The 72089-nt window shown below is 43.0% G+C and overlaps 1 protein-coding gene and 1 long non-coding RNA gene across 9 annotated transcripts; one reads left to right on the top strand and one right to left on the bottom strand.

Annotated features, from left to right (window-relative positions):
• The first annotated feature begins 4092 nt into the window (after positions 1–4092).
• LOC140211487 (arrestin domain-containing protein 3-like) lies at positions 4093–30697 on the top strand. Of its 2 annotated transcripts, XM_072281230.1 has the most exons (8): positions 4093–4634; positions 12326–12407; positions 13820–13967; positions 16486–16588; positions 17886–18142; positions 21119–21281; positions 24196–24350; positions 28692–30697. In XM_072281230.1, exons 1-8 carry the CDS (start codon positions 4355–4357, stop codon positions 28755–28757), a joined length of 1254 nt encoding a protein of 417 aa, XP_072137331.1. In that variant the 5' UTR covers positions 4093–4354; the 3' UTR covers positions 28758–30697. The 2 variants fall into 2 exon arrangements, with proteins under 2 accessions (XP_072137331.1, XP_072137332.1); XM_072281231.1 differs by lacking the exons at positions 4093–4634; positions 12326–12407; positions 16486–16588 and having other exon boundaries at positions 13882–13967.
• On the bottom strand, positions 17053–48661 carry LOC140211488 (uncharacterized). 7 transcript variants are annotated; one of them, XR_011889482.1, is made up of 5 exons: positions 46604–48661; positions 46402–46463; positions 38500–38622; positions 28041–28135; positions 26564–27194 (listed from the first exon to the last, which is right to left on the bottom strand). It is a non-coding gene; the product is annotated as an uncharacterized lncRNA (long non-coding RNA). The 7 variants fall into 7 exon arrangements; XR_011889485.1 differs by lacking the exons at positions 26564–27194; positions 38500–38622 and adding an exon at positions 17053–19820; XR_011889481.1 differs by lacking the exon at positions 38500–38622.
• Positions 48662–72089: the final 23428 nt, after the last annotated feature.

Consider the following 72089-nt stretch of genomic DNA (forward strand, 5'->3'; position numbering starts at 1 on the left):
GGACAACCTGGAAAATGATAGGTGAAGCCAGGTGGGTAGAAAGGTAAAGGGTTGGAGAGGAAGGAATCTGAGTCAGGGTGAACACATGATCGAAAAGTCGGGGGGGCAGCGGAGATCATGGAGGGGAGCAGAGAGAGAACGTCTCACTGAACTCCAGTCAAAGAGAAGATTTAAACTTCTTCAGGATAAGCATCCGTCAAAGAGAATTTACAGTGGAGTAGTACATCATAGGCACAAGAGATCCGCAGAACAGGGGTTCCCAACCTGAAGTCAACTGACCCCTTGCTTAATGGTATTGGTCCACGGCATAAAAAAGGCTTGGAACCCCTGGAGCAGATGAAGTTCAAACTGATATATGACAAACATCAGGAATTTTTAGAATACTGAATAGTTAACACATGGAACAGATATCTGAGTTTAGGAATGGAGACAAAATGTTTGGAAAACTTAAAGTGCTGGACGGTGTAATGGAGGAAGATCGGAGCCAAGTCATCTGCAGAACATCACAGCACAGGGATAGGCCTTCCACCCAGGATGTCTGTGCCAGGCCCGATGCCAAATTAAATCCCTTCAGCTTGCGCGTTCAAGATTCAAGATTCAAGTTTATTTGTTTGTTTGTTTTTATATAGAGATAGAGCGTGCAATAGGCCCTTCTGGCCCTTCACGTTGCGCCACCCATCAACACCTGATTTAACCGTAACCTAATCGCGAGACAATTTACAATGACCAATTAACCTAAGCAATGGTTAGTGTGGCACAATTATAGCTCAGGGCGTCAGAGTTCAGAGCTCAATCCTGGTATCCTCTGAATGGAGTCTGTACGTCCTCCCTATAGAATGTGTGGTTTTCCCCAGGTCCTCCAGTTTCCTCCCACAGTCCAAAGACATAATGTCAAAGTCAGTAGGTTAATTGGTCATTGTAAATAATTAAAATTATTCTGTGTAAAGATTTTGTTTAGAGATACAGCTGTGCTGCCCAGCAACCCCCAATTAACCCTAACCTAATCAAGGGACAATTCACAGGAGGCAAAGAGTGGGAAGAAAGGGGGACTTTTAAGGAGATCAAGCTAGAAAGTGATGGGTGAGACCAGGTGGGTGGGGGAAGGAGGATGAAGTAAGAAGCTGGCTGATAGGTGGAAAAGGCAAAGGGCTAGAGAAGGAGGAATCTGATAGGAGAGGAGAGTGGACCATGGGAGAAAGGGAAGGAGGAGGGGCACTGGGGGAGGTGATAGACAGGTGAGGAGAAGAGGTAAGAGGCAAGGAATAGAAAAAGAGGGAAGGGGCGGTGAAAAAATATCAGAAGGTGGAAAAATTGATGTTCGTAACCCCCTCCCCCAACTTCTTACTCTGGCATCTTCCCCATTCCTTCCCAGTCCTAATGAAGGGTCTTGGCCCAAAACATTGATGATTTAAATTCTCAAGCTGCCTTGGGGAATTTAACTCAGCTTTCCTAGATTAGAAGTCCTGACCCTCTTCTGAATAATATAATCGTCATGCATAAGTATTTCCAAATCACGCTGATCAAAATGTACCTTCCAAGTGCTATTTCAAGACAGAGGCACAAGAGATTCTGCAGTTGCTGGAAATTCAGAGCAACACAAGCAAAGTGCCAGAGGAACTCAGCATCAGGCAGCATTTATGAGGAAAAATAGACAGTCGACATTTGGGCCAAGACCAGCAACTGCAGAATGGGAAAGAGTTAGCCCCTTTCTTTCCAATCTTGATCTTCCTTTCCCGTCTTGGTCTGACATTCCCCTCGATAGATGCTGCCGGATGAACTGAGTTCCTTCAGCATTTAGTATGTGTTACTTAAAGTATTTTTTCGCATTTCTATTGCGTTTAGTGCTTCACTTTTAGATTTTAACTAACGGTAGTTAAATTCTAATTGTAGTTTAATATGATTAAAATGTTAGAACAATTTTAGACTGATTTTATGCAGACGAAGCCAGAATAATCAGCCTAAATTTAGAATTGTATCATTTGGGAGTGATCTCTGCAAGAAGTTCTTCACATGAAAAAAAATAAAAAGTTAGAATAATACGCTTCAAAATATATTGATAGTAGGTCAATCAAAAAAATGCTAAACTCAGATTACTTCATTTTCAGGAAAAGGGAAATGTTGATTATAAAATCAAGCAGATTGGTAGAGTTAAGATCAACACACACAAAATGCTGCAGGATCTCAGCAGGTCAGGCAGCATCCATGCAGGGGAATAAACAGTCGACGTTTTGGGCTGAGACCCTTCATCAGGATTGGAAAGGAAGGGGGAAGATGCCAGAATAAGAAGATGAAGGGAGAGAAAGGATGGGTACAACAGAAATCTCAGAGGAGGAGAAGTGAGGCAGAGTCTCACTGAACTCCTGTCGAAGAGAATGTTTAAACTTCTTCAGGGTAGGCATCCCTCGAAAAGACTTCAGCAAATCATAACCACAAGAGATTTCGCACATACTGGTAGAGACCAAGAAATTGATTGTGGATTTCAGGAAGGGTAAGACAAGGGCACACACACTAGTCCTCGTCGAAGGATCAGCAATGGAAAGGGTGAGCAGTTTCAAGTTCATGGGCGTCATCTTCTCTGAGGATCTACCCTGGGCCTAACATATTGATGCAATTACAAAGCAGGCACAACACTGGCTATATTTCATTAGGAGCTTGAGGAGAACTGGGATGTCACCAAAGGCACTCGCAAAATTCTACAGATGTACCGTGGTAAAATCTGTTTCTAACAGGTTGCATCATCGTCTGGGATAGAGGGGCCACTGCACAGGATCTGAAAGAGATGCAGTAAGTTGTAAACTCAGCCAGCTCCATGATGAGCACTAGCCTCCTGGGTGCTGAGGACACCTTCAGAAGGTGGTATCCATCATTAAGGGCCCCCATTGCCCAGAGCAAGCCCTCTTCTCATTGCTACCATCAGGGAGGAGTTACAGGAGCCTGAAGACTCACACTCAGTGCTTCAGGAACAACTTCTTCCCCTCCACCATCAGATTTCTGAATGGACAATGAATTCATGAACACCACTTTCAGTATTTCTCTCTCTCTTTTGCATTACTCAATTTATTTTTATATATACTTATTGTAATTTATTTTTATCATTATGTATTGCAATGGACTGCTGCCACAAAACAACACATTTTTACGACGAGGTCAGAGGAGAATAGCCAGACGGATTCAAGCTGACAGGAAGGCGACAGTAACTCAAATCACCACGCGTTACAACAGTGGCGTGCAGAGGAACATCTCTAAACGCACAACACGTCGAACCTTGAAGTGAACGGGCTACAGCAGCACAAGACCAGAAACCTACACTCAGTGGCCACTCTATTCGGTACACTTAATGTATTAAATGCAGTATTTGTGCATTAATCATCTATCAAAATGGTACATGGCCCCAGTATGAATTATGGAAACCTGCACCCATTTCGTTACTTTCATAGCAGAAGTGAGATGGAATGAATCAACAGGAGCTGCCGAATAGAGAGCCCACTGAGTGTAGGGAAGTTTGCAGTTGACTATACTCTAAACGACCACAAGGTGTCAGACAGTACAGACGACCGAAAGAGAATTATGCGTCTCCAAACGCAAATGCTGCAATTCCACTCCGCAGTTTTCTGATCTTCTCCACAACCCTTTCAAAAAATCATGGCACTTATTTCAGTTAGCGCAATAAAGCTCTGAAGTTGCATTCATTTTTATCGCGGATGAAAAAAATTTTAAAGCTCGCAGGCCTGCGGCTGTATCCTCCGTGATTCATGTGTCACTTTTTTGTCGAGCCGCGATGTGGCGCCATGCGTTCCGTGCACTCAATCTGCTGAATTCATTGCCTTTTGAATGCGCGTCGGTGCAAAATTACACTGAGGAGGGAACCATAATATGAAGGTTGTTGCAGTAATACTTTATTTAAAAATAAAAGTGGTGCAAAGGGGGGAAAGAAGCATTGATTATTTTTTGGTATGTGTATCATTACCTCGGCTCTCCTTGCTCTGCTCGGAATAAGAGAGCTTTGGGGAATGACCTCAATCAGCTGTTGATCAGCTGGCAACAGCCCTGCGCTCTCAAGGCGGAAGCAGAGGGAATCGTGCACAGGCGCACTTGGGTTGTTTTTCACAAAAACCGTTTTAAGTGAGGTGGTAGGTATGATACCCCCGTCTTTTGTACAGACCAAAAGCTGGGGAGCAGCATCTCCGACTGTCCAGATCCAAATGCTCCTTTTTAACATCCCACTGGTCGCGCCTGCAGCTTTTGCAGGGCAAACCAGAGATCAGTGGTGAAGATCACATTTTTCAGATCTCCATTTTTGTATATTTTTTATACTCTCACACACACGTATATATCTATATATAGATATATAACCATGGTACTGGGCAAGGTGAGGAGTTTTACAATAAGCTATGACTGTCCTAACGAGAACAACATTCCTGTCTATGCCAGCGGAGATTCGGTCTCTGGACGGGTGACTATAGAAGTTACTGGGGAAATTAGGGTGAGATCTCTTACAATCCACGGCAGAGGACAGGCGAAAGTACGCTGGACAGAATCGCGAAATGCTGGTTCTAATACTGCCTACACTCAGAACTACACCGAAGAAGTGGAGTATTTCAACCACAAAGACATTTTAATCGGGCACGACAGAGGTAAGCTTTTTAATTTTAACACTTACTTTAAAATAAGGTTATGCAAGTTTGCGTGGCTTTGTGCATCTTATCTGACTAACTCAATCTAGGGCACGACGCTGGTTATGTTTAAGAAAAATGCATGTTATTACCCATCCGCAAAGACATTACGGATGTAAAAGTTCGGCATGCTGCGGATCACTTTTCACTGCCAAATCTGATTGCCAAAAAAAGTGGTAGGACATTAATTACTCAGGCTAGGTATGAAAACCATCTGAAACAAACTGTCAATATCTCGCTTTCTTTTTTGCAATTTTATCCCACCGATTTGCAGAGGTTTGAACCCCCTCCTTTCCTCCTATGTGAATAGTCCCCAACATTATGTAATTTGTAATACATTAAAAAATTTTACATTTGTAGAAACGCAGCGACAGAAACTTCAACCAGGTTTTGAGGTTTTTTCCTGTTTAGATCTACAGAGCAGAATAAAAATATTAAAATAAAAAATGGATTTTACAACTTCAGTAGTTTATATAATGCCCTACATCCATGCAATGGCTTCCACATTAAATCCCTGACTTAAGCCATCAATTTACAATCTAATGTTTCTCAGAACTGGTATTTGAAATTAAAGAACACTAATGCAGTAACTACTGATTTCATGCGACGCTATTTTATCTAAATGTACTATGTATTGATGCATACAGTAACACCTATTATTCCTCTATCACTTCGATGTGTAATGACAGCAAATGAATTTTATTCTGTATTTATAAAACGGACATATCTTGACGCAATAATGTCGACAGTGCATGTTTTGCATTTACCTATTGCAAATCTTGTGTAGATACTGTATTATTTTTTAAAAATTTGGTTTAGTTGTTTTTCTAAGTTTCCACCCTTTGTTCAAAGCGGTTCAATCCTGTTTGGGACAAGTATCGGGGAGGAGGAGGGGGGCGGGTGGTTGCTGTGCGCCTTCTCTTCTCTCATTGGTCCACACTGTCAGATGGTGAGGATGACTTAATGCTTTTTTTGCAGAAAAACAATTTGCAACAGCTGCTTTACACCTTCATTTTCTACGTCCAGTGCTATTGAAAATCTTTATTTTACATTAAATTATTATTTTGTACCTGCACATTGGTGCAGTTTTGATGTCGTGTCAAAATACTTTGTTTTACAGTGAAATGCGACATTCGAATCCAGTTTTGCCATTACAGCAGTAATACGTCTATTGTAAGATGTTTGTAGTTTGCCGTTGTTTTCACTTCGAACTCTGCATTTCACTTAATATTTGAGTCGTGGGTGATTCGTGTCCTGACGGCTGTGTGGATGTATTTTTCCAATCTCTTCTTAAAATAATTATTAAACACTTGAGAAATTTCCAAATTAATAGTTGATATGTAAGATATTTGCAATAATAATGATTTGTTTCAATATTTAGTTCTGTATTATCTTACCCAAGTTTCTGTCGCACAGTTAAGCTTCGTTGGAGTTGCCCCTCCCCAGCGTGCCGATTGGTTCTGCCGTTTGTTAGGCTGTTGCTAAGGCGCTGTTAACTTTTCTTTGGCTAATGGAACTGCCTATCATCTATCTTCTCTCTGCCCTAAATCACATTGCAAAAGAAAAATCTGAATTGAAAGGAGTTTAAAATGTTGCAAGGGGACAGCAGTAAACTGCTGATATAGAATTACATCAAGGGGGGAAACGTTGAACTTCAATTACTACATGCATTTTATTCCTGAGCGGCTATTTCCTGTTAATGCGAACATCGATTCTGAAGGGAGTATTCCGGCTTCTCCCTCCCTCCCTTCCCACTCCTGATGAAGGGTCTCGGCCCGAAACGTCGACTGTTCATTCATTTCCCTGCATGCTGCCCGACCCGCTGAGTTCCTCCAGCATTTTGTGTGTTGCTCTGGATTTCCAGCATCTGCTGAATCACTTGTGTTTGAAACAACAATCCTGACAATGAGATCACAGTAAAAAGAATGGGTGTAATGCGTTTAATGTAGTATATTTGCCTTTGTTTTCACTTTGAACGGCGCTTTTCACTTAATATTAGTAGCTGGTGACTTGTATGCTGCCGGCTGGATAGATTCGTTTTGTCCAATCTCCAAAATTAGTGATTATAGACACTTTTTGTGTAATTCCCTGATCAGTGGGATATTTGCAATGCTTTCGAAAAGAGATCTTCCCTGCACCTTCAAGGAGGTAGAGTTTTATTACTATTTATTATTTATGGTGCAACTGTAACGAAACCCAATTTTCCCCGGGATCAAAGTATGACTATGACTAGAGGAGCCCGAGGCCATTCACTCACCGTTTCAGGAACAGTTTATTCCCCTCCACCATCAGTTTTCTGATTGAACAATGAACCCGTGAACATTACAGCGCAGGAACAGCCATTCGGACCACAATGCTGTGCCGAAACGGCTAAGAAGCAAATCAAAAAAACCCAAACCCACTACCTCAGTATTTTCTTTTTGCATTATTTATTTAATCTTATTTTATATATATATATACTTATTGCAATTCATAGCTTTTTATGTATTGCGGTGTACCGCTGCTGCTGCAAAAAAAAGCAAAATTTCACGATCTGTGCCAGCACCACTAAACCTGTTTCTTTTTCCTACAAATAGGCTATTTTTGTGCCGCGCCGCTTTTATGCTGTTGCGGTTTGCGGGGCGGCCGGTGCGTTCCAATGAACGACGATGTCCCTCCCCCTGGCTGGGACGCCAGCCTCTCAGCCGGCACGCCGGGCCGGGGAGGGCCGGGCTCCGCTCCGCACTCTCTGCGGCGCTGACGAGCACCATGTGGATGCGGCTGCGCTGGGCTGCTCGCACCGGTTCAGGCCGGCTCTCTCAGGCTCTGATTGACAGCCCCGCTCCGCTGCGTGCTGAGCTGGCAGGAAAAGGTGGAGAGCAGGGCGGCCAGTCCTCGGCGCAATCATAGCCCGACAAGCTGCTGTACAAAGGGGTCCACGCATTTTGTACAAAATGCACATATTGATACTTTGCTAATTTTCCTACTCTTTCTCTATTGTGTTCTCAATCAAAATATCACTGTCCTATGTCGTGAAATTTGTTCTACATTGCAATACGTAATAAAAACTAAATTTCAATGGGTATGTATAGTCAAATTTTAAAAAGCAGTGCAAGAAGAGGGGAAAATGCTAAGCTAGTTATTTTTTTCTGATATGAACCGATGTTCTAATGTGATTATGAAAATTTCAATAAAGCCATTTTAAACATTTCTTAGTGAAAGAAGGATTTAAAATGGGGCAGGTGTATGGTTGGAAAGGGTCATCTGTAAATCGGAAATTAGCATCAGGTTGTCATAGAGTTCACCTTTAAAATCTTTAAATTTCCGTGCTGGTCAGTAAACGTGCAACTTGGAATTCAAATTATTCGAAATAGTTTGAGTGAAGGTCACGTCATTGAAGGGAATAACGAAGGTCAAGTTGTTTATCTTTAAAAAAAATTTAAATCCCCAAAGCCTCAACGGTGGATGTGCTGGGTGGAGCTACTCAGAACCCGAAGCTGCTGATAGGACTAAAACGCCTAGTAACTTCAGTCGGCGGTGCAGTGCTCTCCCTGTCTCCATTAGGGGTAACAGAGACTGGGGCCTGTTTGGCCCCTTATAGCTACAAGAAAGCAGCCAAGTCTGTTCTATTTATGGAATATCAGGTCTTGAATAACTGAAAGAGCAAGATTTATAAGAAAACTTTCCTACATTTGATACTAATTTATGAAGGGAGTTTAAGATTCACTTTATTTGTCACACTGAAATGGCTCGTGTTGCGTTAATGACCAACATGGTCCGAGGATCTGCTGAGGGCAGCTCGCAAGTATTATGATCTTTTTATGGCGCCAGCGTAGCAGGCCCACAACTTATCAACGCTCAGTGGCCCGTATGACTTTGGCGTGTGGGAGGAAACTGGAGCACCCAGAGGAAACCACATGGTCTAGATGAGGATGTACAAAAACTTACAGACTGCGGATGGAATTAAACCCTCAGTTACTTTTCTACATTCTCACAATGATTGTGTTCATCTGCAAACTATTGCATAAGTTATTTTATTAGTTATGGATATTTTCCAGATATAGAAGTGAATCTTTATATAGAAGTTTTTTCTTTATTATTTTATATAACTGTCTAACATTATAATGTACAGTGGATTCTGGTTAAATGGGCCATCGGTTGTTTAATCGGAGCAGCCACTTATTTAGGACAACTCTTAAAGAACAAAAACTAAAATAGTCTGGATTGTCTTTTATTTGGGATGCCATACCGCTTAATTGAGACAGGAGACTGATGCTGAACAGTTTCTAACTAAGCTTCAGTCACGTGCACCTGTGGAGCCATTGGACACTACACCGGGCTTTATTATTTGATTCTGGTTAATTGGGCTATCAGTTAAGCAGGGTACCCTGACCTGTATGTCTTTTGGAATGTGGGAGGAAACCAGAGCACGTGGAGGAAACGTGCAAGGTCACAGGAAGAACTTGGAGACAATGGCTGGAATTGAATCCCGACCTTGCAGCTGGTGTTGTTGTTGTGTGTTACGTTACCATGCTGCCGTCTGCAAGTGGATTCAAAGATATTTTGATTGGCATTTGGTTGCCACAGTGTTTCTATGAGAGTGTAAAGTGAAATACTGTCCTGCAAGGAAGAAAATCAACTGTCTTTCTCTCCAGAGCTGCCGTATATCTAAAACTGGCCCTGCATTATTGTGGACTGATCTTAACTGGACCGCAAAGAGCCTCGGTTAGTTTGTTGAATAAAGCTTTTACCTGTAGTTGACCCTTTCGAAGCAAGTAAGAATGGACAGCTAACAACAGACTTTTCACTGATGCCTATAAAATATTCTACACCCAGTAGCTACTTTTATTAGTTGCTTCCTGTACCTAATGAAGTGGCAACTGAGTGGATGCTTGTGGTCTTCTACCACTGTTGCCCTTTCTCTTCAAGGTCTGACGTGATGCGAGTATAACGCAGACGGGCAATTCTTGCAACACCGATGGTCACTGTATCAATCTCTTTTGTTTCTTGAATTCATCAACTGCATGGAGGGTGGGGGGGGCTGCTGCATGGGCAACAGCTGTTTTTTATATACTGCTTGGCTTGCGTATCATGTAGACAGCTAGGACACAGCATCCTCGGTCGACCCCCAACCAATGGAGGGCCTCAACATATTGTGTAACAGACCAAGTTTGTAAAATCCATTTCATATTATCATTCACCCTAAGGTCATTTCATGGTCATTCACTGATTATATGTTCACAGTCTTCTGCTACAGGTTCAATGTGTTGTACATTCAGAGCCACGCCTCTGCACACCTCTGTTTTAACATATGGTTATTTAACTTGATGTCACCTTGAACCAGTCTGGCCATTCTCCCGTGACTTCTCTCATTCGCAAGGGACTTTCACACACACAACTGCAGCTCACTGGATGTTTTTTTTTGGGTTTCTTTGCCCCATTCTTTGTAAACTTTAGAGAATGTTGTGTGTGAAAATCGCAATAGATCAGCAGTTTCTGAGATACTCAGACCTCCCTGTCTGGCACTAACAATCATTCCACGGTCAAAGTCTCTTGGATCACATTTCTTCCCCATTTTTGTTGTGAACAACAACTGAGCCTCTTAACCATGTCTGCATGCTTTTATGCCCTGAGTTGCTGCCACATGATTGGCTGATTAGATATTTGCCTTAACAATCAGGTGCACCCAATAATGTGGCCACTGAGCGTATGTTCATAACATCTATGGGTGCAGCTGTTTACACCATTCATTAAAAGTACCAGAAGTATTCATTAGGACAAGACTTGTACGTTTTATTATGCTTTGGGTGGTAATGTAGCAGTTTAATTACTGGGTCATCAGCTGCTCATCTGGAGCTCTGTGTGTGAATCCACAACATCTGGGGCCTTTAAAGTTCAAATTTCAAAGGAAATTCATTATCAAAGCTCATATATGTCACCATATACAACCTTGAGATTCAATTTGTTGCAGACATTTACAGTAGACAAAGGAATACAATAAAATCAATGAACAACTACACACAGTCTGACTATGCAGAAGAAGACAGAATGCAAATACAAAAAAAAAGTATAAGTAATTGAGAAAATAAATAATATTGAGAACATGGGTTGCAGAGTGCTTGACAATGAGTCCAGAGGCAGTGTTCAGCGTTGAGGTGCATGGGCTGCGTGAAGTTATCCACGTTGGTTCAGGAGCCTGGTGGTTAAAAGCTAACACATTTTCCTTCAGTTCAAGAAAGCAGATAAGTGTGAAATTAAAGTTGGTCTCGGTGAGGTAACAGTAAAATAATTAGATTGGAGTAAATAAAGGAAATCTGGTTTAATATGTGACTGCAGATCAGTTTTTTAAAAAAATGGGTGATATTTAACAGATTAGGGAAAGTTAAAGCTGGACAATACTTCTAACGACATCTGCATCTCACGAAGGAAAAAATCCCAAAAATGTGTATCGAGTTCATTTATTGCAGAAATTATTCCTGTGTTAAATTTATTGGAAAAACAAGATTACTTGTATCTTTCAACTGGACTGATTGTTTGTCTCATAACATATTCAAGATTTAAGACTGTTTAATGTCATTTTCTGTACACAAGTGTAAAGGAAAACAAAATAATTGTTACTCCAGATCCTAAATGTGTGTGTGTGTGTGTATGTTTTTGTATATACACACACACTTTAAGTGGTTGGATCACCGTCTGGTATGGAGGGGCCACTGCACAGGATCGGAAAAAGCTGTAGAGGGTTGTAAACTCAGCCAGCTCCATCACGGGCACCAGCCTCCCCAGCATCCAGGACACCTTCAACAGACGATGCCTCATAAAGTCAGCATCCATTGTGAAGGACCCATCACCCAGGTCATGCCCTCTATTGTTAGCAAGGTACAGGAGTCTGAATGTTTCAGGACCAGCTTTCTCCCCCTCCTCCATCCGATTTCCGAATGGACAGTGAACCCCTGTACACGACCTCACTGTTTTCCTCTCGATCTTTACACTAGTTATTTAATTTGATTTTTTTTATATATACGGTACGGTGCTAAAGTCTTAGACATCTATGTATAGCTAGGATGCCTAAGAGTTTTGCCCAGTACTGTAGTAATTTTATGTATTGCACTGTACTACAAAAAAAAACAAATTTCATTACATGTGTGAGTGATGATAAACCTGATTCTGATCTGGGTCTCTATTGTAAATTGAGAGTGGGAAGGGGGCAGGGAGAGGGGAATCATGGTTGGGAAAAGGGGAAGGGAGAGGGGAGGGGAGCAGGAAGCACCAGAGAGACATTCTGTAATGATGAATAAGCCAATTGTTTAGATTCAGATGACCTTGCTTGGTGTCTCAGAGCTGGGTGTGTCTGCACCCGTGCCATTCCCCGCCCTGGCACTCCTTCTCTACCACCTGTCCCACACCCCTCCCATGTAATTTACAGTGGCAATGTACTGCTGCTGCAAAACAACAAATGTCACGACATATGCCAGTGATATTAAACCTGATTCTGCATAAAGTGACGATGCTAGGCACAGGAGTGTTTGTGCATAAGGTGACTAACAGGAAATGATAAAGTAGTGGTAGTTGGGGTATGTGGTGAGGCTATTTTGCTTTGGATTTTTTTTCTTATTCTTTTGATCATGAAAATAACTAGTTAAATCGGTTCCATTCATGTGATTTTTATTTTTCAGACGACGATGATTCGGAAGAAGATCTCACCACTATCCCTTCAGGCAGACACGAATACCCATTCAGCTTTGAGCTTCCACAGATGTAAGATTTGCATTTGCAGTTCTTGCTTCCTTATTAAGTGCTTCATGGAGTAATGACATATTTCCAAATAATTGTTCATTTATAGAACAGAACAATACAGGCCCTTTGGCCCGTGATCTTGTGGTGTCCCTTTACTCTTACCCTCCCTCCCACATAACTTTCTATTTTTTTTTGTCCATGCGCTTTTATAAGAGTCCCTATTGTATCTGCCTCTACTACCACCCTGGCAAACTGATCCACACTCTGTTAGTTTTTTAAAAGCCTACTTGTGACATTCCCCTTAGTACTTTCCTCCAGTCACCTTAAAATTATACCTCTTCATAGTAGCCATTTCTGCCTTGGGAAAAAGGTTGCTGGCTATCCACTCATTCTGTGCCTCTTATTATCTTGTACACCTCTATCAAGTCACCTCTCATCCTCCTTTGCTCTAAAGTAGCTTGGTCAAACTTTCCTCATAAGACATGCCCTCAAGTCCAGGCAGCTCCCGGGTATATCTCCTCTGCTCCCTCTCTAAAGCTTCCAGCTCCCTCCTATAATATTATAAATGTACTTGTATTGGGCAATATTCCTCACTTATCACAGAAGACATCATGGTAGTGTAGCAGTTAGTGAGACGCTATTACAGCTTGGGGTGTCAGAGTTCGGAGTTCAATCCCGGCGTACTATGTAAGGAGTTTGTACGTTCCTCCCCGTGAGTGCGTGGGTTTCCTCCCATGGACCAAAGACTTTCCGGTTGGTAGATTAATTGGTCATTGTAAACTGTCCTGTGACTAGGCTAGGGTTAAAATCGGGATTGCTGGGCAGCACGGCTTGAAGGTCCAGAAGGGCCTATTCCATGCTGTATCTCAATAAAAGTAAGTAAGTAAATAAATAAATAAACAACAATTTATGAAGAACCCTGTCGGGGCTATTTGATACCATTCTTTCACTGAAATGAATCCAGTTGTTTTTCTGTAGTGAATATTTCCCATGATCACTGATGTAAAATTATAGAAGGTGTACAGTACAGAATCAGGCTATTTTTTATATATCAAAATAAGCTTTAAAGTTTATTTACAAGAATAAACCATGCAATCTTTTTGGAGCACTGAAGCAAGCTATTTGGTCTAATCAACCTCCTAGTTCGTCCTCCTTCCCCTCCCCTCACCTTCTTATTCTGGCATCCTCCCCCTTCTTTTCCAGTCCTGATGAAAGGTCTCAGCCTGAAACGTTGAATGTTCATTCCTCTCCATAGACGCCGCCTGACCTGCTGAGTTCCTCCAGCATTTTGTGTGTGTTGATCTTCAGAATCTCTTGTGTTTGTGCATTTTAAAAGATGTTGCTGAATGGTTGATTTTCCCCATGAAGTTGATGACTCTGTTGCAAGCTGATTAGTTGTTGCCACTGACTGGGGCTTTGCTCTTTCCTGATAGACCATTAGCTACCTCGTTTGAAGGCAAGTATGGCAGTGTGCGCTATTGGGTGAAGGCTGAACTACACAGACCATGGATGCTGGTAATGAAAGTGAAGAAGGAATTTACAGTCTTTGAACACATTGACATTAACACTCCATTGTTGTTGGTGAGTGATTGAGAGTTTTGCAAACCTATTATTGTAAAATTCTGTACATTTTTTCCCTGTACAGGTCCACTTATAAATCAATTTAAAGAATGCAAAGTAGGTTGCTAAACCAGGTGCTTATTACTGCCTGAAACACTGCATGGTAATTATTAGAAATCTTTCATGAGAAAATATTGGTGATCCAACATCGTCAGTAGGTTGACTTTGGGACCACACTGTAGTGTACCAGTTAGAAAAACTTTAATACAGTGCCAGCAATCCATTAGACCACAAGGCATAGGAGCAGAATTACGCCATTTGGCCCATCAAGTCTGCCTTGTCATTCCATCATAGCCGATTTATTATCCCACTCAATCTTTCCTGCCTCCTCCCCATAACCTATGATGCCCTAACTAATCAAGAATCTATCAACTTCTGCTTTAAATATACTCAATGACTTGGCCTCCACGGCTGTCTGGGCAATAAATTCCACAGATTCACTACCTTCTGACTAAAGAAATTCCTGCCTATCTCTGTTCTAAAGGGATGTCCTTCTATTCTGAGGCTGTGCCCTCTGGTACTAGACTCTCCCACTTCAGGAAACATCTTCTCCCCATCCACTCTATCCATGCCTTTCAATATTCGATAGGTTTCAATGAGATATCCCCCCTCCCCTGCATTCTTCTGCGTCCCTGCGGCCTGTTCAATTCTTACACTTGTCTGTAAGGAGTTTGTATATTCGGCCTGTGACTAAATGGTTTTCTCTGGGTGCTCAGATTTCCTCCCACATCCCAGCATTGCAATGCCGATTTATATTTGCATTCCAGCTTTCAATTGCTAACATGAAATAATCAAGTGACTAGTCTATGAAACAATATTAAGAGTGGCTAAACTGTAAGCTATCAAGATGCTGCTGAGAAATTTTGGGGAAATGCACATAAAATGCTGGAGGAACTCAGTAGGTCTGGCAGCATCTATGGGAATGAATAAACAGTCAGCATTTCGGGTCGAGTGCACCTCAGGACTGGAAAAGAAGGATGAAGAAGCTTGGTGTAGAAGGTGATGGGGGGGGGTTTGCGGTGAGGGGGTGGAGTACAAGCTAGAAGGTGACAGGTGATGGATGGTGAGGGGGCAGAGAGGAGAGATGCAATGAGCAGCTGGGAAATTTTGGGGCCTCACTCGACTTGGTCTAATCTGTTAGAAGTACTACACAATGTCTTGCAAATTTTGAGCATGCCATGGAAGTATGAGTGTGCCACAATAGAAATAATCATAGTTTTTGGGTGCCATGATAGGATAGCAGTTAACACAATGTTATTCTAGCTCACTGCATTGGAGTTCAGTCCTGACGTCCTCCGTAAGCAACGTGTGTGTTTCCTCCCACAGTCCAGGTTAATTGATCATTGTAAATCGTCCTGTGATGAGGCTAAGGTTAAATTGGAATTTGCTGGACAGCATGGCTCAAAGGACCAGAAGGGCCTTAGCTGTATCTCTAAAACAAATTAAAAACTTAATCTTGACCTAAACTGACTTGTACATATAATGCATTTAGTCATAGAAAAATACAGCTCAGGAACAGGCCCTTCGGTCCATCTAGTCTGTGCTGAACTATTTAAACTGCCTACTCCATCAACCTGTGCTGGGATCATACCCTCCATACCCCTCACATCCATGTACCTAGCCAGACTTCTCTCAAACATTGAAATCAAGCTCGCGTGCACCACTTGTGCTGGCAGCTTGTTCTACACTCTCTCTCTCAACCCTCTGAGTAAAGAAGTTTCCCCTTAAGCTTTTCTCCTTTCACCCTTAACCCATGACTTCTGGTTGTAGTCCCACTCAACCCAGTGGAAAAAGCTTGCTTGCCTTTACCCTATCTATACCCCTCATAATTTTTGCATCAAATCTCCTCACAATCTATTATGTCCCAAGGAAAGCAGTCCTAACCTATTCAATCTTTCCTTATAACTCTGGTCCTGCAGTTCTGGCAACATGCTTGTAAATTTTCTCTGTACTCTTTCAACCTTGTTTACATCTTTCCTGTACGTAGGTGACCAGAACTGCCTTATACACTTGGAGAAGAATGGTAGTAATTGGGGAACCCTTTCACAGACTAGCACCCATAATAGGATTTAACTAAAATTTCTGCTACCTGAAATTCGGATAGTTGAAGGAATTTGTCTTTGAAGAATCATTTCCTTGATATTATTTTGCAAATATTCATGAAGTAGAGGCCATTTTTGTGAACAATGCTGACAGTTTCTGAAGTTGGGATTTAACCAAGGTTTTTGACCTGTGATGCTTCAGTGGTACTGATTTTAACTCGACCAGAAGGTCTGTAGAACACCATCCTCCATTTACAGGACAGGCAATATGCACCCCTTGTGCATTGCTCTGTAAATCATGGACATCTCGCACTTGAACGTGCATGGCATAGATTGTCAGCTATTTCGCTACTGATGTAGCGCCGTATGTCTTCCTGAGCGACTGTCTATTGTGAAGGGAGCAGGGGTATTTACTGTGCTTTCTGTTCTTTTTGCAGTCACCACAGGCAGGCACTAAAGAGAAAACTCTTTGTTGCTGGTTCTGTTCCTCAGGCCCAATATCCCTAAGTGCCAAAATCGAACGCAAGGGCTACACACCAGGTAAAAAAATCAGGAGCATTGAAAACTAATTTCATTCCTTGGTTTTAACAAATTAGTCAGATAGCTGAGGTGGCATTTCAATTGGACTTATTCTGTATGGACAAGGGAGGAGGCGTGTAAAATGGCCACCTTATTCCCAATTTTGGTCAAATTGATCTTTCTTTAACTTGCCCATACTGGAGATCAAAAGATCTATTTAGTTTCATTGAAGAGAGGATTAGACCATAAAACAGAACCAGAATTAGGCCATTCGGCCCATCGAGTTGACTTGGCTGTCATCACTTAGCCTTTACCAAATTTATCAGGTAGGCCTCTAAGCATTTGTTTTCCAGCCAGATTGGTTTTTGTACTTACCATACACCAGAAGGTGGCTAGTGCCGGGGAGTCATCCCTTTCAAGAAAGTCGGACAGATCATCCACAGAGCTATTAACCCAACAAAACAATTTATTTTCAAATACTTGTTTTTAATTAAAATGTTGACTTAAAATATTCCATCTCAGTTCTACTATGAAAGTAACAAAATGGGTGCAGGTTTCTGTGATTCATATTGGGGCAATGTTCCATTTTGATAGATGATGTTAATGCACAAATGCACTCAGTGGCCACTTTATTCGGTACCTCCCATACCTAATAAAGTGGCCACTGAGTCTAAACCTGTGGTCTTCTGCTGCTGTAGCCCATCCACTTCGAGGTTCAATGTGTTGTGCGTTCAGAGATGCTTTTCTACACACCACTGTTGTAACGCATGGTTAATTCAGTTACTGTCATCTTCCTGTCAGCTTGAACCAGTCTGGCCATTCTCCCTTGACCTCTCTCATTAACAAGGTGTTTCCGCCCACAGAACTGCCACTCACTGGATGTTTTTTTTTGTTTCTCGCACCATTCTCTGTAAACTCTAGAGACTGTTGTGCATGGAAATCCCAGGAGACAATGCAGTTTCTGAGATACTCAAACCAGCCCATCTGGCACCAATAATCATTCCCCGGTCAAAGTCACTTGGATCACATTTCTTCCCCATTCTGATGTTTAGTCTGAACAACAACTGAACCTCTTGACCATGTCTGCATGTTTCTATGCATTGAATTGTTGCCACATGATTGGCTGATTAGATATTTACATGAACAAACAGAATTATCTAATAAAGTGGCTACTGAGTGTGATGATTAACTTAGAGCACTGCTGAAGTTCAGGTTGATGCATTAAAATGGCCTTTAAAATGATTGCCTGTAATGAGAGTGATGCATATTTGAGACAGGGTGCACAATGTAATTTGTGTCACTTTGTCACTTTATGCAGGTGAATCAATTCACATATTTGCTGAGATTGAGAACTGTTCTTCCCGCATGGTAGTGCCAAAGGCAGCCATTTACCAAACACAGACTTTCTATGCCAAAGGGAAAGTGAAAGAAGTTAAACACCTTGTAGCCAACTTGCGAGGAGAGTCATTGTCATCTGGTAAAACGGAAAGTTGGAATGGAAAGCTACTGAAAATTCCACCGGTTTCACCGTCGATTGTAGACTGCAGCATAATTCACGTGGAATACTCACTCACGGTAGGTATTTCCGTATTTTCAAAATGAGGACTTGGTTGGAAAAACATTTCATTGTTAACACCGGTCCTTTTGAAAAGGTGGTTTACTGAGTTATCGTTCTCCTGCTTTGATTTTTGCTCACCTCTTTCTTTTCTTTTTTTCCCCTTTCCCAGTCTAGCTCCCAGTCTTTGGTTAAGTCTATTTAGCCATAGAAACCTCTCAAACAGGTGGCGATCCTTTGGCATCCAGTTTCTCTCCCAATAGCGTGACTTGGCGTGAAATTGGCTGTCAAGGAAAGCCCAGGAAACTGTATGGGAGAAATTTTCATGCTCTTTCATATTTTTCCTAACCCCTTTTTTTAGGTTTCCTGCTGTAAGCTTGAAGAATGCAAAATTCCCCTTTCCCCAGGTAACGTTTGTGAATGCAGGTGTTTGTAGACACTAAAATTCTTTTTAATGTTTTGTGTTATATTTCTTTCCCATTTAAAAAATTATTTTCTCCCTTCTCTAGATCAACCCACACAACATCCAGGCCGAGAGTGCGTGAAGGTGACTTGCTCCCAAGCCAATGCCGCTCTGTAACCGGCTGCCAGGAGGTGCGCGGGGTGACTTGCCCTGTTTTTTAAAACTGTTGAGACATTTTTTTTTTATTCTTCTTCTGGGGAGACAGTTAGCTTCCACCTATCCCTCCTGTGCTGGCCTGGTTGAGATTGGTAACTTACTGTCTTGGGAATAGTGTCATTTTATATTTTGGAAGAATTTGTCCTTTCTCTGGTAACTTGCCAGTGTAAAATTCTGCATTTTTTTCCCCCCTCAGTAGGTTAGTTTAACCATGGCCATTCCATGGTGTGTTACCATCATTTGTAACAAGTTTTTAAGAATGTAACCTCTATTAATGTCCTTCTCCAAAAGTATGCGAGTTTAAGGATAACTGTGGTTTGCTACGTGAAATTTAGTAGTAACAACATCATTTTTCATCATACACATCTGTTACTGTGTATTGAAGTCAAAATGTCCTTTCTGTAGAAGTGTGCAGCAATTCAGGAATGAAAGTGTTTGTTCTGTAAAAGAAAACAGGCCTACAGTAAAACTCAATCACTTGTGTTTCTCTTTCCTCTTCCTTAGTTGGCAATCTTAAACTGATGCTTTTTCAGCTCCCTGTGACTGATGTATGAATGAAAATTTAAATTGATTAGTTCTGAGTGGATCGTGAAGTGAAAACACAATCCTAGAGGGTCAAAAACAATATCAAACAATATCACCTACAGATGTCATAGGTTCTATATGGATAAAGATATAGAGATAAAAACAATACCAAAATACCACCTATAGAAGTCATGGATTCTATCCATCTAGAATATATATATTTTAGAGCTAGAGATTTATCCATCCTGGCTAAAATATTAGATGTTCTCAACCAACAGAATATTTTTTCTTCTTCTTAAGCCCATCACCCCTACTGGGGCACAGGCCGCTGACAGTACCTCAACAGAGTCCTTTGTCCTAGACCAGTCTTTCTCATTGTCACTAGGTGTAGTTCATCTTCGTGGTGTGTCCCTCTTCTCCCAGGGATGGGGTTTTTGGAGCGTCTGGCATTTCTGTAGTTCTGGGGTTTTACAGGATTGGGTTACCAGCCCCATGCCAAACCTCCTCCTTTCACAGCCGGCCTTCGGACCATCCGTGGCAGAGTTACATACATCCTATGAAAAGATTCGACAACCTTAGCCAACAGAATAATTTGGGTGTTCCCATTTTATTTAAAGAATTGTGGGGAAAGAATCAGTCAGGATCCTTGTTCGCTCATCAAAATGTCAATTGCAGTGCTGGATACAGAAGAGCGTACTGAAAATGAAATCTGTGATAAAATCTGTAGGGCCCTGATAGTTACCTTGAGCCAGGTTTTGAAGGCTATTGTTAACATCACAACAATATCAGACAAAATGTGATGCCATTCATATTGAATGGTGATAGGGGATGGATATTTGAGGAGAAATCATTATTTGCAACTTTTATTCCATTGAAAGATTCAAAAGAAAATAAAATGCTCACACAGTACAATCTTTCAGAAAGCGTGCAAAAATGAATTGTTTCCAAATATTAACATGAGATTGGCAGATGTTGGAAATTCAAAGCAACACTCACAAAATGCTGGAGGTATTTAGCAGGTCAGGTAACATCTATAGGGAGGAATAAACAGTCAATGTTTTGGACCAAGACCCTTCCTTCACCAGAACCATGATGGGTCTCAACCTGAACCGGGAACGGTTAATTCATTTCCGCAGATGCTGCCTGACCTGCTGAGTTCCTCCAGCATTTTGTGTGTGTTGCTCTGTTTTCAAATACTGACTTTTTCTTTGAGACAAAGCCCAGGTTTTTGAGTGATTTACCTCTGCACTTCTGAAGAGAAATCTTGGCGTTTAACTTTGTCTTTTCAGTAGTGAAACATTCTGGGGTAAATAGCACTGCCTTCTCTCACTGCTCAGTGGGTAGGTGAGTTCTGCAGTGCGCTCTGAGCTGCGAAACAAAGGAAGCTGGCACATTTTGACTGGCACATTTCTACCAAGCTGAGCGGTTTCAGCTGGGCATTGGTGAAGGCACTTCCTTTGGGCTCGATGAACTCAAGGTGGCGGTGCACCCAGTCGCAGTGGCCACTCCGGCTCCAACTTGACTTGCTTCCCGAATTTGGGGGATAACAGCTGATAACAAAAGAAACCTGATCAAGTTTCCTGTTCTACAGATTGCTATCCAGCGGCCCTGCTGGACGTGCATGTGTATGGAAATGCATTGGAAACTGTATTAGTTGGACCCTGTAATGGAAAGGCACAACCACCCTTCATTATCCAGGTGTTCGTGTGAACAGTAGCCACATGGTGTGCTGCTGGTGGAATCGTGCTCCAGAATAAGTTACCACCTTCTGAAGAGAAGGAATAAGGGAAGAAATTGGAATGAGGGGGGAGAATGTCTCAGCAATTAACACCTCAAATTTTTTCTCCCTTAGGTCTACGTGGATATTCCTGGAGCAATGAACTTAACTTTGAATTTACCACTAGTTATTGGCACCATTCCCTTGCACCCCTTTGGTAGCCGGACATCCAGTGTCAGTAGCCAATGCAGCATGAATCTCAACTGGCTGAGTCTCGCATTGCCTGAGCGACCTGAAGGTAGGAAAGAGCTTCGGAAAATCTAAATCCATTGAGGCGTCTCCCACTTGTGTGCCCAAGGTAGAACAGCCACCTGGTGTAGCAGTGAGTGAGAGCTGCAGTCTTGCGTGGAGGCATGTCAATAAAGTCACTCTCAGGTTGAATGAGCACCTCGTATTCTGTCTGGGTAGCCTCCAACCTGATGGCATCAACATCGATTCCACCAGCTTCTGGTAACTACTCCCCCATCCCCTTCTCTTTTGTTTTTATTCTAGCTCTCCTTTCACTCATTTCTCTTGCCATCACCTCCCTCTAGCACTCCCTCCTCCTTCCCTTTCTCCCATGGTCCACTCTCCTCTCCTATCAGATTCCTCCTTCTTCAGCACTTTACCTCCTCCACCTATCACCTCCCAGCTTCTCACTTCATCCCCCTTCTCCCACTCACCTGATCTCAGCTATCACCTCCCAGCTTCTCACTTCATCCCCCTTCTCCCACTCACCTGATCTCAGCTATCACCTCCCAGCTTCTCACTTCATCCCCCTTCTCCCACTCACCTGATCTCAGCTATCACCTCCCAGCTTCTCACTTCATCCCCTTCCCCCACTCACCTGATCTCAGCTATCAGCTATCACCTCCCAGCTTCTCACTTCATCCCCCTTCCCGCACTCACCTGGTCTCAGCTATCACCTCCCAGCTTCTCACTTCATCCCCTTCCCCCACTCACCAGGTCTCAGCTATCACCTCCCAGCTTCTCACTTCATCCCCCTTCCCCCACTCACCTGGTCTCCACTATCATCTGCCAGCTTGTAGTCCTTCACTTCCCCCCATCTTCTTATTCTGGCTCCTTTCCCCTTTCCAGTCCTGATGAAGGGTCTCAGCCTGAAATGTCAACTGTTTATTCCCTTTCATGGATATTTCTGTACTTGCTGAGTTCCTTCAGCATTTTGTGTGTATTTTAAGATTCCCAGCATCTGCAAGATCCCGTGTGTTTATAAGAACGAGTAGCAGGATTCGGCTCCCTGGCCCGTCGAGCCTGCTCCACACTTCAATAAGATCATGACTGATCAGGCTGTGGACCCAGCTCCACCGGCCTGCCTTTTCCCCATTACCTTTAATCCCCCTGCTATTAAAACTATTTACCTTTGTCTTAAATATATTTAATGGGGTAGCCTCCATTACTTCCCTGGATGAAGAATTCCACAGATTCACTACTCTCTGAAGAAAGCAATTTCTCATCTCCGTCTTAAATCCATTCCCCTGAATCTTGAGGCCACGTTCCCCAAGTTCTCATCTCGGCAACCAGTGGAAGCAACTTTCCTGTCTCTATCTTATCTATCTCTTTCCTAATTTTATGTATCTATATGATCCCCTCTCATTCTTTTGAATTCCGGTGAGTGCAGTCCCAGGCACGGTAGTGTTGTGGTTAGCGTATCCCTGTCACAGCGCCAGAGACTGGGTTCAATGATGCTGCTGTGTGTCAGGAGTTTGTACTTTCTCCCCGTGACTGCATGGGTTTCCCCTTGCTGCTCCGGTTTCCGTCCACAGTCCAAAGATGTACTGGTTAGCGGTGAATTGGTCACATTGGTGTAATTTATTTAGTTATTGAGATACAGTGCAGAATAGGCCCTTATGGCCCTTACAGTTGTGCTGTACAACAACCATCAATTTAACCCTAGCCTGATCACAGGACAATTTGCAATGACCAATTAAACTACTAACTGGTACAAAGGGATACAAGGAGAAGGCAGGAAATTGGGGCTGAGAGGGAAAATGGATGAAATGGCGGAGCAGATGCGATGGGTCAAATGACATAATTCTGCTCCTATATCTTATGGTCTTGGGCTGTGGAAGGAAACCACAGCCCCCAGAGGAACCCCACACATTTCATGGGGAGGACATACAAATTCCTCGGAGATGACCTTGGAATTGAACAAATTCCGACGCCCCGAGCTGTAATAGCGTTGTGCTAACAGCTGCGCTATCTTGGTGCCCTTGGATGGCTTGGGCCTGTTGGGCCTGTTGAGCCTGAAGGACCTGTTACCGAACTGTACCTCTAACTTTAAAAAGGTGTTGCCACATTGCATCAGTCTTTTGCCGTGGGGTGCTCAGAGTATACTGAGGGACTGTGGACAAGATCGACCACGTAAACAGACAGGACCAAGCTCCTTTCAGTTCAAGTTAAGATTAAGAGATAAAATTATTATCGCTGGAGTACAAAGGAAAAGCCAGCACACAATATTTTGCAAAATTTCACATCTTCTCTTCCTTGTATGACAGACACAGTGTACCTTTTTTAATATTTACTGTATTTTGTAATTCTCTAGTTGTAATTCTTTCTGTGGTTATTTTGCTTTTTATTACATTGGTTATGTTGACTTAATAAAACTCTAAAGCAGGGCTTCCCAACCTTTTCTACGCCATGGACCAATACTATTAAGCAAGAGGTCTGTGGATCCCTGGTTGGGAACCCTCGGTCGGAAGGAATTTTGGATTGCGTTGCTCTAAGTGTTGATGCGTTTTACTCTGTCCTGGTAGCTTCAAGGAGAACTTAAGCAACATATAAGGAATCAGAATCAGGTTTAATATCACTGGCATATGTTGTGAAATTTGTTGTTATGCGGCAGCAGTACATTGTGATACACAATAATTTTAAACACTATAAATTTCAATAAGAAATTATATAATGTTAAGTAATTAGTGCAGAAAGGAACAAAGAAAAGCGAGGTAGTGTTCATTGTTCATTCAGAAACCCGATGGCGGGGGGAGCAGGCTGTACTCAAACGTTGGTGTTTCCGGAGGTATGGGTCAGTAGGTTAATTGGTCACAGGGGTGTGATTGGGCAGCACTGCCTGTCTAGGCCGGAAGGACCTGTGACTGTGCTGTATCTCTAAATAAAAAATTAAATACTGACCACTGCCTGTGTTTACTTTCTAGCTCCACCCAGCTATGCAGAAATTGTATCTGAGCAGCAGCGACGAAATAATCTGGCTACAACAGCAGTCCGTGATGAATTAGAAAGAGTGTTTGAGGGACCATTGTTTGCCTACATCCAGGAATTTAGGTACCAGCCTCCTCCTGTGTATTCAGAGGTAAGCGTCCTTTTGCTTGATTAGGAGGAGAACGTTGTTTATAATTTTTTTTTCCTCCATTTTCAAATTTACAGGAAGAATCAGAGTTGGGTTTATTATCACTAACATATATCATGAAATTTGTTGTTTTGCAGCAGCAGTACAAAACAATACATTAACAATTAACAGTCCTCAGTGACTCTATGATACACACTTCATAATCCAATCTTCTGTCTATATGAACATGGCCTTGCAGAATACAGCCCTTGAAACTGAGCATGACATAACACAGTTCTGATGTTGAAAATGTACCACTCCCTGAAATCTCAGTCACTGCGCATTTCCCTTGTCATCCAACACACTGCTGGGTGAGCTAGAATCCCAAAGCAGTTATTTTTAAAGATTCATGCAATGAAATTATAATGCATACACCTAAACTTCATAGACTATTTGGGCCATGAGTATCGAATAACTAACTAAGCAGGAATTAAAGCTTAGTATTCCAGTTAAAATGAAAACTACCTCTTACTAAGATTTTGGTGTTTTTTTTTTGTGGAATTGTATCATGAGATTGTGGGCACGTGGCCAAGTGGTTAAGGCATTGGACTAGCGACCTGAAGGTCGTGAGTTCGAGCCCCAACTGAGGCAACGTGTTGTGTCCTTGAGCAAGGAACTTAATCACACATCGTTCTGCGACTACACTGGTGCCAAGCTGTATGAGTCCTAATGCCCTTCCCTTGGACAACATTGGTGTCGTGGAGAGGGGAGACTTGCAGCATGGGCAACTGCTGATCTTTCATACAACCTTGCCCAGGCCTGCGCCCTGGAGAGTGAAGACTTTCCAGGCGCAGATCCATGGTCTCGCAAGACTAATGGATGCCTTTAAATCATGAGATTAGTTTGTAAGAAGTTCAGATTTGTGTCAGAAAGTAAATTTAGTTTTGTTGTAGTGGAGGAATACGAGGTCACATTCAGAATTATTTATCATGTGTACATTGAAATATACAGTCAAATGCATCATTTACACTATCAACCAACACAAGCTATGGGTGTGGTGGTGGCAGCCCACAAGCGTTGCCGCATATTCTGGTGCTAATATAACGTGCCACAATGTTCAACAGCCACACAGGCAATAGCCTCAGAATAGAGGGGCATCCTTTTAGAATGAAGATGAGGAATTTCTTTATCCAGAGAGTGGTGAATCTGTGGAATTCTTTGCCACAGGCTGCTGTGGAGACCAAGCTTTTATGTATATTTAAGGCTGAAGTTGATAGGTTCTTGATTGGTCAGGGCTATATCTTATGGTCTAAAAAACAGCAAGACAACAGCAAAAGAAGTTCCTTTGTGTGAGAGTGTGTGAGACTCTCGGAGACCTCTAGCACTGAAAACAATGTAAAGAATTCTCAATTAAGTTGTACATATGCAAAAGCAGTTTCATAGAATAATTTGGCAAACGTCAACAGTTTCTTCATCTTTGCAACTGCACAATCTGCCCAGATACCAAACCTATGTGCTATGTCAGTTATTAGGCTATATAAATCTACACACACAGTCCTATACAATACGGCCCTTGCACACACATCCCCCTGCTGGAGAATGGGGACTGAGTTTCACAGCAACAAGCTTGGCAATATAGTAAATTTGGATGAAGCATCTTGATAACTATGGATTTGCTTCCTTTTGGATTTTCTTTTATTTAAAAGCCGGTGTTTATTGCTAAAAGGTTCAGGTTTAAAAATAGGGAAGACTTGTTGCAATTCCAAGCTCGGAAAACATCCTCCTTTTGGACTAAAGTGAAGGCTATTAGTATGGTTGGATTATTTGCACCAATTTAAGGAAATCTGTGATGAAACCGTTTCCTATAGTGGGTGAGTCTGTGACCATGTCGGAGGGAACAGCCTCCGAATGGAGGGTTCTTGATCAGGCAGGTTAGGGAGAGAAAGTAGGAAAAAAGGGTTGATAGGGGATGATAAACCAGCCAAGATGGAACAACAGAGCTAATTCAATGAGTTGAATGGCCTAATTCTGCTTCTATGTCTTGTACTCTAATCAAACTGCCCAGAGCTCACCAAAACACCACCTCCCTCACCCTTCTCTGGGCAGTTTAACAGAGCATCCTATTATAAATGGAGATACATATGATGTTAGGAGCAAACTGACCCAGTTAGTGGACATAGGAGCAGAAGCAGGCTATTCATCCTATTAAGTCTGTTCTGCCATTCATTATGGTTGATTTATTATCCCTTTCAACTTCTTTTTCATGCCTTTGACACCTTGACGAATCAGGAACCTATCAACCTCCACTCTAAATATCCCCAATGACTTGACCTCATCCACAGTCATCTATGACAATGAATTCCACAGATTCCCTACCCTCTGGCTAAAGGAATCCTTCCTCATCTCCCTTCTAAATGGGCTTCCCTCTATTCTGAGGCTGTGTCCTCTGGTCCTAGACTCTCCCACGATAGGAAACATCCTCTCCACATTCACTTTCAATATTCGATAGTTTCAATGAGATCCCCCACCCCCTCATTCTTCTGAACTCCAATGACTACGGGCTCAGAGCCATCAAACGTTCCTTGTACATTAACCCTTTCATACCCAGAATCATTTTAAGCATTTTCCTGATATTTCTTGCTAAATTGTAAATGCGGTCTTTTACTGCAATTGAAGGAGCTGTATTAAAAGTAATAACATTTGTATTTTTTATTAAGGATGTAAGCCTAATATGCATGCATTTGATGGCCTCCAGCTTTTAATTGAAATACATGAAATATGGAAGTAACGTTTTGGTAGCTCCAGATCCTGTGTGTTTTCTGCTTGCTGTGGGATATTTTCCATCCTCTTCTCCATTTCTGTCACCAACTGCCAAGGACAGATTCAGCAGAAATTGCAGTTTAGCAAGTTTGGGGAACTTGTATATTTTTAAAGAGCAAAACATAGTCATTAGGCTTGAGCTGAGGCCTCTTCCCCTTGTCATAGACAAAGCCCAGACATCTAATAGAGATGTGAGAGACTGCAGGTGTTGGAAATCTGCATCAAACCCCACGAAATGTGGGAGGAGCTCAAGGTTCAAGTTCAAAGGTTAAAGTACTATCAATCTATGTACGTGTTACCATACTCAACCCTGAGATTTATTTTCTTGTGGGCATACACAGTAAATGCAGGAAGCACAATAAAATCAATGAATGACTGCACCCAACAGGACGGACAAACAACCAATGTGCAAAAGACAGCAAACTGTCCAAATACAAAATGAAAAAAATAAATAAGCAATAAATATCAAGAACATGAAAGGAAGAGTCCTTGGAAGTGAGTCCATAGGTTGTGGGAACAGTTCAGTGATGGGGCCAGTGAAGTTACATCCTGTGGTTCAAGAGCCTGGTGGTTGAGGAGAAACAGAGTGTGGCTTGGGTGGTGGGGTCCCTGATGCTTTCCTGCAACAACGTTCTGTGTAGGGTGCTCCATGCTGGGGAGGGCTTTGCTTGTGATCGACTGGGTTACATCCACTCCTTTTGGAGGCTTTTCCATTCTGCTTTCTGTAAGTTGGGTAGTATGATAGGGAGGCTAATTTTAGGCCGAGACCCTTCAGGCTGCCTGACCAACCCGAGCTCCTACTGCATTTTATGTGCATTCATCGAACTTTTAATTTGTGATTATTTTAAAAGTAAACTTCATTCAGGAATAGATATGAGAAATACAAAACAGTACCTGGCTTTCTTCACGTTCATAAATACAAGAGGTTCTGCAGATGCAGGAAATGCAGAGTAACAGTCGGCGTTTTGGGCCAAGTCCCTTCAACAATACTAAGAGGGAAGCAGAAGCCAGAGAAGGTTCATGAGAATGATCCTGGGAATGAAAGGGTTAACATGATGGGTAGTGTTTGCTGGCTCTGGGTCTATACTCTCTAGAGTTTAGAAGAACGGAGATTTTTTTTCAATAAAATCCCACCCAATACTGAAAGGCCTAGATAGAGTAGGTGTAGAGAGGATGTTTCCTACCGTAGATGAGTTTAGGGCCAGCGGGCACAGCCTCAGTGTACAAGGTTGTTTGAATGCACCATTTGTGCCAACAATCCCAATCTGTAGATGTGCCAGAGGTAGCCCACAAGTGTTGCCACATTTTCCAGCACCAACACACCATGCCTAACCCATGCTGTCTTTGTGTGTGTGAGGAAATCAGCCTCCTAGTGGAAACCCACAAACTCCTCGCAGGTAGCGGCAGGAACTGAACCCTGCTTGCTAGCATTCTAAATCGTTTCCGTGCCATTTGAGTGCTGAATATTTAGATAGATCAATAGAGTTTTTTCAGCTGGGAAGTTCTATCTGTTCATTTATTCTTCTAACTCGTTCTGTTTTGCAGATTGACCCTCACCCAGATCAGTCAAATCAAAACCGTGAAACAAACATGTGTTGTTCCACCCGCTGAAGGGCTTTGTGTGGCTGTTGGGCCTCCTCTTTCATGGTTTGAAACAACAATGCATTGCTGCACTGTTGAGGACAGAAGATTCGAAACGGAAAGCTATAGCTCAGTGACGTTTTGTGACCGTGAATAAACGAGAGACAGCCAGTGCGAATGAAAGCCAGAATCTATGTGGCTCGGAGAGCTGCCATTGCTGCCGGGGAAAAATAGTTACTTTCCCACGGAGCGTACGCGAGAAGCAGCTGAAGTGGACAGCGACCACAGTTTGGCCTGACTTTTCACACCGTTTTCCTGGGGTCTCAACCTTAACTGAAATTTGCACATATTATTCAGTGCTTGTGTTATGTTTCATATTCCATTCAGTCGTGATGATGGCTGTTTTTTCTTTCCTAATTTTCATTTGTGGTGAACTACAGGCATCAAGTTAGTGATTTTAATTTTTATTTTTGCCTGGGGTCTGCGTAGTTCGAAGATCAAGTCAGCAGTGTACAAACCTGATGGAATGCACTGATATTATTTAGCCTGGACCGTACCTGCTTTGCACGTGCTCAGTATTGTCTTCTCAGGCTAGCCTTGTAACACCAATCCAACTGTGGCTTCTTTACAAACATCAAATGCCTTCAAGCCAATATTTGTTGCTACTTCTTCATTTTGCAATCTACTGTAGTAGAATAGCAACAGATCCAAAAAAGTGGAAAAAGACTGCAAAGAGAGACTCTATTACATTTCCCTTCTTCGGGAAATAATCTGTCTTTCCTATTTGTTGCATTTCTACTATACACAGAGTATCTTTGTGTTTTTCAGACTGCCTAAAACACACAAAATCTCAGGTGAAATTGTCACTTGCCAAATTGTTGGTATTCTTTTGTGTTTTGATTAAATTGCACTGTTTCAATATGAGGGACGATTGCAAAATATGGTTGGACTTTGAATTCCTTTTCCTCACTGTTGCCTCCGCCATATTATTTCCCTTCTACTTTGCTTCCCTATTCCCAACGTATCAGGTCAACTATTAGTCAACTGCTTTCCACGCGCACAGAAACTGTCATTCCTGTCTGGAGGACTTCATTGAGGACTGGACACTGTGTTCACCAGGATCAAATAGTCATTGCTGTTGCGAAAGAAAGTCCTTTTCCTCCTAGTTAACCCAGTCATGGAAGTGAATGTCTTATTCCACAAGTGGCCTTTTTGTAAAAAAAAATACAAATATGCTATTCTGTATGCCAAACTTGGGTACAACACCACCATGAAAGGAATTGACTGTTAATTGAGTTATATTTTCTTTCCTGTTTTGCTAAGAGAGGGCATTGAGGTTCACGGTATTTTGCGAGTGTCCCTGATGTACAAGTTGTTTTGTGAGGTATTTGGCATTATAGGGCATTTGATGTTTCTATTTGGATAACCCTCATTTCTTTCCAAACTAGGGATCAACAGTTGCTTAACCAGGTGGGAAACCTGATTTCCATATAATTAAAGAAAATTATCACTTAAAGGGATTGGTCAATATTAATTCCACAGCCTTTGTTGCTGGCCAAAACATGGCCATAGCTGATGGAGTCTTCTTTTCATTTCCGAACATAAGTGTGGGTATTTGATTGGGGTTTTCTGCTTCAGATATCTGCCTAATCTGAATTGCTATAATAGTGATTTTTGAATATAACTATATATTTTCTTCAATATTGTTTGATCCCCAACTTAAGAGACAAAGGACTCCACAGTCCAGTATTCAATTTAGTTTCCTGATTTTTAAAATTAGGAATAAATATTTTAAAAATCCAAAATGTTCTAGAAACCAAGTGCAATATTTAAAGTTTTTTGTAAGGTTTTTCCTTGAACGTGTACAGACTTTTTTTTAGTTTGGTGCTGTAATTATCTTTGTAGATTTTGTTAAGGAAACAAGGATCCATGTTCTGAATGGTTTAATTTTTTTGTTTAGCTGTTCGTGTATAAATAAAATGTTTTCCTATTGAACTTACGGTCTTGTTTTTACAACTTCCTGGTTTTAAAGTAATTCAGTCAGAGCCATGAAATGGAACGGTTGTGCACTGCCCTTTACAGGGAAACGCCGGGCTGTTTTGTGCTGTTGAAACTGATCTTGGCTAAGGTGTCAGCAGTAGTTGGCACTGGGCAAAGGGTTGGGAAAACTGATCCAGTGTTGCTCTCTGGCACCCCCTGCTGGATGATGTTTGAATAGCTGAAGCCTTAAGAGTCCTATTGCTACTTGGTTCACCAGAATCACGATTAATATCACTGACATATGTCGTGAAATTTGTTGTTTTGCAGCAGCAGTTCAGTGCAAAACATAATAAAAGCTATAAATTACAATATGAATATACAGAACTGTGCAATAGTCTTAGGCACATATATATAACTAGGGTGCCTGAGACTTTTACACAGTACTGTAGTAATTTTATGTATTGTACTGTACTGCTACTGCTATATTTAAAAAAAAATAAATTTCTTGATGTATATGAGTGATGATAAACCTGATTCTGATATGGGTCTTTATAGTGAACTGAGAATGGGAGGGGGCAAGGAGAGGGGAATCATGGTTGGCAATAGCACCTGAGAGATTTTTTAATGACAATAAACCAATTGTTTGGAATCAAATGACTTTGCCCGATGTCTCAGGGCTGGATGTGTCCGCACTCACACCATTCTCTGCCCCTGGCACTCCTGTGCTGCCATCTGTCCCAGCCTTCAACACGGCGCTCCACCCTCATCATTCCCAACCTCCTTTGCTCCTGGTAGATTGACAAGCTCTGCTCCACGCTGAGAAATACAGTAGTGTGCAAAAGTCTCAGGAACCCTGGCTTATACACACTAAATTAAGTAGGTAATGCAAAAATACTGAGGAAGTATTGATGTGTTCATTGTCCGTTCAGAAATCGGATGGCAGAGGGGAAGAAATGGTGAGTGTGTGTCTTCAGGCTCCTGTGCCTCCTCCCTGTGGGTAAGAGCATATGTCATGGGTGATGAAGGTCCTTAGTGATCAATGCCACATTTTTTTTTTGAGACACCGCCTTTTGAAGCTATCCTTGATGCTGGGGAGGGTAGTATCCATGACGAAGCTGACTGAGTTTGCAGCTCTTGCTGATAACACCTCTTGCTGTTAACGGTGGTCATGCTAAAACAACACAAGGCTGCTGAAGCCCATGGAGGGAATCTTCCATCGTATGGTTAAGTCACAGGAGGAAGTTCAATGCAGCCAAAAACTAAATAGGTGAACTATTTAGGTATTAGGTAATGATGTAGTAGATTACCCATTCTCAGCCTGAGTAACCTCTTGCCTGGGTCTACATTTACACAAATTTAAAGGCAAATCTTTTGATATTTATACCAAGTGAGGAAATGCAGAGCTAAGTTAGTTCTGAATTTCAATATCCAACTTTTTATCTTTCCCAATCTTGATAATTGGATATGAGTTTAAACGCTACGCAGCTGGAAACCATTATGCGTAATGGGGGCACCATGGCAGAGTAGCGGTTAGTGTGAAGCTATTACAGCTCAGGCGTTTGGAGTTCAATCCCTGCAGCCTCTAAGGAGTCTCTGCTTCTTCCGTGTGGCACATGTGTCTATTCCCTGGGCGCTCCTGTTTCCTCACACCATCCAAAGATGTACCAGATAGGTTAATTGGTCACTGTCAATTGTCCTGTGTCCCGTGATTGGCTTAGCATTCAATCGGGGTTGTTGGGACAGCATAGCTTGAAGGGCCCTACTCCGCACTGTGCCTCAAAATAAAAAGATAATAAGATAAAATAATATCTCAATGTGGATCACCAAATGTTTTCTTAGAGTGTTAATTTTCACTGGGAGTGCAGTCACATCCACTTAAACTTAATTGAAAGTTAAAGCCGTTGCCTTTGCAATGTGACCCAGATACTGGGCCTTCGACAATAATTCTCTACCCTCCTCTCCCCAGCAACTCCTTCAACCTTCATATTTGCATCCTCGATATCTTTGCAAGTCTTTCTGTGAAATTTTCCTGTTTATAGCACTATGCAAAAGTCTTGGGCACACATGTACTGAGAGTGGTTGCCACCACCTGCACCATTCCCAACATCCTTTGCTCCCATCAGATTTACAAACTTACTCCCTGCTCCAGATTGAGAGATAATTGTGAAATCAAGTCTTAGCCAAACTAGTTAATAAAATATGTGCCTAAAACTTTTACATAGTACTGTAAATGGTGAAGGTAGAGGCAAGTGGGTCGGGTGTGGGCAGGTGGCAGAGAAGTAATGCCAGGGGTGGGACGTGGCGCGGGTGCAGACACACCCAGCCCTGAGACACCAGGCAAGGTCATTTGATTCCAGACAATTGGTTTATTGATCATTACAGAATGTCTCTCTGGTGCTTCCCACTCCTACCCCTCCTTTCCCCTTTTCCCAACCATGATTCCCCTCTCCCTGCCCCCTTCCCACTCTCAGTTCACAACAGAGTTTCATATCAGAATCAGGTTTATCACCACTCACATATGTCATGAAATTTGTTTTTTTTGTGTGGCAGCAGTACAGTGCAATACATAAAATTATTACAGTACTGTGCAAATGTCTTAAGCAACCATAGCTATATATACGTGCCCAATAGTTTTGCACAGTACTGTATATCTTTTGTTCCTGTCTCAGCTGCATAATTACAATAAAGTTAAACATAAAAGATGACCTTCATTTGTCACACGTACATCGAAATGTACAGTGAAATGCGTTGTCTGTATCAACGACCAATGAGGATGTGCTGGGGGCAGTGATGCATATTTAATATTTTAATACTTACTATTTGAGTAATCTTGTGTATATATATTATTTGATTAAGCTTTCTTTTTTGTTTAAATAATTACAGGTTATATGTAAAAATACATCATCACACTGTCACATGAGATGCGTGTGCCTCACTTAAAGTAAACTTGAACTAGACCTGTATTCTCAGACTTCATTCTTTCTTCGAATTAGTTTAATGTTCTGAAGTTATAGAATGTACAGGAAATCCACAAGTGTCACCGTGCTGTGCGGAAATTCCCGTTCTTACAGCTGGCAATGTTAAACGATACGCCGACTGCTTCACTACAGACAAAGGTGCACTTGCTTCACTGTCGCTTCATAATTAAAGAAGTAGTATTCGTAGAGTGGGTGCTGAAAAATAGAATGATACTATTCTAAGTTGAAGCCTACTTCATTATGATCTTGCACCTTACTGTCTAACTGCAATGCACGTTCTCTAGCTGTTACACGTTATTTGCATTCTGTTCATTTTTTACCTTGTTCTACCTCAGTGCACTGTGTAATGACTAGGTCTGCATGGTTGGTATGCAAGGCAATCTTTCCACTCTCCGTTTGACAGATCAATACACAATGCTAAGGCGGTGGTCAGGGTCACTGCTCTAAAAGAAATAGATCCATACACATTTCCTCACCCTTTAGATTAATGCAGATAAAATGTATATGCGCAAAACATTCAATTTCCCTTTCATAATCCCATATTCCAAATAGCCATGCTTTCACAATAACAGTCCATAACAACCTCACAGTTCTGAAGATTCAGTCTTTTGGGTGAAGCTCTGTTTCTTTCCGGATGGTGCCTCTGGACCTGCGGAGAGGCATCAGGCTTGGTAGGTATCTTGTCTAAGAAAACGTTCTTGGTTTCTGGTGTCACGTTGCTGTCAGTGACGTCATTACTGAGAGGTAAGCCTGGTGACTCTAATATATCTCTTCTGTTGGATACAGCTAACTTGGGTGTGTTCTTTGAGTATCTAGTATCTGGTCCACACGACATCTCCATATTTGATCTCCATTATCCACTATGTACATCAGTCCAGTTCTTGTAGCTATCCTACCGGGTGCCCACTTGTCTTCTCAGTAATCATGGGCTAAGACTCCCTGTCCAGTCTCGAAGCTCCATGCTGCTTCATTTGGCATCTGGCTGAAATGTTTACTCTACACTTCCCTCAGTAGATCTGGTTTCAGGAGATGTCAGATTCCTGCTCATGAACAGCATTACTGGTGTTTGATTTGTTGTCGCATGAACAGAGTTCCGATACACAAAAAGGAAGTTGTCCACCTTGTGCTGCAGAAAAATGTCCTTCCTGTCCATCACTTCAATGGACTTCTTAAAGGTTTGGATAAACCTTCCAGCTGACATCAAATGTCTGATGCCATTTTTCTTCATGAACAGTCAGAATTCTTCTGACGTGTATTGTGGTCCGTTGTCACTCAAAATTTGTCCTGGTAAGCCATTTCTGGTGAAGATAGGCCTCAGAGTGGAGACAGTCTTTGCTGCGGTGGTTGACTTCATTGGTATAGACTCCTGCCATTTCGAATGAGCATCCACAGCAATCAGAAACATGGAGTCCATGAATGGCCCAGAAAAGTCACTATGTTCTCTTTGTCGTGGTGACGACGGCCAATCCCACAGGTGCAACGGTCTCTGTCGGAGTGCATTTGAAACTTTTTGGCATCCCAAACAGCTTTTGGCCAAGTCTTCAATCTGTTTATCTATTCCTGGCCACCACATGTAGCTCTGGGTGAGACTCTTCATCTTGACTGTACCCAGATGTCCTTCATGCGGATTTTCTAAAACTCTGCTGTGCAGTTTAGAGAGAACTGCAACATGAGATCTACACATCAGTGTTCTTTGACATACCGATAGTTGGTCTCGTCTTGCTGAGAACTCTGGAAACATAGTATAACCATGAGCTGGCCATCCTTGCATGGTGATTTCAGAGACTTTTGACAATGTTGGTCATTCCTTGTTTCCAGTTGTATGTCGGAATTTGATACCAGCAACTGGTCCACCGATGTGGTGTGGAACACCTCTGCTGGGTCGCAGTATGAAGACTTTTCTTCTTCAATTGCCAATACTGGAAGAAGTGACAAGCCATCTGCATTGTTGTGTTGTTTGGTACCCTTGAGCTCTATGTCATAAGTGTGGGCTGTTGGGAATAGTGCCCAGCATTGTAACAGGGTAGCAGTCAGCACTGGAATTCCCTGCCTGGGTTTGAAAATGAACACAAGGGGCTGGTGATCTATCATTTGCATAACCTTTTGTCTGTAGAGGTAGTGATGGAACTTCTTTATTCCCCATACTAGACCATGGGCCTCTCGATCAATCTGTGCAGTTCTGTGCTTGTCAGTGCTCTTAAAGCAAATGCAATTGGGTGTTCAGATCCATCTTCCATAATGTGTGAAAAAACGGCTCCAATGCATCACACACCAGTCTGATGGGCAGCGATGGGTCATAATGGGTGAGCAGTTCATCAGATGTTATGAGTCTCTTTGTTTCCTTGAATGCTTTTTCACATCTTTCTGACCATTCCCCTTTGCTGCTGTCTGTAACAGTATGATCAATGGTGTAGCACTGTAGCAATGTTTGGGAGAAACCAGAGGTAGTACTTTACAAGGCCCAAGTATGATCTGAGTTGTGACACATTTTCCAGTTTGGGTGCCTGTAGCACTGCTTCAGTCTTCTCTTGTGACTTACATGAGCCATGCTTGTCAATGACACGTCTACAATATGAGATTTCACTCTTGAAAAACTCATATTTCTCTCTTTTTGCATGCAGACCACACTCACTCAGCCTGGTTAGCACTTCACCAAGATTCTGGAGGTGCTCTTCATCATTCTTGCCAGTCACAATGATGTCATCAAGGTATCATTGTCTTCCTGGGATATCTTGGCGCACTTCATCCGTTGCTCTTTGCCTAATTGCTGGAGTTGATGTGATACCAAAGACGAGACGATTATGCTGGAACAGTCCCTTGTGAGTGTTGATTGTGAGTAATTTCCTGCTTGACTCCTCAATCTCCATTTACAGATCAGCTTGTGACAAGTCAATCTTTGAAAACCTCCCCCTGCCTGCCAAAGATGCAAAAATGTTTTCTACTTGTGGCAGGGGATACTGCATAGTGCGTAGCATTGGCTTGATGCTCACCTTGAACTCTCCCACATACACAAACAGCCCCGGCCTTCCCTTTCTTGGTCACCAGGACAATAGGCATGGCCCAATCACTCCAATCAACCTTGGAGAGAATCCTAGATGCCTCCAAGCTCTGCAGTTCTGCATCACCTTTCGGACATAATGCGTAAGGCATTGGATGTGCTTTATGGAATCTTGGTGTTGCTGTTGCATCCAATTCAATTCTGGCCTTCATGCCTTTGAGTTTGCCAATCCCCTTCTCAAACACCTTCTCATTAGCATTGAGCAGCTGTGCCAGTTTCTGGTTAGTGCTACCAATTGGGCTGCCATTGCCTGTTGATGTCATACTGAGGCTTTGATTGAATGCCAGTCTAGTTGGATTCTTCTCAATCATTCACGTCCGAAAAGTGCTGGCCCTCCACTTTACAATACATAAAGCTCTAACCGTTGTGTTTGACCTCAGTACATCAAATTTACTTTCAGTTTGCCTTTAGGAGACACTTTTTTTGGCTGTGTAGGTTTTTAGCATCACTGAGGTCTTCTCTAATGGTATCTTATAAAACAGTCTGTTGTAGTCAGCCTCTGGAATTATGGATAAAGCTGACACTGTATCCAGCTCCATTTTCAGTTTTACATCAAACACGTCTATTGTGATCCAGATTGTTTTGTAATCTGCTTCAGTTATACTATGCAGTTCTAGGCATGATCTTTGTGAAACTTTATGTTGTCTAATTCTGTTTTATATTCGGTAACTATATGGATTTGCTTAGTTTTGTGTTTGAATATTTCTCTTGGTTGTGCCTTTTGTCTGCCTTGCACAATCTATGTGACCTTATCTGTGACACTTTCTACAGACTTTTTTCTTTGAACCAACATTCATTTGCGTCATGGGAGGATTGGCCACATTGATAATAGTTTTGGCTTTTTACAGCATTCAGGGATATTTTGTGCATTTCTCATTCTAATGTCTTTTTCTGTAGTTCTGCTGCATCCTTTGCTGCAGTCTCTAATGATATTGCAAGGGTCAATACCTGTTCTATGGTTAGATCTTTTTCAGATAGTAACCTCTTTTGAGTGCTTTGACTATGCATGTTACATACAAGTCTATCATACATCAGAAAGTCCATCTCTAAAGTCACAGTACTGGGAAACTTTGCACAGTTCTGTAAATATATTCAGAAGTGCTTTCATCTTTTGACTGGTTCCTTCTGTGAAATCTACATCTCCCAGCTATTACCAGTGGTTTAGGGCTCAAGTGTAAAATTGTAACAATTTCATTGAAATTGCTTGCTGGCTTTGCAGGGGTACCTAAGTTGCATAAGAGACTGTACGTTTTTGGGCCCAGTAAGCTAAGAAATGTAGGGGTTTTCTTTTCCTCTTCCAGTACAGTTCAACTCTCGCGATTTACAACTCTCTGCCTTCATTAGCACTATCAAATTCATCAACTTTCCTGACTGAAGCCATCGCCACGTTATTTTCACTTTAAATTCAGTTTGCCTTTCACTGTTACTTTGAACAGTGCTCATGCGTTTGTTAGTGCCCGCGACGACCATCTCGTGCGGCTTAACTCTCATTGTTTCATCCCGTGCAGTTTCTGATATTTTCTGACATTCATGTTTGTACTCGTTGCCAATATGTTGTGTCGGTGCACAACTACATATCAATTAAATAGAAGCATGTACGTGGGAGATGGCTTTAACTGGTGCATTCACATTGCAGAGAGGGAGAGAAAGAGAGAGAGAGAACAATGCACGGGCACAGACAACAGGTCAATATGTAGTGCTAAGCAGGAAGGGTGGTCATTGCTCTAAAAGAAATAGATCCATACATTACACTTACTGCCCATTATGCTGCTGATGTTTAGGGCAGCAATGAAGGTCCTACACCTCTGGTGGTGCTAGTGCTTCCTTCATCATGTCAGTAGCTTCGTCTTGGTTTTCACTACTGTCAGCCATGCAAGTCCTGGGTGGAGAATCGGGAATACCATCACACTCAGGTGTAGAAGGAGGTGGAGAATCGGGAATCCTGTCACAGTCAGACGTAGAAGGAGGTGGGGAATCGGGAACGCCGTCACACTCAGACGTAGAAGGAGGTGGGGAATTGGGAACGCCGTTGCACTCAGATGTAGAAGGAGGTGGGGAATTGGGAACGCCGTCGCACTCAGACGTAGAAGGAGGTGGGGAATTGGGAACGCCGTCGCACTCAGATGTAGAAGGAGGTGGGGAATCGGGAACGCCGTCGCACTCAGACGTAGAAGGAGGTGGGGAATTGGGAACGCCGTCGCACTCAGACATAGAAGGAGGTGGGGAATCGGGAACGCCGTCACAGTCAGACGTAGAAGGAGGTGGAAAATCGGGAACGCCGTCACACTCAGATGTAGAAGGATGCTTCACTGCTGTTTCCATTACAGTGTTTGGCCGGTTAGGCCTGAGCTGAACCCTAACCTTTAGTCTGGCATTTTCCTGGCCTCTACCCTTTGATCTGTTTGGCAAGTGCGACCAAGAGCCAAAGCACAAAGTCCTGACTCCAAAGTGACACACACAATATGGAGGAACTCAGCAAGTCAGGCAGGATCTATGGAAGTACATAAACAGTCAACGTTTCGGACCAAGGGCTAGAAAGAAAGGAAAAAGGTGCCAGAATAAGAAGGTGGTGGGAGGGGAAAGAGGACAAACTGGAAGGTGACGGGTGAAGCCGTGTGGGTTGGGAAATGTAAAAGGTTGGAATAGATGAAATCTGATAGGAGAAGAGAGAGGACTATGGGAGAGGGGGAAAAAGGAGGGGACACAACGGGAGGTGAGAGGAGGTAGGAGGCCAGCCAACATCGCTTTCTGGGTCATTGAGGCACGCAAGCCTCCAAACCACGACAAGGTTGGAGGTTGCCGCCACAAATACTGCTTGGCTCAACTTCTTATTTTTGAGTTGAATGCACCATATTTCATTGGCTAGCCCAGTTTTCCAATTTTCTGAAAATTGGTGACACACCGAGCCCATGAGATCATGAAAGTCAGTTTACACAACACAGATTTTCATTGTTATCACCACTAACAGACGACAGTATGCATATGGAAATTATAATTGTTTACAGTAGAAACTAATGACATACAACCTCAGCACAAATGAAATAAATAAACTACTGCATTTTTTTTTTGTCAGCATTCCATGATATAGCCTGACAAATAATAGCTTGAAATTGAAGGGCCAACCCCCAGTCTGTTACAGGTAAAGACCTCCCCACCATTGAGCACATAAACAAGGAAAGTTGCCACAAGAAAGAAACATCATTTATCATAGGCCCCCACCATTCAGGCCATGTCCTCCTCTCCTCATTGGGGAGGAGGTACAGATATCTGAGGTCCCACACCATCAGGATCAATGAAAATTATTACCCTTCGAGCGGGGTGGCAAGGTGGAGATAGATCTTTACCAAAGAAGGTGCTCCTTCCCTCCACTGGCCTGCAGATCACCCTTGGGCAAGGTGTAGCACCTGCTTAGCCCTCCCCGCCCCCCCCAATCAGGGTCATGTGAAGCTATGGGAGCAGGTGATGGATGGTCATATGAGCAGCTGGTGCACATCACAAGTCCTGGCTATGCGACCGCTGATGCCAGACAGACAATCTCTGAAGAGTAATTCATAATGGCTGGGGTCACCCATCTTGTAAAGGCATTGCCCAGAAAAAGGTAATGGCAACCCACTTCTGTGAAAAAATCTGCCAAGAATAATCATGGTCATGGAAGGGTGGGAGGAAACCAGAGCACCTGGAGGAAACCCACATGGTCATGATGAGAATGTACAAACTCCTTACAGATATTGAACCTTCAATCACTTCCCTACATTCTTAATAACTGTGTTTATCTGCTAGCTGAAGTAACTGTATTTCAAAAATTACTTTATTAGCTATGAATGTATTTTCCAGATTTGATGTAGCTGCCTAACATGTTGATATACAGTGGAAAAAGAGCTTTGACCAGTGGCCAACTTAGATAACAGAACTTTTGAGAGACATGAGATATAGATGCAGATTTCCGCCACTTGACCCTTCACATCTGCTCTGCCATTTCATCATAGCCAATCCAATTTTCCTCTCAATCCCAATCTCCTGATTTCTCCCAGTATCCCTTCATGCCCTGATCAATCAAGAAACTAGATTCTTGACTATTAAGAATCAAGAGAGGAGGGGTCTTCAATTAGGTCCACTGTCCAAAGATGAAAGGTAGCAGTGGGTTAGTACAGTGAAAAAGAGCTTTGACCAGTAGCCAATCTGGATATCAGAAGTCTTGAAAGGAGGGGACTTCAACCAGGTTCACAACCTGAGGATAAAAGGAGGCAACGTGTTGCAGTAGTGAAAAAGAGCTTTGACCAGTGACCAATCGACATTTGGGATTGAGTAGCAAAAGCAAATTAAAGAAAGGCAAGGTCAAGGGCGTTGTAGAGACTTGTTCAACTGGTTCATATGATGAAAAATATCTGTTAAATAGGCTAGTTTCTTCAGCTATTCTTCATCTTCAAAGCACTCAGCAAAATCTGACCTACTATTTTCTTGAAATTACTCCTGCAATTCACCTATTCAGTGGCCGTCGACTGAGTAGACATAGTCAGAGTAGTGATCTTGAGGCCTTAGCTCTTCCAGGCTTCAGAGAAGAGAAGCTTCACTCAGAGAAAGTAAAGGAAAGAAAAGCTCAAGTTTTATCGATCTCTTCTTTATGTCTGCTCAGCCAGGACAGCAGGACAGGCAGAATAAGGGAATGCTTCTCTTGTGGTATGTGGGAAGGCAGGGAGACTCCCAGAGTCCCTGACGACTACAACTGCAAGAAGTGCATCCGGCTGCAGCTTCCAACAAACGCCGTTAAAGAGTTGGAGCTGGAACTAGATGAACTCCAGATTATTTGGGAAACTAATGGGATGATAGGTAGGACATACTGAGAGGTAGTTACACCCAAGGTACAGGACATAGGAAACTGGGTGACAGTCAGGAAGGGGAAGGGGTTAAAGAACCAGTGCAGAGTACCACTGTGGCCATCCCCCTCAACAACAGGTATATCACTTTGGATACTGTCGGGGGGGCGGGGGCATGATGAACTAACAGAGAAAAATCACAGTGGTTGGGTCTCTGGCACTGAGTCTGCCTCTGTGACTCAGAAGGGAAGTGGGGGAAGAAGAGACAAGCTGTGGCAGGGGATTCGATAATTAGGGGCATGGACAGGATGCTCAGTAAACGAGAACAAAATTCCCCGATGGTACGTTGCCTCCTGGGTGCCAGAGTCCGGGGTGTTTCCGATCAAGTCTTCAGCATTCTTAAGTGGGAGGGTGAATGGCCAGAAGTCGTGGTCCACGTAGGTACCAATGGCATGGGTAGGATAAGTGAGGAGGTTCTGCATAGGGAGTTCTGGGATTTATGTGCTAAGTTAAAGGGCAGGACCTCCAGGGTTGTTATCTCAGGATTGCTACCCATGTACCTAGTAAGGCCAGAACTAGGAAGATTATACAGTTTAATATGTGGCTAAGGAGTTGGTGTAGGAGGGAGAGCATAATATTTTTGGATCATTGAGCTCTCTTCCAGGGAAGTTGGGACCGGTACAGAAGGGATGGTTTGCACCTGAACTTGAGGGGGACTAATGCCCTAGTGGGAAGGTTTGTTAATGCTGCACGGAGGGGTTTAAACTAAGGTTGCAGGGGGATGGGAACCAGAGTGCCAGAACAGTTAGTAGAGAGGTTGTTAGTGGCAGATGTTGGTAAGAGCTCTGATAAAGTTAAGAATCAAAAGGATCAACTTCTGCCTTAAACATACCCATAGACTTGGCCTCCACCACAAAGGCAGAGCTTTCAACAGATTCCCTACGCTCTGGCTAATAAAATTCCTCCTTAACTCTGTTACAAAAGGTCGCCTCCCTCAATTTTGAGGCTGTGCCATCTAGTTCCAGATACTCCCACCACTGGAAGTATCCTCTTCACATCCATCTTATCTAGTCCTTTCAACATTCGGTAGGTTTCAATGAGATCCCCACACATTTTTCTAAATTCCAGTGAGAACAGGCCCAAAGCTGCCAAACGATCCTCATATGTTAACCCCTTCAATCCCAGAATCATCCTCGTGAACCTCCTCTGGACTCTCTCCAATGACAACACATCCATTCTGAGATATGGTAGTTAAAACTGTTGACAATACTCCAAGTGCAGCCTGACTAGTGTCTTATAAAGGCTCAGCATTATCTCCTTGTTTTTATATTCTATTCCCCTTGAGATAAATGCCAACATCGTATTTTCTTTCTTTACCACAGACTCAACCTGTAAATGAACTTCCTGGGAGTCTTTCATGAGGACTCCTAAGTCCCTCTGCACCTCTGATGTTTGAACCTTCTGCCCATTTAGATATTAGTCCGCACTATTGTTCCTTTTACCAAAATGCATTATCATAGATTTCCCAACACTGTATCCACCTGCCACTTTTTTGCCCATTCTTCCAATATGTCTAAGTCCTGCTGCAATCTCATTGCTTCCTCAACACTGCCTACCCCCTACCTATCTTTGTGTCATCTGCAAACTTTGACACAAAGCCATAAATTCCATTATCCAAATCACTGACAAACAATGTGAAAAGTAGTGGTCCCAATACTGACCCCCCAAGCAAACCACTAGTCACTGGCAGCCAACCAGATAAAGACTCTTTATTCCTACTCACTGCCTCCTGCCTGTCAGCCATTCCCCTATCCTTGCCAGTATCTTTCCTGTAATGCCATAGGACTTTATATTGTTAAGCAGCTTCATGTGTGGCACCTTATTAAATGCCTTCTGAAATTCCAAGTAAAGAACATTCACTGCCTCTCCTTTGTCCACCATGCTTGTTACTTCTTCAAAGAATTCTAACAAATTTATCAAGCAAGATTTCCTTTTACAGAAACCATGCTGACTTTGACTTATTTTATCATTAGTTTCCAAGTATCCTGAAACCTCATCCTTAATAATAGACTCCAACACTTTCCCAACCACTGAGGTTGGGCTAAATGGCTCATAATTTCCTTTCTTTTGCTTTCCTCACTTCTTAAAGAGAGGAGTGAAATTTGCAATCTTCCAATCCTCTGGAAGCATGCCAGAATCAAGTGATTCTTGAAAGAGTATAGTGAATACATCCGTTATCTCTTCAGCAATCTCTCTCAGGACTCTGAGATGTAGTCCATCTGGTCAAGATGACTTATCTACCTAAGGACCTTTGAGTTTACCTAGCATTTTTCCTTTGTAATAGCATTGACACTTACTCCTGCTCTCTGACTCTAACAGACCTCTGGCGCACTGCTGGTATCTTCCACAGTGAAGAAAAATGCAAATTACCTATTAAATTCATCTGTCATTGCTTTGTCCCCCATTACTACCTCACCAGCATCATTTTCCTCGGGTCCAATATCAACTCTCACCTCTCTTTTACTCTTTATATAACTGAAAAAACTTTTGGAATCCTGTTTTATATTAGTTTACCCTTGTATTTAATCTTTTCCCGTCTTATAGCTTCTTTGGTTGCCTTTTGGTGGATTTTAAAAGCTTCCCAATCATCCAACTTCCCAATCAATTTTGCTCCCTTATATGCCCTTTCCTTGGCTTTTATGCAGTCCTTAACTTCCTTTGTCAGCCAAGGTACCTATTTGAGAACTTCTTCATCTATGGGACATATCTATCATGTGCCTTGTGAATTATTCCTAGAAACTTCAGCCAGATCTGCTCTGCTGCCATCCCTACCAGTATTTCTTCCAATCCACCTGGGCAAGCTCCTCTTTCATGTCTCTGTAATTTCCTTTATTCCATTGTGATACTGATTCTGACTTGTGCTTCTCTATTTTAAATCGCAATATGAACTCAAGCATATTATGATCATTGCCTCCTAAGGGTTTCTTTCCATTCAGCTTCATAATAAGATCTGGGTTATTACACAACACCCAATCTAAGAAAGCTTTTCCCTGAGTGGGTTCAAGCAGATGCTGCTTTAAAAAGCCACCTCATAGGCATTCAACGGACACCTTCACCTTCTCTTGCAATCTGTCACCAACCTGATATTCTCAATCCTCTTGCAAATTGAAGTCCCCCTTTACAATTGTGTCACTATGTGCCTTTTCCAGCTCCCTTTGCAATCTCAACCCCACATACTGGAACTATTTGGAGGCCTATATATGATTTCCATAATGGTTTTTTTACCCTTGCAGTTTGTTAACTCCACCCACAAAGATTCAACCTTCTCTGATCCCATGGCACCTCTTTCTAAAGAGATAATTCCATCTCTTACCTACAGAGCTACACCACTGCCTATGCCGTCCTGCCTGTCCTTTCGATACAAGGTAAATCCTTTGATGTTAAGCTCCCAACAATGGCCTTTTCTCAGCCACGACTCAGTGATGCCCACAGCATCATACCGACCAGTCTCTAATTGTGCCATGAGTTCATCCACCTTATTCCAAATACATCTAAATACAGCACCTTCAGTCCTGCGTTCCTCACTCTTCTGAAATTTGTCTCTGTGGTACAATTTAACTCTTTTTTTCTGTCTGTGTTTGTACCTAATCATTGGCTTGTCCTTCCTTACATTCATATTACATCCATCACCTATTTGTAAACCTGCTGGCTCATCCTCAGCTCTATCATATTGGTCCACATCCCCTTGCCATTTTAGGTTAAACCACTCCCAAAAGCTCTAGTGAACCTGCCCACAAGAATGTTGGTCCCCCTTGGACTCAAGTGCATGCAACCCGTCCCTTTTGTACAGGTCCCACCCACCCCAGAAGAAGTCCCAATTATCCAGCAATCTGAATCCCTGCCCCCGCTCCAATTCTTCAGCCACGCATTTATCTGCCACCTCTTTCTATTCCTATCTGTTCCGTTGCGTGGCACAGGCAGCAATCCTGAGATTACTAGCTTTGAGGTCCTGCTTATCAGCTTCCTTCCTAACTCACTGTATTCTTTTTTCAGGACATCCTCACTTTTTCTACCTATCTGGCTGTATCACTAGATTCTGGAACGGTTCCAGAGGACTGGAACATTGCAAATGTTACTCTTCAAGAAGGGAGAGAGGCAGAAGAAAGGAAACTATAGGTCTGTTAATGTGAACTCAGTGGTTGGAAAGAAGTTGGAGTTGATATTTAAGGATGAGATCTCGGGGTACTAGACAGCACATGATAAAATAGGCCATAGTCAGCATGGTTTCCTCAAGGGAAAATCTTACATTACAAATATGATGGAATTCTTTGAAGAAATAACAAGCAGGATAGACAAAGAAAAATCAGTTGATGTTCTGTACTTGGATTTTCAGAAGGCTTTTGACAAGTTGCCACACATGAGGCTGCTTAACAAGCTATGAGCCCATGGTATTACAAGAAAGATTCCAGCATGGATAAAGCAGTGGCTGAGTGGCAAGAGGCAAAGAATGGAGTGGAGGGAGCCTCTTCTGGCAAGCTGCCAGTGACAAGTGGTGTTTCACAGGGGTCTGTGTTGGGACTGATTCTTTTTACATTACATGTCAAAGATTTGGATGATGGAATTGATGGCTCTGTTTCAAAGTTTGCAGACAATATGAAGATAGGTGGAGGGGCAGGTAGTTTTGAGGAAATAGAGACACTACAGAAGGGCTGAGGCAAATTAAGAGAATGGGCAATGAAATGGCAGATGGAATATAGCCGGAAAGTGTATGATCATGCACCTATGTAAAAGAAACGAAAGGGTTCACTATTTTCAAAATGAAGAGAAAATACAAAAAAACCTACTGTGCAAGGAGACTTGTGAGTCCTCGTGCAGGATTCCCCAAAGGTTAGTTTGCAGGCTGGGTCTGTGGTGAGGAAGACAAATGTGATGTTAGCTTTCATTTTAAGAGGACTAGAATATAAAAGCAAGGTAGTAATGTTGAGACTTTATAAAGCACTGTTGAGGTCTCACATGGAGTACTGTGAGCAGTTTTGAGCCCCTTACCTTAGAAAGGATGTGCTGAAACTGGAGAGGATTCAAAGGAGGTTCACGCAAATGATTCCAGGAAAGAATGCCTTGTCATATGAAAAGTGTTTGATGGCTCTGGGCCCGTATTCACTGGAATTCGTAAGAATGAGGGGTGACCTCATTGAAACCTATGGAATGGTGAAAGGTCTTGATAGAGTGGACGTGGAAAGGATGTTTCCTATGATGGGAGAATCTAAGATCAGAGGACACAATCTCAGAACAGAGGGGCGTCCTTTTAGAACGGAGATGAGGAGGAATTTCTTTAGCCAGAGAGTGGTGAATCTGTGGAATTCTTTGCCACAGGCAGCTGTGGGGACGAAGTTTTTATGGATATTAAAGAAGTTGATAGATTCTTGATTGGTCAGGGCATGAGGGGATACAAGATGATACCTTTTTTAGATGATATCTTTGATACCTCTTCTTTTTCCTTTTCAAGGTTCTTTTGAAGACCCTGACCTCGAGTTACACGCTGACTTTGGTTCTTTGCGGAAATGGGACTTGCTTTTTGGGCCTCACGACTGGCCACTTTTCAATATGCCAAGGACGTAGCCTGGAAGACTAGTAGCCTTCAGGGTGCCGGATTTTCGTTTCTCTGAAAGCAGGCAGATTCAAGGCCAGTGCCGCTACGGCCTGATGCATCATGGGAGACAGAAGATTGTAAGCAGCGAGCTGGCTGCTGGCTGTGCGCACAGAGACCCGAGTTCTTTGGGCACAGAGCTTAGAAAAAGCGACGCAACAGATTTTTTTTTGGCGTGTGCCTGCGTGCGTGCGAGTCTGTGTGTGTGCGTCTGCGTGTGTGTGTGTGCGTCTGTGATGATGTCTTTTTCATGGCTTTTACAAGGCACGGAGCGAGAGAGACTGTGTGGCACGCCACTCCTCACACAAATATTTTCGTAGTAATTTTCCCTTTATTTTATGAGGTCGAGTTGCAATCTCGACACTCAACCCGGCACGGATGGAAAGTGTACTCGGGAGTGGACCCGACTGGTTTCGAACCCGGGAACCACCGCTCCCGGATCTGGCGCCGATGACATTGCACCACCAGCCGGCCTGACGCAACAGACTTTTAACACCATAAATCAGCGAGTTGTTTTGTTATGTCTCCCCTCTTGCTGTGAAACAGGGGCACCACTTTTCCCCTTATTAAGGAGAGTGGTATGTCGAATACCGGGTGAATGAGTAGTCTTTGGGGTTCTGCAAGTCTGTGTATTTACTGATGCTTTGCTGCATGCTTGGGTGCTCAGTGCAGGGTGCTGATGCTTTTTGCTGGTGGGGGAGGGGTGCTTGTTGCTTTGCTGCTGCTTATGTGTGGGAGGAGGGAGCTGGGGGGTGCTTTGGGGTTCTAACATTTAACTGTCATTCATTCTTTGGAGCACTCTGTTTTCGTGGATTTTTGCGAAGAAGAAAATTTTCAGGATGTATATTGTATACGTTTCTCTGACATTAAATGTATCTATTAAAACCTATACGGCAGGAGATTGGTGTTGAGAGAAAAATTGGATCAGCCATGATGAAATGGCAGAGTAGACTCAATGGGCCAAATGGCCTTTTTTTGCTCCTATATCCTATGGTCTTATTTACAGTCAAAAGAACGCACTGCAGATAAATTCCTCCATCGATAAATATTAGGAACTAATGCAGTTTTATACTACAGTAGTATTTTTGATCATGTTCTAATTTGCTCGGTAATTTTGTTTAAATACTTAATTTATAGCTCAGTTTTTTTATATCTTTTTAACTATTTCCATGAAATATCAGCTCATTGGGGTAGCTGCATAATTGGGTCAAAATGTGCTGGTCCCGATGTGTCCCAATTGACTGGAATCCATTGAATTTATTGGATGGTTAGAACTTAAAAACAAAACACAGTCCTGCAATTTTACTTCACGCAAACAACAGGAATTCTGCAGATGCTGGAAATTCAAGCAACACACATAAAAGTTGCTGGTGAACGCAGCAGGCCAGGTAGCATCTCTAGGAAGAGGTGCAGTCGACGTTTCAGGCCGAGACCCTGCGTCAATATTATTCTCCGTAACTTCCGCCACCTCCAACGGGATCCCACCACTAAGCACATCTTTCCCTCCCCCCCTCTCTCTGCATTCCGCAGGGATCACTCCCTACGCGACTCCCTTGTCTATTCGTCCCCCCCATCCCTCCCCACTGATCTCCCTCCTGGCACCTATCCGTGTAAGCAGAACAAGTGCTACATATGCCCTTACACTTCCTCCCTTACCACCATTCAGGGCCCCAAACAGTCCTTCCAGGTGAGGCAACACTTCACCTGTGAGTCGACTGGGGTGATATACTGCGTCCGGTGCTCCCGATGTGGCCTTTTATATATTGGCGAGACCCGACGCAGACTGGGAGACCGCTTTGCTGAACATCTACACTCTGTCCGCCAGAGAAAGCAGGATCTCCCAGTGGCCACACATTTTAATTCCACATCCCATTCCCATTCTGACATGTCTATCCACGGCCTCCTCTACTGTAAAGATGAAGCCACACTCAGGTTGGAGGAACAACACCTTATATTCCGTCTGGGTAGCCTCCAACCTGATGGTATGAACATCGATTCTCTAACTTTCGCTAATGCCCCACCTCCCCCTCGTACCCCATCTGTTACTTATTTTTATACACACATTCTTTCTCTCACTCTCCTTTTTCTCCCTCTGTCCCTCTGAATATACCCCTTGCCTATCCTCTGGTTTCCCCCCCACCGTCTTTCTTCTCGGACCTCCTGTCCCATGATCCTCTCGTATCCCTTTTGCCTATCACCTGTCCAGCTCTTGGCTCCATCCCTCCCCCTCCTGTCTTCTCCTATCATTTTGGATCTCCCCCTCCCCCTCCAACTTTCAAATCCCTTACTCACACTTCCTTCAGTTAGTCCTGACGAAGGGTCTCGGCCTGAAAGGTCGACTGCACCTCTTCCTAGAGATGCTGCCTGGCCTGCTGCATTCACCAGCAACTTTTATGTGTGTTGCCTGCAATTTTACTTTGTTGTTTTAACTGGAGATGTCTGCTCCAGTGGGGAAGGAGCATTGTTACTGTAGTTCACATGTTCAAATTGTGTCACAACAGCTGCAAATTTGTTAGAAGTATTTCAGCCAGATTGCAGCACAGGAGTGAGTTTAGTCATTGTGACGTTGCTTGGTCACTGGTTTTTCATTGAAAATAGTCCAGAAATAACAAACAACTATTTCACATTTTGAGCTTTCCAAACTTCTGTTGTCAATATAATTTTAATGTGACATTTTCCATTGACGTTAGTTCACCAAAGTTTAGAAGCTTTTCTTGGCTGTGATTCAAAAGCTTTGGGAATTTACTTGATAGATAGTTAAAATACTCCAGGTGGTGAAGGTTCAATTCACAGCCCGAACTGGCTTTAGCTGTGCCCTGGTTCGCAGAAATGTATAGCTAACAATGGTATTTTTTAAAGAGTGGAAAATTGGCTTTGTCCCGTGCTTCTATTCCGAGTACTGCTGTGTATGAGAAGCAGATGTGGGTGTAGATGGCAGGTAAGAATACAGATGATGGAAAATTGGAATCAAAACTTGGTTTATAGGAGCAGTACCTCATATTCAGTCTGGGTAGCTTCCAATCTGACGGCATGAACATTGATTTCTCTAACTTCCAGTAAATTCTCCCTCTTCCCCCATTTCTCTTTTTCCATTCTCCATTCCGGCTCCCCACTTAACCCCTCTCTTCTGCTCACCAGCCCATGATATCCCTTTGGTTCCACTCCTCCTTCCCTTTCTCCCCATGGTCCCCCCCTTCCTCTCCTATTAGGTTCCTCCTTCTTCAACCCTTTACCTCTTCTATCTATCACCTGCCAGCTTCTTACTTCATCCCCTTCATCCCCCACCCACCCACCTTCCTCCTCACCTAGTCTCACCTATGCCCTGCCAGCTGGTACTGATTCCCCTCCCCCCCTCCCAGATGAGCTGCTAACTATGGCTGAAAAGCCCCTTCTGCCCAAAGCAACTGATTTTAACGCACCAGTACCCCTCCCTTGACCCTTGACCCTTGACCTGTCGGTAGAAACCAGGCTTAGTAGCTAAGCCACACGTGAAGGCCAGGAGCTGCACTTGGTTGTCAGAGGCTTTTTAAGATTCATGTCATTGGGAGCATTTTATAGGTAATGGGAGCTTATCCCCACTGACACCCCCGGCTATAAGATCCTGAGGAACCCAATCTGGCTGTGTAGGAATGGTGTGAGGGGTGAGGGGTGAGGAATATTGCTGAGGCATTGTCCATCCTGACATGGTCCATGTCAACTGTGGTAGGCCCGTTGCCTGTCAGTTTGTGTTTGTGTGTAGTCTTTATTTGATTCCACTGTATTTCTTTGTTCAACTGTGAAAGCTCACAAGTAAACTTACCCTTACAGGGAGGCAGTGTAGAACAGGCCCTTCCAGCACTTTCAGCCGCGCCTCTCAGCAGTCTCCCGATTTAACCCTCAGCTAATCACAGGGCAATTACAACAACCAATTGACCTACCAACCTGTATGTACATCTTTGAACTGTGGGAGGAAACCCAAGTGGTCACGGGGAGAATGTACAAACTCCTTACGGGAGTTTACAGTCAGTGATGGGAATTGAACCTGGGTTGCCTGTACTGTAAAGCACTGTGCTAATCACTACACTACCATGCCACAATGAATCTCAGCCTGTTATATGGTGACGTATATATGTACATTGATAACAAATTTACACTGAACTTTTGAACTCTGAACTAATCCACCCAGGCACATTTCTGGCAATGAGTAGAAAGACTTGGGCAAAGCAGTCCAGGTAAACTGCTCGACGTTCCTTTGGCAGCTGGATAAATAGTCCTCAAATCCAAGCTAATCTGGAGAACACTTCATTAACAACTGTGAGTAATAAATTGGCCACTGTGTGTATATTACCATAAACCACATGGTGATTAATTTTCTTATGGGCATTTACAGGAAAATAAAGAAAAAAATACTATAGATTACGAAAGACTGAAAATCAACCAAACATACAAAAAAAAAGACAAATTGTGTAAATAAAAAAAATAATTTTGAGAGCATGCGTCCTTGAAAGTGAACCTGCAGAGTTGAATTGAGTGAAGTTATTCACGATGGCTCAGCACCTAATGGTTGAAGGGTAATAACTGTTCTTGAACTCGGTGGTGTGAGTCTTGAGGCCCCTGTACCAGTTTCAGAAATCTCAAAATGAAAAAAGATGTGAGCATGAATCCATTGTAAAATGCTGAATGATCCATCAGTTTATTACAGGGATAACAAAATTAGCTTGCTAAGTGGGTCTTAGTTTCCCAGCTAAGTTGCCATGGCCTAGACATTTCCTTGAATGGGATTGTTTTCTTTTAGTCTCCAATCATTGTACTTAAAGCAAATGGAAATTTGTCCATCCCAAGATCTAGGTTAAATTTTTGCCCAAGAAGGAGGCATACACCATTCAAGACCAGAAAGCACAGGAACAGAATTAGACCGCTTGGCCCATTGAGTCTGCTCTGCCATTCCATCGTGGCTGATTTACTTTCACGATCAACGCCATTCTCCTGCCTTCTCCCCATAATCTTTGACACCCTAACTAATCAAGAGTCTATCAATTTCCACTTTAAATATACCCAATGACTTGGCCTCCACAGCTGTGTATGGCATTAAATTCCACAGTTTCACCACCTTCTGGTTAAAGAAATTCCTCTTTATGTCTGTTGAAAAGAGACATCCCTCTATTCTGAGGCTGTGCACTCTGGTCCTGGACTCCCCCACCATAGGAAATATCTTCTCCATACCCACACTATCCAGACCTTTCAATATTTGATAGGTACCCCGTTGATAGGTCTTCTTGGATTGTTGCTGATCTTTCTTCTCGATGCAACAGTCCTAACTTGACTTCCTTAATATCCAAAATTCTATCAGCTTTTTCCTCAGAAAATTATTCCATTGGATAATGCTTGATTGATTGATAGATTTTTAGAGATACAGGACAGTAACAGGCCCTCCTGGCCCAGTGAGACCGTGCAGCCCAATTACACCCATGAGAGGAATTAACCTACTAACTGGTACACCTTTGGACTGTGGGAGGAAACTGGAGCACCTGGAGGAAACCCGCGTGGTCACGAGGAGAACATACAGACTACTAACAGACAGTGATGAGAACTGAACCTGCGTTGCTGGTGCGGTAGCAGTGTTACATTAACTATTAAATTGTTCCATTTTTGAGTGAAGGAAATTCTTCACTCCTCAATCCTGAATGACTGAACCCTGATTTTGAAATGCTGCTCATGATTTATTTAACTGTACTTATTAATTTTTTTAGTGATACTGTGCAGTATAGACCCTTCTGCCCCTTCAATCCGTGCAGCCCAACAACCCTCAAGAACCCTGATTAAACCCTAGCCTAATCACAGGACTTTGGGGTATATGGGTTGTCCAGGGAAGGGTAGCACCTCTGGTGAAAAGGCTTGTCGTGTTGATTCCGTGGCACCTCACTCACCTTTTGTCCCCGTGAGACACTCAGCTCTCATCCGTGGCTCCAAGTAGCTGTTTGCAAGTGACTGCAGCCACACCCCGGTACACCGCATCAACAGGCGGGCTAAACCGGGTGAGGGTAGCCAGCGACCTCGTACCTTGGAGAGGCGCGGACAAGCCTGTCCTAGCATGTGAAGTCAGCTCCGGCCGACTGGGCAGATGAGATCTACAGCGAGATCCCACGGTCAGGAAAACGGGGCTACAACACTCGGTGGAGAGCGAAGGGCATGACAAGGCACAGGAGACATCATGGTCATCTAATGCAGCCAAGGAAGACCCCAGTTTATGATGCTTGTTCATACCACTGGACACGGACGTCTGAAGCTGAGAGAGCGAACTGCTCCAGCGCAACAGCTTTTCTACTTTAAAAAGTGGAACAGGTTTCCTGTCACTGTCAGACACGGTGGACAGCGATCAATCACAGGACAATCTACAATGACCATTTAACCTTCTAACCAATAGGCCTTTGGACTATGAGAAGAAACTGGAGCACCCGGAGAAAACCTAAGCATTCCACTGGGAGACTCCTTACAGAGGTTGCTGGTATTGAACTCTGAACTCCAATGCCCTGAGCTGTAATACATCTCGCTAGCCATTATGCCACTGTGGCATCTCTGTGGCGCCAGAGATTACAGGGGAAGCATTAACTCTACATTTACTAGTGAAGCCTGGGTTCAGAATTTTGTCCATTTCTGTGGGATCACTTAACATTCTTCTAAACTGAAGAAAGCACAGCCCAAATACGCTTAATCTGCCCTAGTCTGACAAACCAGCTATCCCAAAAATCAACACGGTGCAGTTTTGCAACACTCTTCCAATCTCAAAAAAATCCTTGTTTTAGACATGGAGACTGAATCTGTACACATTAACTAAGTCCTCATTATAAACACAAAAAAAATCTGCAGTTGCTGGAAATCCAGAGAAACACACACAAAATGCTGGAGGAACTCAACAGGTCAGGTAGCATCTGTGGAGGGGAATAAACAGTTGATGTTTTGGACAGGGGCCTTTCATCGGGACTGGCAAGGAAGAAGGCAGAAGCCAAAATGTTGGAGGAGGGGAAGGAGTACAAGCTGGCAGGTGATAGGTGAGACCAAGTGAGGGGAAAGGTGGGTGGCTGATGTAGTGAGAATCTGGGCGGTAATGGGTGGAAGAGGAAGAAGGAATCTGATAAGAGAAGAAAGTGGAACATGGGAGAAAGGGAATGAGCAGGGAAACCAGGGGAGGTGATGGGCAGGTAAGCAGGCAAGGGGTAAGAGGGGAGGAATAATAGGGGATGGTAAAAGAGAGAAGGGGGAGTGAGTAGAAATTATTGGAAGTTAGAGAAATCCAAGTTCATGCCATCAGGTTCCTCCCTTTACTAAACCTGTGTTTTATCATTCAGAACTATATTTGGACATTAACAAACAGCCTTTGCTGCTTTCGGTGAGATGAAAAACATAACTATTTTGAGAAGGTGCAGAAAACAAGTATCCATAAGACTGCGACCAGTGAAGGAGTTGACATATTCTCATAAAATATGTTTGTAATGCTCAACAAAAAGATCTAAAGTTTTTAAAATATATTTGTGGCTGAATTCTGTATTTCCAAAATGAACTGGGGTTTTCAGGAGGTAACGTATAAAGTTGTTCACGACCCCAATAAAGTTGTATCAGGGGAAGCTTTCATTCTCGCATGCTGACTCATGTCTGTGAAATGTTTTCCAACCTTTCTTACAAGCCCCCCCCGCTACTGACATGCCATTTGGCGATGAGCAGACAGCAGCAACTGCTCTTATGCTTACATGCCCAGTCTCAAAAGCCTGTGTGCGTGCGGCAAGGAACAGCAACATTAGTAAATAAAGTCGATGTAAAAATTTAAATGATCACCAGATTTCATTCCTGGATGTAATGCAAGCTTTAAAGGCAGATTTTCATTTTACTGCTCTGAGCTTGATAGTGCACAGTCAGCCACTGAGGCTGATATTTTCCAGTGCGTGCCTGAGCAGCAGCTGTTAAAACATTGACACAGGGTTTAGTTTCCCCCTTCATTTTCATTTTCTCTTCTGCCACGCTGAGTCAACACCTCATATTCCATCAAGGTATTCCAACCTGATGGCATGAACATTGATTTCTCCTGGTAATTTTTTTCGCCAGACTTATTCAACCTGTATAGTGAAAATATCTTGAGAAGTATCAAAGACATCAAAGGATTCACAGTTGGAGGACATAATATAAATAACATCAGATATGCTGATGACATCGTACTAATAGCTGACTCAGAAACAAAACTTCAAGAACTACTCACTATAATGGCAGCAGAAAGTAATCGCAGAGGCCTCTCAATCAACACCAAGAAGACAGAAAACATGGTCATCTCCAGAAAGACAAACATCCCACAATGTGCGATCAAGATCGGAAATACAAACATCAAACAAGTCAACAAATTCAGATATCTTGGCAGCCGAATAACAAGTGATGGCAGGTGCAACACAGATATCAAATACAGAATAGCAATGGTGAAAGAAGCTTTCCAAAAAATGAAGACCATATTAACAGACAGAAAGATGAGCACGTACACTAAAAACAGAATACTGCAGTGCTACATTTATTCCATCCTGACTTAGGGAAGTGAATGCTGGACCATTTCCCCAGCAATGGAAAAGAGACTAGAAGCAGCTGAATTATGGTTCTACAGGAGAATTTTTAAAAATATCATGGACCACACACACATCAAATGAAGTCCTCAGAAGAGCCCAAGCAGTTTGATCACTCATACCAACAATAAGAGAAAGACAACTCAGATTCCTAGGACACATCATGTGGAAAGATGAACTAGAAAAACTCATACTCTCTGGAAAGATCAAGGGGAGCAAACCTAGAGGAAGACCTTGGCTTATGTACATCAAAAGCATAGCCAGGTGGCTACACATCGAGGAAATGGAAGTTATTCAAAGAATGAGGGATAGATCTATGTGGAAAACCATTGTCATCAATGTCTGCATCGGATATGATACCTAGATGGACAGAAAGACCACTTGCCTCTTCTTCTATCCCTCATTCTGACCTCTTATCTCTTCTTCTCTCCTGCCTGTCACCTCCCCTTCTTCCCTTTCTCTCATGGTCCACTCTGCTCTCTTGTTCTCAAGCTCTTTGCCTTTCCCACCCACGAGCTTCTTACTTCATCCCTCTCTCCCACCCAACTGGCTTCACCTGTCACCTTCTAACTTCCCCTCCCCCCACCTTCTTAGTCTAGCATCTTCCCCCTTCCTTTCCAGTCCCAATGAAAGGTCGTGGCCTGAAATGTCGACTGTTTATTCATGTGTTGAGATGCTTCCTGACCTGCTGAGTTCCTCCAGCACTTTGAGTGTGCTGCTCATTTTCCCTGAGCTCCTTTCAGTTCCTTTTGCTTTCACTTGACTCATAACTTGTTGACTCATTCTACAAAGAGTTCCGTGGGAGTCAGCAGACCTGTAATATTTCAATTGGATGAAATTTCCCCCGTGCGCTCTACATGAGAAAATTAATATGTAGAAAAGGTTTATGATGTAATTTCACATTCACATAAAGAAAACTTCTCTCAAACGATTATACTTTATTATGGAGTCTGATTATCAATTGGTGGTCGATTAGCCAAATATGTGTGACAATGTAAATTTGTTACTCAAAATATCCACATTTGTAAGTAACATTCCTCAATGCATTCCAGCCAGAGTTTTAACTAATTTTAACTAATTTATTAACTTTGATCGAGGATCAACTATATTCACTATATACACGCGGAGGTCATTTTATTAGGTATGCCTGCACATCGATACAAATATCTAATCAGCCAATCATGAGGCAGTAACTCAATGCATAAAAGCATGCAGGCATGGTCAGGAGGTTCTGCTGTTGTTCAGACCATATATTAGAAAGGGAAGAAATGTGATCTAAGTGATTTTGACTGTGGAATGATCATTGGTGCCAAAGAGAGTAGTTTGAGTATCTCAGAAACTGCTGATCACCTGGGATTTTCACACACAACAGCATCCAGAATTTGTAGAGAATGGTGCAAAAAAGCAAAAAAAAAAACTCTGGAGAGTGACGGTTCTGTGGATGATACCAGCTTGTTAGTGAAAGAGATCATTTGAGAATGGTCAGACAGATCCAAGCTGACAGGAAGGCAACAGTAACACAGATAACCACACGTTACAACAATGGTGCGCAGAAGAGCATCTCTGAGCGCACAGCACGTCGAACCTTGAATTGGATGGGCTACAACAGCAGAAGAGAATGAACATATACTCAGAGGCTACTTTATTAGATACAGAAGATGCCTAATAAATTGACGACAGTGTATAAAAAAGGAATAGAAGTACAGGTAGAGAAAAAATGTGCATTAATACATATATTCCAATATGTACTTATAATGTAAACAGCATTATAAAAAGTGGTTTAAAGTGTTTACAGTACAGCAGAGTGACAGGGGTAACAGATAGAGTGGGGTGTGGAGGGCTAACCTGAATGTTTGATCAGATTAACTGCTGAGGGAAGAGGCTTCTTAGATGGTATGACATTATTATTTTAATAGCTCTATAACACTCTTCAGAAGGGAGCTTTTGGAAAAGGCAGTTTGCAGGGTGGGTAGTATCTGCAATGATTTTTCCAGCCTGTTTCTTTGTCCTGGATGCACACAAGCCCAGCAGTGATGGTAGATTGCAGCCAATGACACTTTCTGCTGACCGGATTCTTCAGTGTAGTTTTCTATATTGTGAGAGCATGCTTCACCAAACCAGATAGGAATGGCAGATGGGAAGATGCTCTCTATGATGGCAATGTGGAATTGCATTCGTTTGAAAAACTGCCCACTATTTACCACCCTTCCAAACTATCCTGAAGAATGTGGTGAGCTGACTTTCCCAATCATTGCAATCCTTTCAGTGAGAGACAGCAACTATGTAGTGACCAAAAAGGCCTGGTGAGAGTAAGTCAGACTAATATATGACTCAGGGAAGGGCTTGAGGTAGTGACATTACGCACTTGATGCATTTGGGCCTTTTTGATCATAAGGTTCACTGGAGGACTGGCTGTGTGAATGGTAAACACAAGAGATTCTGTAGATGCTAAGAATCTTGAGTAACACACACAAAATGCTGGAGGAATCTGTGGGAGCCATGGTAACATAGGAGGTAACTGGGCCAGCGATCCAGGATTAATTCTGCTGCTATCTGTAAGGTGTTTGTATGTTCTCCATGTGCCTCTGTTTCCTCGCACATTCTAAAGACCTACTGGTTAGTAGGTGTACTGGTCACATGGGTACAATTGGGTGCTGTGGGCTCGTTGGGCTGGAAAGATCTGTTACTGTTCTGTGTCTCTAAATAAAGTAAACCAAAACTTTGCAGGTCAGGCAGCATCCATGCAGGGAAACAAGAGTCGATGTTTCAGGCTGAGACCCTTCATCAGGACTGAAAGGAAGGGAGCAGGAGCCAGAATCAGAGGAGGTGGGAGGCGAAGGAGTACAAGCTGGCAGGTGATAGGTGAGACCAGGTGATGGAGGGGGAGGAGGATGAAGTGAGAAGCTGGGAGGGGATAGGTAGAAGAGGAAAAGGGCTAAAGGAGAAGGAGTCTGATAGAGTTAAACGCTGAGTGGAAGGTTAGACTCTGGCCTGTCCTCTGACTCAACCACGTCACTGTCCATAAAACCTAACTGATCATCAACTGCCATCACTATCAAACTCAAAAATTTACTTAAAAACCAAACTTGTATCTCCGGTTTAAGATGTCGCTACTGAAGATGAGCAACAATTTACTGGTGGTTCCCAAAGAAGAAATACAACTAGATACTTTATTAGTTAGAGGTTTCCTGTAAAGAAATTATGATCAATGTCACTGCAGACAATTAAGATGCAAGCTAAGGTGAGGCTGACTCAAGGGACGAAACATTCGGGTGGAGGCAGGTTTGAAGAGAGGGAGAAGCATGTCCGAGGAGGAGTGGTCGGAACAAGGTCAAGACATGGTCAAGAGAGAGCTGAGGCGTGTGAAGTCGAGGAGTTTTGGAGTCCATCCATTGAAATAGAGAGCAGGGTCTGACCGATCTAAGCACCCGGCTGATTTTGAAAGGTTGGGTACGGACTGGAACATGGCAGAGGGGTCCAGGCCGGAGTGTGGCAGGCCCCTGGTCTTAGAGCGAGGAAAGACCTGATGTTTGGATAATTTAAATGTTCGGCTAGATGGATTGAAAAGGCTGGGTGATGGGACTGGAGGAATCAGTCAGGCTAGTTCTGCTCACTGCTCTGCAACTTTTAGTAAGGATGTGGCCTACAAATTACAACAGGAGACAGAAACACATGCCAAAAAGGCAATGTTACAATGGTCATAGGGTCTTCAATATGCAGGTAGATTGGGAAAATCAGGTTGGAGCTTGATTTCAGGATGGGGAGTTTCTCGAGTACCTACGAGATGGCTTTTCAGAGCAGCTCGTGGTTGAGCCCACTAGGGGATCAGCTATTCTGGATTTGGTGTTGCGCAATGAACCAGAATCAATTAATGACCCTAAGGTAAAAGAAACCTCAGGGGGAGGGCAAGTGATCATAATATGTTAGAATTCACCCTGAAATTTGAGAAGGCAAAGCTAAAGTCAGATGTATCAGTATTACAGTGGAGCAAAGGAAATTACAGAAGCATGAGAGAGGAGCAGGCCAGAATTAATTGGAAAAGAACATGGGATGACAGGAGAGCGCAATGGCTGGAATTTCTGGAAGCAATTTGGAAGGCACAGGATATATACATCCCATAGAGGAAGAAGTGTTCTAAAGGAAAGATGACACAACAGTGGCTAACAAGAGAAGTCAAAGCCAACAGAAAAGCCAAAGTGGCGACATGTAATACAGTAAAAATGAATGGGAAGTTAGAGGATTCGGAAACTTTTAAAAATCAACAGAAGGCAACTAAAAAAGTCATTAAGAAGGTAAAAATGGAATACAAAAATAAGCTAGCCAATGATATTAAAGAGGACACCAAAGGTTTCTTCAGCTACATGAAGTGTAAAAGAGAGAGGGGAGTGGATATCAGACTGCTGGAAAACGATGCTGGAGAGGTAGTAATGGGGGCAGGAAAATAGCAGACAAACTGAATAAATATTTTGTATCAACCTTCACTGCAGAAGACACTAGGAGTACAACGGAAGTACTAGGTGTCGGGGGGGGGGGGTGAAGTGTGTGAGAAGTTACCATAACTCGACCGAAGCTTGTTCGGAAACTGAAAGGTCTGAAGGTAGATGAGCCAGGTGGACCAGATAGCGTACACCCCAGAGTTCCAAAAGAGGAGGCTGAAAAGATCATAGAGGCATTAGTAATGATCTTTCAAGAATCACTGCATTCTGCAATGGTTCCAAAAGACTGAGAAATTGCAAATGTCACACCACTCTTCAAGAAGGGAGAGAGGCAGGAGAAAGGAAACTACAGCCTAGTTAGTCAGACCTCGGTGGTTGGGAAGATGTTGGATTATCAAGGATGAGGTCTCAGGGTACTTGGAGGCACATGATAAAATAGGCCATAGTCAGCATGGTTTCCTCAAGGGAAAATCTTGCCTGACAAATCAGTTGGAGTTCTTTGAAGAAATAATAAGCAAGATAGACAAAGGAGAATCTTTTGATGTTGTGTACTTGGATTTTCAGAAGGCCTTTGACAAGCTGCCACACATGAGACTGCTTAACAAGCTATGAGCCCATGGTATTAATGGAAAGATTCTAACATGGATAAAGCAGTGGCTGATTAGCAGGAGACAAAGAGTGGGAATAAAGGAAGTCTTTTCTGACTGGCTGCCTGTAACCAGTGGTGTTCCACAGAGGTCTGTTTTATACTGATTCTTTTTACATTGTATGTCAATGATATGGATGATGAAATTGATGGCTTTGTTGTAAAGTTTGCAGATAATATGAAGATAAGTGGAGGGACAGATAGTACTGAGGAAGTAGAGAGGCTACAGAAGAACTTAGACAGATTAGGAGAATGGGCAAAGAAATGGCAGATGGAATACAGTGTCAGGAAGTGTATGGTTATGCACTTTGGTAGGATTGTGTTGGATTTCCTGAAGGTTAATTTGCAGCGTGAGTCAGTATTGAGAAAAGCAATTGTGATGTTAGCATTCATTTCAAAAAGACTAGAATATAAAAGCAAGGATGTAATGTTGAGACTTTATAAAGCACTGGTGAAGCCTCACTTGGAGCATTGTGAGCTGTTTCGGACCCCTTATCTTAGAAAAGATGTGCTGAAACTGGAGAGGGTTCAAAGGAGGTTAACAAAAATGATTCCAGGATTGAATGGCTTATCATATGAAGAAGTTTGATGGCTCCGTGCCTGTATTCACTAGAATTCAGAAGAATGAAGGGTGATCTCATTGAAACCTATCAAATGATGAAAGGCCTTGATAAAGTGGATGTGGAGTGGATGTTTCCTATGATGGGAGAGTCTAAGACAAGAGGACCCAACCTCAGAGTAGAGGAGTGTCCTTTTAGAATGGAGATGAGGAGGAATTTCTTTAGTGAGAGAGTGTTGAACCTATGAAATTCTTTGCCACAGGCATCTGTGAAAAGCAAGTATTTATGTACATTTAAGGCAGAGGTTGATAGATTCTTAATTGGGTAGGGTATGAGTGGATACAAAGAGAAGGGAGGAGGTTGGGACTGAGGGGAAATTGGATCAGCCATGATGGAATGGCAGAGCAGACTCGATGGGCCAAATGGCTTAATTCTGCTCCTATACCTTATGGTCTTATGGTCCACTCTTTGCTGCTCTAAGGCTGAAGCTGTAGGCATGCTCTGAGGGAAATGCGAGACAGATAAATTCCAAATAAGCAGAAATTTTCACATTGAAGAAGGACACTACCATAGCTGACAAGTGCAGTCTGTGCCAAAGTAAAAGCAAAAGAGAGGGCATACAAGGAAGCCAACACCAGTGGCAAGATAGAGGGTTGGGAAGCTTTTAAAAACTTGCAGAGGAAAACTAAGAAGGTCATTTGGAAGGAAAAAATGGATTATGAAAGGAAGCTGGTGACTAATATCAAATAAGATACTAAAAGCTTTTTTAAGTATATAAAGGGTAAAAGAGAGTTGAGGGTAGATATAGGACTAATAGAAAATGACACTGGAGATATTGTAATCAGAGACGCAGAGATGGCAGAGTAACTGAATATGTATTTTGCATCAGTCTTCACAGTGGAAGACATCTGCAGTATACCAGACATTCAAGAATGTCAGGGAACTGAAGTATGTGCAATGAAAATTATGACTGAGAAGCTTAATGGTCTGAAGGTAGATAAGTCTCCTGGACCTGGTGGAATGCACCCTTGGGTTCTAAAGGAAGTAGCTGGAGAGATTGTGGAGGCATTAACAATGACCTTTCAAGAATCGATAGATTCTGGCATTGAACAGGATTACTGGAAAATGGCAAATGTTACTCCGCTATTTAAGAAGGGTGGGAGGCAGCAGTAAGGAAAGTATAGACCTGTTAGCCTGACGTCAGTGGTTGGAAAGTTGTTGGAATCGATAGTTAGGGATGAGATTACAGAGTACCTGGAGACACATGACAAGATAGGCCAAAGCCAGCATGGTCTCCTGAAAGGAAAATCCTGCCTGATTAATCTACTGTAATTTTTTGAAGAAATTACAAGCAGGGCAGACAAAGGAGATGCAGTGGATATGGTGTACTTGGATTTTCAGAAGGCCTTTGACAAGGTGCCACACAGGAGGCTGCTTAGCAACAGAAGAGCCCATGGAATTACAGGGAAGTTACTAGCATGGGCGGAACATTGGTTAATCGGCAGAAAGCAGAAAGTGGGAACCTGGCTGTCTGCCGGTTACCAGTGGAGTTCCACAGGGTCGCTGCTTTTTACGATGTATGTCAATGATTTGGACGATGGGATTAATGGATTTGTGGCTAAATCTGCCAATGATACAAAGATAGGTGGAGGAGCAGATAGTGTTGAGGAAACAGAGGGCCTGCAGAGAGTCTTAGATAGTTTAGGGGAATGGGTAGATAGATAGATAGATAGATAGATATACTTTATTGATCCCGAGGGAAAGGATTACTGTATGAGAAGCGTCTGGCAGCTCTTGGGCTGTATCTCCTGGAGTTCAGGAGAATGAGGGGGATCTTACAGAAACATTCTGAAAGTTAAAAGGCCATTCCATCATGGCTGGTTGGTTATTTCTCTCCTCTTTAAACCTCCACTTTAATATACCTAATGGCAGCCTCCACAGTCATCTAAGGCAATGAATTCCACAGACTCGCCACCTTATGGCTGAAGAAATTTTTCCTAATTTCCATTCTAAATGGACGTGCCCCGATTCTGAGGCTGTGCCCTCTGGTCCTAGTCTTCTTCATGATAGGAAACATTTTCTCCATATCCACTCATGCAGGCATTTCAATGTTCAATTGGTTGCAAGGAAATCCCTCTTCATTCTTCTAAACTCCAGTGAGTACTGGCCCAGAGCCATCAGACACTCCTCATACGTCAATCCTTTCATTCCTGGATCTCTCCAATGCCAGCACAGCTTTTCTTAGATAAGGGGCCCAAAACTGCTCACAATACTCCAAGTGCGACTCTTGCTTTTGTATTCCTGTCCACTTGAATGAATGCTAACATTGCATTTGCCTTCCTTAACACTGACTCAACCTATAGGTTAACCTTTAGGGAATCCCGCAAGGGGACTCCCAAATCCCTATACACTTCTGATTTTTAAATTTTCTCCCCTTTTAGAAAATAGTCTTTGCCCATTTCCCCAATCTAAGTCATTCTGCAGCCTCTCTACTTCCTCAAAACTACCTTTCCCTCAACCTATCTTCATATTGTCTGCAAATTTTACAACAAAGCCATCAATTCCATCATCCAAATCATTGACATATAATGTAAAAAGAATCAGTCCCAACACAGACCCCAAGGAACACCACTAGTCACTGGCAGCCAGCCAGAGAACGGTTCCCTTTATTCCCACTCTTTGCCTCCTACCAATCAGCCACTGCTTTACCCATGCTAGAATATTTCCTGTAATGCCATGGGCTCATAGCTTGTTAAGCAGTCTAATATGTGGGACCTTGCCAAAGGCCTTCTGAAAATCCAAGTACACAACATCTACTGATTCTGTAGGAAGAGGTGCAGTCGACGTTTCAGGCCGAGACCCTTCGTCAGGACTAACTCATGAAGGGTCTCGGCCTGAAACGTCGACTGCACCTCTTCCTACAGATGCTGCCTGGCCTGCTGCGTTCACCAACAACTTTGATGTGTGTTGCTTGAATTTCCAGCATCTGCAGAATTCCTGTTATCTACTGATTCTCCTTTGTCTATCCTGTTGGTTATTTCTTCAAGGAATTCCGACAGATATGTCAGGCAAGATTTTCCCTTGAGGAAACTATGCTGACTATGGCTTATTTTAACATATGCCTCCAAATATCCTGAGACTTCATCCTTAATCAACACCAATATCTTCCCAACCACTGAGGTCAGACTATCTGACCTATAGTTTCCTTACTTCTGCCTCTTTCCCTTCTTGAAGAGTGGAGTGACTTTTGCATTTTCTCAGTATTCTGGAACCATTCTAGAATCTAGTGGTTCTTGAAAGATCATTACTAAGGCCTCCATGATATCTTTAACGACCTCTTTCTGAACTGGGGTGAATACCATCGGGTCCAGGTGACTTAATTACCTTCAGACCTTTCAGTTTCCCAAGAAGCTTCTCTCTAGTTATGGTAACTTCACAAACTTCATGCTCCCAACACCTGAAGCTTCCACCATACTCCTACTGTCTTCCACAGTGAAGAATAACTCAAAATACTTATTCAGTTTGTCTGCCATTTTGTTGTCCCCCATTACAACCTCACCTATTAAAGGCCCCTCTTTACTACATATTACCTCTGTTTGTAAACCAACCACCTCATCTTCAGCACTATTATTTGTCTTTCTTATGATACTTCTTGCATTGAAATATACACAGCTCATGACAATAGTCACACCATGCTCAACTTTTTGATTCCTAACTTTGTCTGTGGTCTTACCAACATCTGCCTCCACAAACTCTCCACTAACTGTTCTGACATTCTGGTTCCCATCCCATTGAAACTCTAGTTTAAACCCCACTGTGCAGCATTAATAAACCTTACCGCTCCGATATTAGTACCCCTCCAGTTCAGGGGCAAACCATCCCTTCTGTACAGGTTCAACCTTCCCTGGAAGAGAGCCCAATGATCCAAAAATATTATGCCCTCCCTCCTACACCATCTCCTTAGTCATGTATTAAACAGTATAACACTCACAACATGCTGGAGGAACTCAGCAGGTCGGGCAGCATCCGTGGAAAAGATCGGTCGACGTTCCGGCCCGAAACATCAACCAATCTTTTCCACGGATGCTGCCCAACCTGTTGAGTTCCTCCAGCATGTTGTGAGTGTTGCTTTGTCCCCAGCATCTGCAGATTATTTTGTGCTTAAACAGTATAATCTTCCTAGTTCTAGCTTCACTAGCATGCGGCACGGGGAGTAATCCAGAGATCACAACCATGGACGTCCTGCCGTTTAACTTAGCACCTAACTCCCTGAACTCCCTATGCAGAAGCTCATCACTTGTCCTTTCCATATCATTGGTACTTACATGGACCACGACTTCTGGCTGTTCACCCTCCTACTTAAGAATATTGAGGACTCAGTCTGAGATATCCTGGACCCTGCCACCCTGGAGGCAACACACCATCAGGGAATCTCGTTCTTGCTCACAGAACCTCCTGTCCATTCCCTTAACTCTGGAATCCTCTATCATCACAGCATGCCTCTTCTCCCCCCCCCCCACCCCAACTTCCCTTCTGAGTCACAGAGGGAGACATCAGTGCCAGAGACCTGACCACAGTTACTCTCTTCTGTTAGGTCATACTGCACACACCCCCACTGACAGTATACCTGTTGTTGAGGGGGATGGTTTACTCTGCACTGGCTCCTTAACCCCTTTCTCCTTTCTGACTGTCACCCAGTTTCCTCTGTCCTGCACCTTGGGTGTAACTACCTCCCAATATGTCCTATTTATCCCAAATGATCTGGAGTTCATCTAATTCCAGCTCCAACTTCTTATCGGGGTGTGTTCGAAGCTGAAGCTGGATGCACTTCTCGCAGTTGTAGTCATCAGGGACACTGGAGGTCTCCCTGTCTTCCGACATCCTGCAAGAGGAACACACAGTTATCGTGCCTGGCATCTCTGCTGTTCTAGCTGTGCAGATATAAAGAAGAGAAGGAAAGTATATAGAGAAGGGAAGTATTTGAGCTTTTCCTTCCTTTACCTTCTCTGAGTGAAGCCTCGAAAAGCTAAAGCTTCAAGATCATATCTCGAGCTATGTCCACTCCGACATCCAGCTGTTCACGCTCCCCCTTTAGGATGACATGGACTCGATCTGGGACATCCCTGACCTTGTCACCTAGGATGCAACATACCATGCGGGGGTCACCTCCAAAGATAACAACAAATTTCAGCCACTACAGGGTGTTGCTGTAAACATGTTGTGCAAACCAATGGCAGGAGCTGTGGTGGAAAATCTGACATCATTTGTGTCACATGAGCCTGCGTAACACAATGACCAAGTCTAGGGGTAAACTCTGCTGTTGTTGCAGATGTATATAAAACAAATGCAAAATTTGGTGAGCTGTGAGCAGAATAACACGATCCAAGGAGTTTCAGGTCCAAGCAGGCTGGAAGAATGAGCAGAGAGTCATAGAACTCTGCAGCATAGTAGCAGGCCCTTCAGCCCATCTAGTCTGTGCCAAACTATTATTCTGTCTAATCTCATTGATTTACACCTGGATTATATACTCCTCCCATTCATGTACTCATGCAAATTTTTCTTAAATATTGAAATTGAACCCATATCTGCCACTTCCTCTGGCAGCTCATTCCACACTCTCGCTCTGAATGAAGAGGTTTCCCCTCATGTTCCCCTTAAACACTTCACCTTTCACCCTTAACTTGTATCCTCTGTTTCTCGCTTCACCCAACCTCAGTGGAATAAACTTGCTTGCATTCGCTCTAAGGGGTGTCGGCTGAGAAAGGCCAAGCATAAAATCTTGTTGGACCCACCAGCTGACTTCTCTCATGTAACGGTAGCGTCAAGGAGTATAGCCATGGTAACATAGCAGTTAACGCGACGCTATTACAGCTCAGGGCATTGCAGTTCGGAGCTCATCTGTAAGGAGTTTTTGTGTGCTCCTCGTGGAATGCATGAGTTTTCTCCGGGTCCTCCAGTTTATTCTCACAGTCCAAGCACGTATCAGTTGGTAGGTCATTGTAAATTATCCTGTAATTAGGTTACGGTTAAATCAGGGGTTGCTAGGTGGCATGGCTTAAAGGGCCAGTGGTGTCTATTCCATGTTGTATCTCAATAAAAACAATAAAATAAAATAAAGAAAGGATGGACTTTGACAAACTTCTATAAATGCACAATAGCAAGTATCTTTACTGGGTGCATAATGTCATGTGGGCACATGGCTAAGTGGTTAAGGCATTCAACTAGCGATCTGAAGGTCGTGAGTTTGAGCCCCAGCCGAGGGAACGTGTTGTGTCCTTGAGCAAGGCACTTAATCACACAGTGCTCTGCGACGACACTGGTGCCAAGCTGTATGGGTCTAAATGTTCTTCCCTTGGACAACATCGGTGTCGTGGAGAGGGGAGACTTGCAACGTGGGCAACTGTCAGTCTTCCATACAATCTTGCCCAGGCCTGCGCCCTGGAGAGTGAAGTCTTTCAGGCACAGATCCATAGTCTCTCAAGACTAACAGATGCCTTAATGTCCTGGTATGGAAATGTGTGTGACCAGGAATGGAAAGGTCTGCAGCCAAGCCCATCACAGACAAAGCCCTTCCAACCAATGAATACATCTACAAGGAGCACTGCCATAAGAAAGCAGCATTCATCATCAAGGAGCCTGCCATCCAGGCCAGATCTTCTCACTATCGTCACTGGGGAGGAGGTACAGGAGCCTCAGGGCCCACACTATCAGGTTCAGGAACAGTTATTAACATTCACCCATCAGGCTCATGAACCAGCGTGGATGCATTCAGTCACCACTGCTCTGAGCGGATTCTACAACCTACACACTCACTTTCAAGGTCTCTTTACAACTCATGATCTCAGTATTATTTTTTATTTGCACAGTTTGTCTTCTTTTGTACATTGGTAATTGCTAATGTTTGCCAGTTGATGTATAGTTTTTCAAAAAATTCTATTATGTTTCTTCTATCCCTGTAAATAACTGCAAGAAAATGTATCATAACAAAATATGTGATAACATATATGTTTGTACATACTTCAAACATTGAGCTTTGATCTGCATAGCCTTCCTTGATGTTGAAACCATCCTGTGATTTTGTAGTTTTCTATCATTAGCATTAGTTAATAATTAGCATTCTGCATTAATAAAAACATACTGAACATTCCCAAAGCAAAATCTGTGGAAGAACTAGGAGATTTGTCATCTGCTGAGAGCTAGTTCTGTACCATTTAAGTCTGGCGATCCAGGCCTGTACAAGAAAACCAGGTATGACTCGCGGACGGCTATTTCAAGAGTGAAGAAACAATTCTGAGTGAGGTTGGAGGCGACATTGGATGCATATGGGCCTCTGTATCTCCCTCTGCAATTAGATCCTCGACTTCCTTACCGGAAGACCACAATCTGTGTGGATTGGTCATATCATCTCCTCCTCGATGATGATCCACACTATTGCACCTTAGCGATGTGTGCTTAGCCCATTGCTCTACTCTCTATATACCCATGACTGTGTGGCTAGGCATAGCTCAAATACCATCTATAAATTTGCTGACAATACAACCATTGTTGGTAGAATCTCAGGTGGTGTCGAGATGGCGTACAGGAGTGAGATATGCCAACTAGTGGAATGGTGCCACAGCAACAACCTGGCACTCAGTGTCAGGAAGATAAAAGAGCTGATTGTGGACTTCAGGAAGGGTAAGATGAAGGAACACATACCAGTCCTCATAGAGGGATCAGAAGTAGAGAGAGAGAACAGTTTCAAGTTCCTGAGTGTCTCGATCTCTGAGGGTCTAACCTGGTCCCAACATATCGATGTAGTTATAAAGAAGGCAAGACAGCATCTATACTTCATTAGGAGTTTGAAGAGATTTGGCATGTCAACAAAAACACCCAAAAACTTCTATAGTTGTACTGTGGAGAGCATTCTGACAGGCTGAATCACTGTCTGGTATGGAGGGGCTACTGCACAGGACCGAAAGAAGCTGCAGAGGGTAGTAAATCTAGTCAGCTCCATCTTGGATACTAGCCTACAAAGACCCAGGACATCTTCAAGGAGCAGTGTCTCAGAAAGGGAGCGTCCATTATTAAAGACCTCCAGCACCCAGGGCATGCCCTTTTCTCACTGTTACCATCAGGTAGGAGATACAGAAGCTTGAAGGCACACACTCAGCGATTCAGGAACAGCTTCTTCCCCTCTGCCATCCAATTTCCAAATGGACATTGAACTCTTGGACAATACCTCACTTTTTTAATATATATTATTTCTGTTTCTTACACGATCTTTAATCTATTCAATATAAATATACCGTTATTTGTTTATTTATTATATATTTTTTCTTCTATATTATGTATTGCATTGCACTGCTGCTGCTAAGTTAACAAATTTCACGACATGCCAATACTATGAATGGCAGTGATGCTTCACTACCAGATGAGCTCAATGTCTTCTATGCCCTCTTTGAAAGGGAGAACACAACTACAGCTGTGAAGATCCCTGCTGCACCTGGTGACCCTGTGATCTCTGTCTTGCAGACCAATGTTAGGCTGTCTTTCAGGAGAGTGAACCCTCGCAAGGCAGCAGACCCTGATGGTGTAAGATTCTGAATGGTAATGCTCTGAAAGCTTCTGCAAACCAACTGGCGGAGGTATTCAAAATCTTCTTCAACCTCGCACTGCGACAGTCGGAACTTCCCACCAGCTTCAAAAAGGCAACAATTATACCAGTGCCCAAGAAGAATAGTGTGAGCTACCTCTGTGACTATTGTCCAGTAGCATTCATATCTGTGGTGATTAAATACTTTGAGAGATTGGTCATGGCTAGAATGAACTCCTGCCTCAGCAAGGACCTGAACCCACTGCAATTTGCCTATTACCACAATAGGTCTGCAGCAGATGCAATCTCAATGGCTCTTCACATGGCCTTAGAATTCCTGGACAATACAAACACTTACTATATGTCAGGATGCTGTTTGCTGACTATAGCTCAGTGTTTAACAACATCATTCCTACAGCCCTGATCGATACGCTACGGAACCTGGGACTCTGTAACTCCCTGTGCAATTGGATTCTCAACTTCCTAATCGGATGACCACAATCTGTGCGGATTGGTGTTATTAACTTCTCCTCGCTGACCATCAACACTGGCGCACCCCAGAGGTGTGTGCTTAGCCCATTGCTCTACTCTCTATACCCATGACTGTGTGGCTAGGCATAGCTCAAATACCACCTATAAATTTGCTGACGATACAACCATTGTTGTTAGAATCTCAGGTGGTGACGAGAGGGTGCACAGGAGTAAGATATGCCAACTAGTGGAGTGGTGCCGCGGCAACAACCTGGTACTCAACGTCAGTAAGACGAAAGAGCTGATTGTGGACTTCAGGAAGGGTAAGATGAAGGAACACACACCAATCCTCATGGAGGGATCAGAAGTGGAGAGAGTGAGCAGCTTCAAATTCCTGGGTATCAAGATCTCTGAGGATCTAACCTGGCCCCAACATATCGATGTAGTTATAAAGAAGGCAAGACAGCGACTGTACTTCATTAGGAGTTTGAGGAGATTTGATTTGTCACCTAAGACAGTCAAAAACTCTACAGATGTACCACAGAGAGCATTCTGACAGGCTGCATCACTGTCCGGGATGGGGGAGCTACTGTTCAGGATTGAAAGAAACTACAGAGAGCTGTAAAATTAGTCAGCTCCATCTTGCATACTAGCCTCCCTCAAGGAGTGGTGCCTCAGAAAGATGGCGTCCATTATTACGGACCACTGTCAGCCAGGACATGCCCTCTTCTCATTACCATCAGGAAGGAGGGGGCAAAGCCTGAAGTCACACACTCAGCAATTCAGCAACAGCTTCTTTCCCTCTGCCGTACGATTAAATGGACATTAAACCCATGAACACTACCTCACCAGCAAATTTGATGTGTGTTGTTCATTTTTATTATTTCTGTTTTGCTCTATTTTAATTTAACTATGTAATACATATATATATCTTTACTGTAATTGAACTTCTTACTTATTTTTTTCCTTTATTATCATGTATTGTATTGTACTGCTGCTGTTAGGTTAGCAAATTTCACTACATATCCCAGTGGTATTAAACCTGATTCTGATTCTAATGCATCAGACTGGAGCAACAAGAAAATCATACATCTCTCTATGAAGGGTTAAACTGAGATCAGCAATCAAAGTTGACAGTATGGCAAAAGGTAGGCATGAACTAGATGGGCCGAACAGCTTTAGTGCTGTATGACTCAATGAATACACTCAGTGCCTAGTTTATTAGGTACCTCCTGACACTGAATGTATGTTCATTGTCTTCTGCTGCTGTAGTATATTCACTTCAAGGTGCAACTTGTTGTGCATTCAGAGATGCTCTTCTGTACACCACTGTTGCAATACTTTCCTGTCACCTTGAACCAGACTGGGAATTCTCTTCTGACCTCTCTCAATAACAAGGTATTTTTGTCCGCTAGACTGTCACTCACTGGATGTTAATTTTTGTTTCTCGCACCATTCTTTGTAAACTCTAGAGAGTGTTACGCATGAAAATCCAAGGAGATCAGCAGATTCTGAAATACTCAGATCACCACGTCTGGTACCAACAATCATTCCACGGTCAAAGTCACTTAGATCACTTCTCTTCCCCTTTCTGATATTTGGTCTGACAGCAACTGAATCT

The sequence above is a fragment of the Mobula birostris genome, chromosome 17 (assembly GCF_030028105.1).
Source record: "Mobula birostris isolate sMobBir1 chromosome 17, sMobBir1.hap1, whole genome shotgun sequence".
NCBI lineage: Eukaryota > Metazoa > Chordata > Chondrichthyes > Myliobatiformes > Myliobatidae > Mobula > Mobula birostris.

Bases quoted from the DNA above. Each gene is read 5' to 3' on its own strand.
- LOC140211487 (XM_072281230.1), top strand. From the start codon at position 4,355: ATGGTACTGGGCAAGGTGAGGAGTTTTACAATAAGCTATGACTGTCCT. The intron at 12,408-13,819 runs GTAAGATTTGCA...CTTTCCTGATAG, and splicing joins AGCTTTGAGCTTCCACAGAT to ACCATTAGCTACCTCGTTTG. The intron at 16,589-17,885 runs GTAAAAAAATCA...CACTTTATGCAG, and splicing joins ACGCAAGGGCTACACACCAG to GTGAATCAATTCACATATTT.